The 57,575-nt window shown below is 53.4% G+C and overlaps 1 protein-coding gene across 1 annotated transcript; it reads right to left on the bottom strand.

Annotated features, from left to right (window-relative positions):
- Positions 1–3,661: 3,661 nt before the first annotated feature.
- Positions 3,662–26,149, bottom strand: Wnt4 (Wnt family member 4). The gene is made up of 5 exons (XM_006980848.4): positions 25,897–26,149; positions 13,626–13,861; positions 7,389–7,520; positions 7,160–7,302; positions 3,662–6,568 (listed from the first exon to the last, which is right to left on the bottom strand). The coding sequence occupies exons 1-5, from the start codon at positions 25,971–25,973 to the stop codon at positions 6,101–6,103; spliced, it is 1,056 nt and encodes a 351-aa protein (XP_006980910.1). The 5' UTR covers positions 25,974–26,149; the 3' UTR covers positions 3,662–6,100.
- Between the last annotated feature and the right edge of the window lie 31,426 nt (positions 26,150–57,575).

Raw genomic sequence — 57,575 nt, 5'->3', positions numbered from 1 at the left:
GGTTGAGAAGCACTGTTCTGGATCTAGGTATCATGTAGCTCAAAAAGGTTTGGATGGTAGGTTATCAGTCACTGTATATCATTCCAGCAAGAACCTGGGAGCTCATCTGGCAGGCATGGAGCAAGGCCTAGAGTCTGCCATACCATCTGGGCGGGGGCTGCCCCAGCTTCCTCACTCTGCCTTGAGGAGAAAGCTGTTGCAGGTTCCCTTGTGGAGACAGTTAAGTTCCACACAGCCATAGACATGCTGTGTTAAGGTGAGGGGTGGACTCAAGGCTCTGTGGCCCCCTGGCTAGGAAGCGAAAGAAGCAGTGTAGGGCACTGGCGGTTACTGGAGAGCCTGGGAGGACTGGGCAGGGCCTCTGCTGACACTGGCACCTGACCAGAAAGCCAAAGATCTGTCCTTAAGCAAGTGTCTTCCCTTCTGTGGGCCTCAGTCCTCAGCTTTAACATGCACATAAATGATACATGCCTCTGAGCTGGCTTGTCTGACAGGAAATCCTTATATGTTCAGCTGTTGCTTGTGTCTGTGACAGATGCAGGAAGGTGGTTTTCACGTGGACCTGATCCCCAGTGGATGAGGTGCCCTGAAGATGGCAGTGTTGAGCACTCAGTGACCCGAGGGGACCTGGCCCACTCAGAGGCATGGCTGTTACTTTCCCAGGTGGAAGCTCCAAGGAGGCTCTTGTCCTCCACAGTTCATGTGTAGCCTTTGTGTCTCGCAGGAGGCCTGTGAGGACTCAGTGGATGAGGAGGGGGGGTCTGGGTAGGTAAGGAACCAAACTGAAACTAGGGGGCGTGGCTCTGAAGAGATATCCCAGGCTTAAGTAGGACTGATGAAGGTGAAACCTGTATGGAATCAAGAAGTTAGGTCTAAGAGGGACCTTGTCTGTCCCATTGATTGCTGAGCTGTCTAAACTGACAAAATACCCCCCTAGCTTACCCCCACCTCTGATCTAAGCCAGCTTATGGCTGCCTTCCTTGGCCCCATCTCCTCCATTTGCCAATTTTTGGGTCTCCTCTTGTTTCTTCTCATGTACCAGCACTGCCCTCCCCTTTGTCTTGGGGATCCACCTGTAACCTCACCAGGTCATGAGGATGCTGATGGGGCTAGATTTTGGCTGTGCTTCAGGGTCCAGTCTGTTCTTTCACTAGACTGGTGACAACTTGATGAAGGTAAGGGCCTGGTCTGACCTGCCTTTTGGCTCCCATAGCCTTCATGGAGCCTGCATCCTTGGGCCAGACCAGAGTGTCCAGCTCTGTTGGCCTCAGTTGTTGAGTTGGCCAAGATGGCACAGGCCTTCTCCCTCACAGGTGGCATGGGTGGAGGAGTGTGCTGCATCAGAATGCATGGCTCCCTGTGTCCAGCTTCCTCTTTCCTGCTGGCCCAAAGCTTGGGAACAGTGGCTGTCTTTCTGGGGCAGCAGGGCATCTGGCCAGAGCATGCTCTGTTGGGCACTGTCAACTCTTCAGCAAGGCAGGGTCCTGCTTTTAACCTGGAGAAGGCCCTGGGTTACTGATGTTGTTCTTGGCGGACCACCGGGCCCCTCGGCAAACAGGGAGGCGAGTGTACACCCGGCCTGGGCCTGTTTGTGTTGGCCCTGCCAGGCGGGGGATTAGCTCAGCTGGGCTGCTAATTGCCTCCGAAGTGCCGGCCGGCCGGGATGCTGACAAGGGCCGGGCCTTCAGTTCCCTCCTCCCTAAGCAGGCACCATGCCAACCTTGGGGGCCGGGCCCAGAAGGGCCCCTTCTCTTCTCCCCTGTCAACGCCTGCTTGGCCTAGACCCTTGAGATAGGGGTAGGGGGTCATCAGTATTGACTCAAGAAGAAATGAGGGATGCCTATGAAATCATCGCCTGGACAAGGCCAGGCTACACTCCTCACCCTTCTCCTGCATTCTTAGACACCTCCACCCCACCCTGAATCAATGCTGAAGCTCAGGCTTTCTGCTCGAAACTAAGAAGCTGCTGGGCTCTTTAGCTCAGCCACCACCCATGGGCCTCAGTATCTCCTCACACCTTCCTTCTCCTGTGTGTTCTTCATCCCCTGCCTTTCCTAACTCAGCTTCCAGCCCAGCTCAGTACCTCACCCGTCCACTCCCTCTCTTCCCTCTTGCCTTCCTTCATAAGTCCCAAGTCCTCAGCCTTGTGTGGCAGAGCTGACCAGATCCGCCTCTGCTATCTCCGGACTTCCTGGGGAGGGCTCGTCCTCAAGGTGTTTTCATAGTGTCCCCAGAGACCGTTGAGCCTGAGTTCCCAGGACATCTACCCAGGATGTGACCCAGCCCAGGGCTGAGAGCTGTCCCACCGCATGCCCGCCCTGCAGCTCTGATGCTCACACTTGGCTTCTCACTCTTTTGTCCTAGTTCTTGACCACTGTGGAGTGGGGTGACTCAGAGCGGTCCCTAAGTTGCTCGCTGGTCCCAGGATTCCCTGCTCCCCGACTGTCTCAAGCCTGGAAGACTGGCATGTTTGTGACCTCTGGGATGAGGCCAGGAGTAGGGTGTTTGCCTCAGCCCCTTAACCTATTCCACACCTCTGCCTTTTCCATTTCCAGCCTCAGCCTCCTTCATCTGTCTCCCTGAACTGCCTATGTTCCTGAGAGATAGGTAATGGGCATACTCTTTCGGAGTTACCCTTCATTTACCTTTATATTCTGCTGTCTGTTAAATAGCCCTAAAGGAAGTGTGTATGGTGGGAAGCTCCATATTACAGATGAGGAAATGAACTTCAAAAGGACAGTGAATTGGCTAAGGGTCCACACAGTGAAAACCTGGCAGCATGGTGGTTCTGACAAGTTTGTGGCTGGGACCTCCTCACAGTTCTAAGAAATGGCTCCCCTCTGCTTCACCATCCTAGGTCCTCACATCTCCAGTCCTACTTCCTGTCTTCGATTCTGCTTTGTCTTTTTCTGTCTGTCCCTGCCCCGACCTCATCTTGTCTGTTGGTCACAAATGCACATTGCCCCTGCCACCCAGAAAACACATTCTTTCAGCCTCTACTGTCAGCAGGCATTTAGAAAGCCAGACACATAGCCCAACTGTCCCCAGGCTGCTGGGCATTTGTTTCATCGAAGTGAGTGGGGACAGGCTGGTGAAAGATGAGGAATTTACCAGCTAGAATGGGGGGATCCCCAGGGTGTCTACATTGCAAGGATCCTCAGTTGAGGATTTGTGTGTGTGTGTGTGTGTGTGTGTGTGATTGTCCTGTAACCCCCCCCCCCCCAATTATGACTGTTTCTTTCTTGAATTCTTCTCTAGCCACAGGTCTTAGGTGCCTTTGTCTCAGGATGGGAATGTGGTCTTTTCCATTGTCCCCTGTGTCCCGCATCAACACCTGCTTTGTCGGGTCCCTATCCCCACACAGACACTCGAAAGGGATGATAGGTTCAATCAGGGCAAAGTTCACATAGCTTGGTCATGGCTTAATGAAGTGTAGACCAAGAGCTGTTGATGGATGATTGCAGACAGCATATATAGATAGGTCCTGGTGGGTCTCAGACCAGTTCTTAAGAAGCAAAGAGGCAAGGATGAGATGTTCCCATACTTAGAATTCACTTTATAAATACTTACTTAGCAAATAGTACCTGCTTTGTCCATGTCTTTCTCGAAGTCTCTCTCTTCTCTCTATTCTATAAAAAAAGTCACAGCTACAATTGCCAGATAAAGAAATAACCATTTTATCGTGCATCTCAGACTATGCCATGGGGATGTCACAATGCCAAGGAGCCTCGTATAAAAATTGGAGGATGGGATGGGGCAGCAGAGTAGGGTAGCAGCATCCAGAGCTGGGGTTTATCCAGCCCTGGCCTTGGAGGAGTACCACTTTTGCCTCGTGACAGGAACAGTGGAGAGTGGTTCAGGTAGGATGCGGACCTTCTGTCCAGTTCCTGGGTCCTTTGTGACCCAGGTGTGATGAGCTCTGTCAGCCCTCTGCCAGCTCTTTGTAGTTGAGACAGTTTGGAGCTGGACAAGTCCAACGAAGCTCTTTTTCTGTGGCTCTGGATTCCTTTGTCCTTGGCAGTGGTTCGAGCCTGTGGTCTGATTCACCTAGTCACAGCCTGCAGAACCCCAGGAGGATCATCTTAGGGGCACTAGGTACCCTCCTTCTTGGAACAGTGTCCATCAAGCCAGTAAGCAGTCTGGACCCCAGTGCTCTTGGATGGGGTTCCTGGCTCAGCATTCTCTGAAGGGACAGCTCCCCTGCTTCATTTGACTGGGCCTGGCTCTGTGGAGGGGGCTGTATCTTCCTCGGTGCTGAACTAAGTCTACTAGAGGAGCAGTGGGCCCAGCTGGGCAGCTGTGGGGACCCTTGGCCAGCTCAGCTTTCATCCACATCAGAGACAGCCTGCCCAAGATTATCCCTGCATTTGAACGTGGTTCCAGCATCTCACTTGGTTTTGGCTGCCTCTTCAGATGGACAGTGAGCAGGGAGCTTGGATGGAGGCCAAGGGTGTTGACCCTCTCTTCGTGAGGGAGCCAATGCCAGGAGGCACAAACCACAGACTCAGAGGAGAGTTTGTGCAGGCCTGAGCCCATGTTCAGAATCTTGGATTTTGTGTTCACACCACCCAATAGCAAAGAGCTTGGGTTTCAGAGTTCCACAGGGAATCTCAGAGCTGAAGATATCAAACCTGGAGTCCTGCACATGGGAGCAACTTGGAGACCATGCTGGGAAGTTCCTCTGAGCATTGGTCACCCACCTGAGGAGCAGTTGGGTCTGTATGTGTCCTGTGCACAGAACCCTTGGTAGGTTCTTGACAGTTTGGCATTGGACCAGGCACCAGCTACTGATGCTGCCCCTTGGGGAATCTTTTGTCCTTACTGTACTGAAGGCCTTGGGGACCTGAGGTCCTGGGGAAGGCGGTGCCTTGGATTCTGAGACCTCACTAATCAACCTTCCAGCTGTTGCTCTTCTTGCCTCAGCCTCCTAACCCTGTGCAACCATGTGGGCTCCAGCCCAGCCTGTGGGCTCCAGCTCCTACTGCCTCCCTGTACCTTTTCTTCTATCCAGAGCCTCTGCCCCATTGTTCAGCCCCAAGGAGACCTGTTGTATTTCTGTCATTGGATACAGGGACTAAGGAGGAGCCTGGCTCTTCCTCTACCAAGGTCTTGTGGGGCTGACAGGCATGACTACCTGCTGTAAAGAGGGTGTGTGCTTCTATGTCTGTTCCCAGGACAGATGTGGTCACCAACGGAGATACCACAGGACAGGGCCTGAAAGTGTTTGCTCAATAAATTTTGTTATGTGAGTGAGATATCATAGGGTGGGATCTCTGCACAGCCCTTTCCTGTCTCTCTGTGTGACATTTCCATTCTCAGAGTCACAGAGGACAGCACTGTGAGGTGACTCACAGGGATATGACTTGCTAGGCCCAAGCTAGGATCTGATCCAGGATGACAGCCTGCCCCTGCCTGGGAGGGTCTAGGAGTAGGGGCAGTTTCCCTTTCCAAGGAGGAGACTGAGGCAGGCTGGCCTAGGGTGGGCATTCTCGCCCCTTCCTCACCTGTGTGCCTGCCTGGAATCTAGCTGCTCACGTGAGGGCTGAGAGGAGGAACCCTTAGCCTTTGACCTGGTACTTGTCCATTCCCTTTCTAGGGACTTTAAGAGTCAGGGTTCCCAGACTCAGATTTCCAGCGGTCCCTGGGTATGTGTGGTGTGCAGAGGTGCAAGCTCCTTTATTGCCGGTGATATAAATTCCACCAAGATGGAACCTGCTGTCCCTGCCATAGGGCCGGCCATCTGTTTCCCTGGATGGTGGGTACACAGTCACTCCTTGTTACCAACTTTTTAGTCTACATGTAGAAAAATAGACACCAACAGCAGCTGAGTAGTCAGCAGTGGTCAGTGTAGACAGCCAGAGGCATAAACAAAGTCCCTTTGGTCAGTGGCAGCCACACACAAAGGCTCAGGCTTGGGGAGGCCCTGGTTGGTGCCCTTGGGGTTGCCTGCCTGTTTTTGGCAATAAATAACTTGAGGACCCGAAAACCAAACCAAAACAAAAAATACAACCAGTATCTCTTGGGGTAGGTGGTGGGAGACTGTTTAAATTATTGGCCTTCCCTGGGCCATGCAGGTGGTACTGGGCACAGGTGAGAACAGTCACCGGCACGTGTGCATCTCCACCAGCCGCTGGCACTGACGGCACTTGACGAAGCAGCACCAGTGGAACCTGCAGCCGCATCGCTCGGCCAGCTCCACCTGTGCCGTGTGGAAGCCACGGCCGCAGCACAGCAGCTCGCAGCCATCAATGGCCTTAGATGTCTTGTTGCACGTGCGGCCCCGCGTGCCCAGCACACCACTGCGCATGTCCTGCTCACAGAAGTCTGGACTGGGCTCCAGGTACACCAGGTCCTCATCTGTATGTGGCTTGAACTGTGCATTTCGTGGCACCAGTGCCCGGGAGGAGCCCACTCGACGTGGCTCCACCTCTGTGGCACCATCAAACTTCTCCTTTAGGGCATGGCCCACCTGGCGGAAGGGCGGTACAGCTCGCCAGCACGTCTTTACCTCGCAGGAGCCCGACACTCCGTGGCACTTGCACTCCACCCGCATGTGCGTCAAGATGGCCTGTTGGGGAGGGGGCAAGAGGGGTGATCAGGGACAGTGGAGGTGGGAGAGGGACCCCTGGGGACCAACACACGGACCCCACAGCTGATGCAGACTCAAGGGGTTCACTGTTGTGCCTTCCAGTAGAAATACCTACTGGGTGCTATGCTGAGCTGGCAAGCAGTGTTGGGGACAGACTAATGAGGTGCTGTCCCTGTACTTGGGGGCACTTGGAGTTGCTGGGGGCCACAGTAAAGGGCAGTGTTCTAAGAAGCATTTGAGTGAGTGACAGGTGACCTGATGGGAGCTGTGCTAAATCTCCAGAGACCTTGGAAGATCAGGGAGTCGAATGGTGTCATGGGTGTGTGGGTGAACATGAGGGTCCAAATCCCAGATCTGCTTGTCCCAGAGCCTGAGACAGGACTGGATCCACACGGATATGTATGGACAAGGCCACTTACACTGCTGTATAACACCTGCTCCCCCCGCTACCAGCCCCTGACCTACAGAGGTGCCTGGTGACATGAGCCTATCCAGAGTAGCCATGGGCTGTTGTAGGGACTCTGCCCATGCAGTCCTACCCCGATGCCAATGGGATTGATGCCACTCTACCTTCCTGCCGGCCTCGTTGTTGTGCAGGTTCATGAGTGCCCTACTGGAGGAGGCCCCCTTGCTTCTCTCCCGTACGTCCACAAAGGACTGTGAGAAGGCTACGCCATAGGCGATGTTGTCCGAGCATCCTGACCACTGGAAGCCTGGGGTATGGAGGGCATAAAGAGTGCTGGGGTGAGTTTGGGCGGGGGGCTAGGCCCTGCCCTCCCCTCCAAACACCCGTGCTTACCCTGTGGGCTGACCCCGTGCACTGTCCGGTCACAGCCACACTTTTCCAGCTCTCCACTGCTGCACGCCCTTGTCACTGCAAAGGCCACACCTGCCGAAGAGATGGCATACACGAAGGCCGCCTCCCGGGTCCCTGTGCGAGGCAGAGGGAGAGAAGGGCTAGGTCCCAGGGCACCACATCTGTACTTTGTTTGCATAAAGGAAGAGGCATATGAAGGCTGCTGAATGCTGGACGCCAAGGAGGGTCAAGGCAGGTGGAAAGCCTGCATGCCAAGCACACAGTAGGTCCTTGTTCTGATCACACCAGTAGCTGAACCTCCTTCACACGTGAGGACCAGTGCAGCCCAGCAGCCCAGTGAGGCAAGAGCTGTGGTCATCCCCATTTTACAGAGGCTTGGCAGCTCGTCACACAGCACGTGGCTGGACCAGCAGACAGCCTGATCATTCAGCTGTTCTCAGCCTCCTCCAGATGGCAAGCGATAGTCGTATGATTTTGTGACGGTCTGGGGAAGTGAGATGGCTGTGGTGCCGTGAAGGGGCACAGCCACACTGCCACTCCAGCTCTACTCCTTTGTTGAACTGTTCACTGGGCTTTAAGTTCCCCCTTGTGACCCTCTGACTGAGCTCTTTCTCTGAGGCTAGGCCTGCAACTCACAATGTCTCCTGCTTCCTTGAGACCTGAAGAGCAAACTATAGTATTGGCAGCTCCTAACACTGAGCCTCTCCTGCTGACGGGGGGATGGGAGGGTATTGTACACAAGTCCTCTGCCCCTGCCAGTTTGATCTGTCCCCAATGTCCAGAGACTAGCCAGCAGGTTCCTGGAGGGGGAGAGTTTTTCGTCCCATACCCACAGCCAGGAGGTGATGGAAGCAGGAGTCGGTAGCACAGGTCTGCCCGCCTCTGCGGTGGTTGCATCTCCTGCCCATGGCTGCTCAGCAATTCTATTTTGGTGACAGCCCTCCTCCCCTGCCTGAATGGATGTTTTTATCCTCCTAGGAACTGTGCCTGGGGGTGTAGCTGTTGTGGAGTCTTTTTCTGGGGGTGAGCTGGGGCAGTGTGTGAGCAGAGTGTGCATGCTGGCTGGGTGTGTGACCAGACAGCGGGGCTTGCTCCTATCCGAGACCCTGTGAGGGCCTCTGTGTGCTGTGACTGTCCTTCTGTCTCTTTGATGCAGGGTCTGTGTCCACAAGAGGGTTGGGGGTAGGCTTTGGCCCCGTGGTTGGCAATTACCTCTGCGACACCCAGGCTTGTGCTCCCAGCTGCCCTGGGGAGCAGTCGCCATGGTCAGGTGAGAACAGTCACCTCCACTGTGCTCGTCTGTGGACAGAGGCAGCCCAGCCTGGGCTCTGGAGTAGGAGGCAGCTCAGCCCCCAACACTCAGGACACCCTGTTCTGGGGCAGTCCTTGAGCGGGGAGTGTACCACCCACCGTTCCTTTCCACCGCCCGCTCTCTGCTTGGCCATTCTGGGCCTGCATTGAGGGGCTTGGCTGGAGCAATGGAGCCTCGACAGTCTGGGATGGAATCTTCTCCAAGCTAATTGAGGTTAATAGCAGGCTCATGTTGGTTGGTTTTATGCTGTGGCCGCCCAAAGAGAGACAACTTCAGTTTCTGGTATTTCTGGTATTTCCAGGCCTGAACCAGCACAAATCTTTGCCCCAAAGACCAAGGGGGAAGGGAAGTCCCAGGAGGTAGGGCTGATGGGACTGGTGGGCGGCTTCAGCCCTTTGCCCTGGGAGGTCCCTTTGTTTCTTTAGCTACAAGGCAGTCCTTGCCCAATTCTGGCTCTCATTCACCTCTGCCCCCTAGTGCCAGTGTTCTTGGGGATACTAGTCTCCCCATGGGGTTGCTCAGGAGACCACTGCCTCATTCTCTAAACATCTGCTGCTTGGACTGAGGCCGCCATAATGTCTTCATTTTCTGAGTGACTGAAGGAAGAGGCTCTCCAAGGCCATATTAACCAGCTCAGCCAGCCTACTGTGTGCGGGCGTTGTCCAGCACTCAGTCCTTAGCTGAGGTGCTTTCCACAATGCGATAGGAATAGATGCTTGTCCTCACTTTACACAAGAAAGTGAGGCGCTGAACAGTAAGGCGAGAACTCGTCCAGTGTTACCCAGCCAGGGTGTGCAGTAGCCAGAACTCGAACTCATCCTTTTCTTACCGACCCTGGCTTCCAGCCATTTGGCTTCTGTAGTATGGACCCTATGGCTTCCCAGGTACCCAGGCTGGAGCCTTGGTTTCTAGATGAGGACATACCAGGGCCTAATTTCCTCTAAGTGCGTTGTGGTGGGTCTGGGAGTGCCGTGGTGGGGTGTCCTGGGGAGGCAGTAGATACTTCACCCTGATCATGCTGTAGTTGCAGGAGGGAGGCATCTTTGCCTGCTCCTGCCCCGGGCCAGGGGAAGGCATAACTCTCTAGCGACCACCCTGCTGCCTTCCCCCCCTTCCCCCCTACCCTCCACCCTCCTCACACCCACAACTCCATTCTGCTGTTTTTCTTCCCTGAGTACCCCAAGTCTCGGCCCCACGGGTCTGGCCTCAATGCTGCCTGGGGGCTGGGGGTTCAAAGTGATCATACAGGTCCAACAGCCGTTATTTCTGAGGACCACTGTGTAGGGGGGTCTTTCGTGTCTGACCAGGACTCCCAGCAATCTTAGATTGACCCCTTGAAAACATAGGCACGTCAGGGCTCTCCAGCAGCAAAGGGAAATGTGGGAACTGGAGGCTGTCTGCCCCAAGGCCTGGGAACACATCACAGTGACATCTCTCCAGACGGTGGGAGGGATGCCAGTCCAGCAGAAAGGAGCTGGAACCGGGCAAGAACTGGCTAGGGTGAGCTGGGTTGGCGAGGAGGCCCTGGGTGTGGTAACCTTTGGGCACGAGGTGGGTGTCCCGATGGAGGCCGGGGAACGGGCACAGCTTCATCCTGGCCCCATGTACTCTCCAGATATCTCAGCAGGTGGGCCCTGGGTTTGTCCCCACTTTCTAGGAAGGACACTGAGTTACAGAGAGGGCACGGACCTTGCCCAAGTTCTCATAGCTGGCAGGGCCAGGATCTGGGTCATCCCCACCCTTGGCTCCCTCAGACTTCTCAGCTGTGACTTGGGAATGACATAAACTCAGAGCTGTTGGGAGGATGATCTGGACTAGATAGCACAGGATAGGCCAACAAAAACACTCCTTTCTCCACTGACTACAGTCTGGACCCGAAAGGGGATCTTTTCTGTCCCCTTGTATTCCTGAGATCACTGCCCCAACCAGGTAACTCACGTATGCAGACACCTGCTCAGTTTCCCCCAACCCCCATAGCTGGGGCAAGAGGCCTTCCAGACTGGTAGTCACTGCTGAAGTGACCGTGAGGCCCCTGTGAAGCCCCTGTGAAGCCCCTGTGAAGCCCCTGTGAAGCTGGCTTGCTCTCAGGTCAGGGCCTATTTGAAGTAGTTACTGCAAATGAATGTCAGCAACAGCCCTGAGTTACACACAAGACAGGGAAGGACCCAGAGGAATGAAGTCACCTGCCCTGGGTTTGCCTGTCTCTGCTGTCCTTCAACTCGTGGGCCTCCAAGGCCAGTGCTGTGCTCCCGACAATGAGGCCCCTTCCGCCTGGCTCAGTGGAGACTGACCAGGTAAGTGTTCCAAGAGAAATTTTACTAGTGAAGAAAACCAGATACAAAATGGAGGAAGGTGGGCGTGTGCCATGAGCTCAGACTTATCCCCCAGACATGGCTAGTGTCTGCCGGTTGTGACTGGCCTGGTCTTAGGGTGCCTTGATTTAGCTCCAAGGGGACGGGATGCTTGTCCAGGCCACTCGGACTTTAGAACTCTCAAACAGTTTCCACGTGGCCTGACAGGGTTCTTGTGTCCCCTGTTCTTGCTGACAGGGCTAGTCCCTTCCTTGGTTCCTGCTCCCAGGTGAGAGACAGACTATTCCACAGGGTCCTGAGGTCCCTCCTAGCTTCAGGCTGGCACTCACCAATCATGCCTCCCTTTCCTTGTGCTTTCAAGTCCTTATCTTGACCTGCTGTCCATCACTAGCAGACACCTGCTGACTGTCCTCCATGCAAGGTTTGGAGGTATGCGGAGGTATGCTAGTGACAGGGACATGAGCCGTCACTGCTGCTTGGGGATGCCGTGATGGGGAAGGGAGCGTGGGCGGGAGTTGTTACACTTCAGTGTGAAGGTATAAAGAAGCAGTGTGAGCACACATGGTTTCCATAAAAAAGAAAAATGTGTATCTAGATACATAGTAGTGAATCAGCTAGATTAAAATGTCCAGTGATTCTAATAATGAATATCTAGGAAACACACCTTGCAGCTTGTTTTTTTTATATGTATAAACATGGAATTATATCAAAACAACAACAAAAAAACACAAAATATACCGCCCTTTAAAGAATATAGAGCCTGGTTTAGGCCTGTAAGTCACCCCAGCACTTGGGAGGCAGAGGCAGAAGGATTGCCAAGTTCAAGGCCAGCCTGTGCTACATAGCAAGTTCAAGGCTAGCTTGCCTGTGTTACATATATCTTCAAAGAAATGACACTACAGAGGCACAGATCCCAGAGAGAAGGGCTGGGGCAGAAGGAAGGAGGGGCTGGGTGGGGGCCCGCTTAGCTGGTGGAGAAATGGTTGGGCGTTTTGGGGAGGAGGACACAGCATGTGATAGCCTATCATAGAAGCCCTACTGATCTAGCTGTCAAGTCGGTCTAGAGCAGTGGTTCTCATCCTGTGGGTTGTGACCCCTTTGGGGTTGCTTATCAGATATTCTGCATATCAGATATTTACATTACGATTCATACAGTAGCAAAATTACAGCTATGAAGTAGCAACAAAATAATTTTATGATTGGGGGGTCACCACACACGAGGAACCATATTGAAGCATCTCGGCATTGGGAAGGTTGAGAACCACTGCTCTAGAGGACACACCCATTGTGTGAACCTCCCCAGTGCAGATCTGGGCCCTGGGCAGCAGCACCATCCCCACCGTGAGCCTTCACCACTGGACTGCTCATTGGGCATCTGTCTCTTTCTCAGAACAGCACAGTTCAGCAATGCCAAGTGTGCTCATGCCTGCTGGCCCCTGCCAGCTCCCAGGAGAATGGCTTCCAAATTTCAATCACAGTTGGTTTCCAAGAGCATCCGAATACTCTGCCACGAGCCCAGCAGCCGGGGCTGTCCAGGCCCACAGGTGCCAAGACAAAGGTTGGCCCAGGCAACCTCTTCCTGAAGCTTGAATGAGCCAAAGAGCCCGGTCGACTTGGTGGCTCAGATGTGTCAGCTTCGTGCTCAGAAGGTAGAAAGAAAGCTGGCTTTCAGCATCCCCGTTGAGGACAGGGGTCTGACCTCCGTGCAGCCAGAACCTCCCAGTTCCACAGAACCTCAGCTGGGCCCGGCCTCACCTGCATTTAGCTTAATGCTCTCTCCTGTTACCAGTCTTCAGCTGTGGCCTGATCTCCTTGGGAAAGCCTTTCTGAGCGCCCAGTATTGGCCAGAGGAGACCTCCATTTTCCTTTCCTGTTGCTCTTGCGTTTATTGGTAGTGACAGTGCAGACCCTGCCTGGACACGTGTTCAGATCCTTCCATCCTCTAGTTCTGTGACCCCAGGCACGTCATGTAACTGCTTTGTACCCCCAATTCTGTACTTGCTACATGGAAGCTGGACTCAGAGGGCAGATGAGTTAGGTGGAGTGATTCTCACGGTCCTTAAAACAGCGCCTGACCCATGGTTAGTGCTGCGGGTGTGTGAGCTGCCTCTGTTGGGCTGCCATGGACGGTCTGGTCCCTGATGGGCTGTGAGCCCTAGAGGACAGGAGCTGGCCACACTAGAGGTGTTCTAGAGACCTGCCACATACGGGTTCACAAACGGGTTCCGGGACCCAAGGCCAAGGGCAAAGGTCAGCAGAGTACCCCAGGTTGAAGCCCGACTCTGCTCCTAGTCTTTGAAGAGCTTGGAGCAGGCTAGTCCTGTCTCTTCTTTGAGCCTCAGTTTCCCTCTCTGGAAAACAAGGGCCACTCCAGCTTATCCTGGACCAACTGCACTTGAGAGTGCTTTGTGATCACGGACCGCTGTCTCACCTCCTCCCCGCTCCTCCCCTCCAGTCCCCTCCATTGCATTCTTTATCTGCTGCCCAGGCCCTGTGCTCCTCCTGACCCTGAACCCTCTTAGATGCGCCTGGCCCTAGAAGTACCATTCCCCAGACAGCCCCCCCCCCCCCCCGCCCCCAGAACCCCCTCCTCACCTTGTGTCACCACCTTCCCGAAGACGGGCAGGGAGTCCAGCGTGGAGCAGTTCCAGCGTCGATTCCGGAACTGATATTGGCACTCCTCAATGGCCAGCTGGGCGCCACGGCGCACTGAGTCCATCACCTCTAGGTTCCGCTTGCACATCTGCACCTGCCTCTGGATCAGGCCTTTGAGCTTCTCGCATGTCTCCTCTTCGGAGATGCTGCCCACCGACGACAGCTTGGCCAGGTACCTGGGGACAGGTTGGACGTGATGCACACAGCTGCCCTGATGCCGCTGTCCTCTTTCTGCACTCAGGGTTCTGGGGACTGCCTCATCTCCTGTTCTGGGGACAGCTCCCCCAGCTCGTGGATTAGGGGTCAGTGTGGAGCCTGACACGGGCTTGAAGCAAAAGGCGAGAACTTGTTCTGTTTACTGAATGAGGGAATGATCAAATTGGAAAGCACACAGAAAGTCTTATATGGGACGGTTTTACTATCATGATAAGAACTAAGTTTTATGGAACCTAGTTAGACGTGGGCAAAGCACTTTACATTATTTCATTTAATCCTCTCAGTGAGTCAATAAGCCTCCATTTTTTAAAAAACATTGGTGGATTGTGTGAGTGTGTGTGTGAGTGTATGTGTGTATATGTGTGTGTGTGTGTGTGTGTGTGTGTGTGTGTGTGTGTGTGTGTGTGCGCGTGCGCGTGCACGCGCACGCATACTTGTGTGCACATCCCTGTGAGGTTAGAGGTTGGCCTTGGGTGTCCCCAGCCACCCTTTCATTTTTTCCTACTTTTTTATGTAGCCAAGGATAGCCTTGAACATCTGACCCTCCCACCCCCACCCCTCCAGTTGCAGGCATGCAGCACCACACCTGGTTTCTATGGTGCTGGGGTCTTGTGTATACTAGGCAGATCCTTGACTAACTGAGTCACACCCCAGCCTGAGGCCCCATTTAAAAGTGGAGAAGACTGAGGCAAAGAGAAGTTGTTGCCTTGGGTCCAAGGTTCACAGCTGGTGGGAGGTAGAGCTTGCTTCTGTGCGACTTCACAGCCTTTGCTAGATTTTGTGTGACGTAGAGATTGACAGCCTGGGCAGCAGCTGCTGGGAACTGGGTTCACTCAAAGCATGCTGGGAGAGGTGTAGTCTGGGCCTCTCTGCCCCTGGAGATATGCAGGTAGCATCCAAATTTTGCTGGTCAGGCCAGTGGGTCAGATTAGGGTTAGTTCTTGAATCTGACTATGCTGGGAACATCTATGGGGTTATGGAAAGGACAGGCGCCTGGGCCCCCACCTCAGAATCTTAGTGTTAGTGTCCTCTCAGCTTTGGGCAGGTCTCAAGCAAGGTGCAGCTGGGAAGCTACTAGCCTAGAGAGTAGTCTTGAAAAACTATTGTGATGTTTTCTGCTGAGTCCCAGAAGGCTCAGCCTAGGACATCCTTGTCTACACTGTGGTCTTGGCTCACAGAGAAGCCCCCCCCCCCCCACGGCTGTAAGGTCGAGTCTAGCTTTCCTTATCCATACTGGAGTCAGTCATGGCTTCTATTCCAGAGGGCTAACGTGAGGGCTGAATGTGGCAAGGTGTGCTAACGCACCTAGCTTAGCTGGGTGCATCTTAGGATCTGTCTCCGGCAGCCCCCGTGGGCCAAAGGAGATGGGTAATCTCCAATCCAGATGGATCAACCTCCCTAGACATTCATTCTTGGTCTTCCAGGGCCCCTTTCAGCCCTCACAGCCTCACTAACAGGCCTGGCTTTTTATGTGGGTTCTGGGAATCAAACTCAGCTTCTCACACATGAATAGCAAGCTCTTTGTGCATACCCCAGGGCTGAGGGAGATGGCTTAATAATCAGCATGCCGACTAGCAGCACCCTGCCTAATCCATGGAGGAACTCGAGTCTCTTGGAATGGGAGAAAGGAAAGGAAAGGAGAAGGGACATCTGGAAGTGGGGAACCTGGCTCCAGCCCTGCCTGGCTGCATCTTGCTTCCTTTACCACATGAAGCTGGGGGTCTTCAACAGAACCACACCCACAAGTCACTCTTGGCCTGCAGGGGGCGCCAAGAGCTCAGCTACTGGCGGTGGGCCAGGACTCTATTCGGAGGCCACTGTGCCTTTCCTTGAAGAGTCAAGGAGTTGAACCTACCATTGGCTATTTTCCTGTCCCTGCTCAGGCTAGGACTCTCATAAAAGGGTGGAGACCCCATTCCCTCTGAGATTTGGGGGCACATATCTTGTCTAACCTTATCTAGACCTCTTTTTCCCCTCCCTGAAGCTAAGCAGGTCAGGTCTGGCTGGATTGGGCGCTGCCTCGTCTCTGGGGAAGGGGCACATTCCGTCTTTGGCCAGAAGGAACAGGCAGCGAGGTCTGGTTGAGCATCAGTCCATTGTGACTGGAGGCAAGTCCTCTTCCACATGGAGCTGGCTGTGGGCACAGTGAGCTAGCTGGTGAGTCTGTGTGGCCCTTCCCACTCTCCGAGTTTGAGTGTTCCTTCTCTTGGCAGAAGAGGGCCTGCTGGTCCCGTGCCACCCAACGGGAGTGATGGACTCGAGGAACTGAGCATTCCTCCCTCCCTCGGGCTCCGAATGTAATAGGGAGACAGGCCGAAATGACTGTGGTGGGGACACTGCCCGGCTGCCATTGCCGTGAGTCACTGGGAAGAGCTATCCCAGTCACATCCCAGGGAGATGACGAGAAACTGCCTCCAGCAGCACCATGCCCACCTACCAGTCCTGCCTTTACTTGACACGACAGCGGCCCCTCCCATGTATGGAAGGCCTTGCCATCTCCGAGCCTGCTTTCTGAGACCCTAGGGGTTTGTCTGGCGGGTGCCAGGGCTGGCATGGGCCAGAGAGAGTTGGCACCCTCGTCCTCAGTGGCCTCGGCTTGTTCTCCTTCCACGTGTTTGTCCTGGAACCTGGCTGGTACCTGACCTCACTTCACAGATGAACCAAGCAAACGGAGGCCCCCAGAGGTGAAGCAACGTGGTAGTCCCAGAGCTGTCTAGTGGCAAACAGCTCTGGGCTCTCAACTCTCCTCTATCTCTGGCTCTGGATTTGCCCCACTGGACAGCTGGGGAGCTGACTCCTCCGGCTGCATCTCTTTGGGCCTCTCCCAGGGCACGGCACACAGAAGGTATTCAGTAATGTTTGCAACTCGGTTAGGGGGCTTTGTCCTGATGCCTTCCCACCCCCATGGCAGAGTGTATAAGGGAAGGAAGAACAGGAGGGAGAGGAAGATGGGGGCGGCCCTGTGGTCCCTCCTAGTGCCCTATGGGATGGTTCAACCTTTCCCCCAGAGACACATGTGCCATTCACTGACCCGGGAGCTGGGTCAGGCTCAAATATCGACTGCACAGCCGTTTCTGGAAGAGGCAGAGCCAGGGCCTGACGGCTGTCTGGGGCTGATCATCCCTGCTTTTCCCGGCCTGTTATGCTGCTCCTGTTTAGGCTTCTTCCTGCTGTTGCTGAGCATGGGCTTAGCAATTTGCCACCTGCTGCCCCGGTCACCCAGGACTCCAGCCATGGCCGTGCCATCGATCAGGTTACCCACCAGCCCAGGGTGCCCCTGCTGCAGCCGCGGGCCAGCTCGTGCCCAGTTTCTCGAATGGGGCCTGTAGGTCCTGCAGGCTCCTCCCAGGAGGCCCTCCCCTTTCGTGCTTGCAGCCTACGAGGAGGCCTGAGGGCCCTGGCCCTGCCAGGGAGATCAGATCCTCTCAGCCACCTGCTGTTTTCATTAGAAACTAAAATTAGCTGGGCTTGTCCCAAGCTTTTCCAGGTTTGCTTGCTTTTTTAAACAAAATATACAAAATTGGAGAGTCTAATCCACACCTCTGCGGCTCTTCCCTGGCACGCCCTGGACTCTAGATGAGAGGGGGCCGGGAAGGCGTGGCCGTGGTGGGGAGCCAAGCAGGTCAGTGGCACTGGTCCTGGCCCTACAGTGTCCAGGTGGGGGCTGGGACACCAGCCCGGGCTTCTCTGCCCCCTCCCTTTGGCCTCCCTGCCTGCCCAGGCCACATTTAGAGCCTCCTCAGGAGTAGTTGTGCCCTCCATACCAGAGAGGAAGGAGGCCAAGTTGGCAGGAGGGGGTGCCCCGAGGGGACAGTGTAGAAGCAAGAGCGACTTTCAGCTTGTGGATGCGGCTAGGTGGAAGGAAGGGACCACAGACGCCATCTGGGGCAGTGCTTTCGGGGAGTGAGAGGGGCGTGCAGCTCCCCGGGAAGGACCCTCGCTACACAGCCGGCCGTTCAAGCCACCCACTGTTTCTTTAACCAGTTCGAGTGGCTGTGAGACTGACCTCCACTGTGATCCTGTTCTGAGACCTTTGTCTCAGAAACCTTCTGGGCAAACAGAGGGGTAAACAACCTGAGTCAGACTCCTATCTCCGTGTCACTCAAGCCAAATTAGTGAACATCTTGGAGCCTTGGCCTCAATGTGCTCCTCTGTAAAATGGGGAGATCAGTTGTTCTTACTGTAGGAGGTAGAGATGAACTAAACACATCCCAGGCCGAAGCACCGGGAAACTTCTAACCTCTGTGGCCCTTCCCACCTCTGTGCCCAGCTGGGCCTGTGGGAGTCTGAGCTGGTCTGTCTTAGTTCAGGCCTTCTCCACTCTCACAGAGCCAGGCCCTGGCCTTGTTTCAGCTATGTGCCCCACCAGGGGATGACGGATCCCTTTGGTACGATTTGAACTGTAGGTTTCGGAGAGAATCTTCAGGTGCATGTGCGGAGTTGGAGAACAGGTCCCCAGTTCATCTGTTCGACACTCCCAGGACCAGGGGTGAAGGGGGGTGTGGAGGAAATGTCTCCACAGGGAGATCCAGAGCTGGGGACTCATGTCCGGTGCAAGCTTAAGTGTGCTGAGGGGGCATGGGGACTGTCGGGGGAAGGTGACCCGGAGCATGGCCCCTACCACACCAGTCACACCTGTGTCACCGCTCAGTAGTCACATGCTTCCGCATGGCCATGTCACCGCAGAGCAGGGCATCTTACCCCTGCTCTCTAGAAGGCACCAAGGCTCCAAGGCTTGTTCTCAAGCTAGTCACGGTGGGGGTGGGGGGTGGGGGTGGGGTTGGGACTTGAGCCGGGGCATTCTGCCCCATCCCAGCCTGGGGCTGGCTGCTTAGGCACCAAAGATGGCCCGGGGCTCCGAGTGTGGGACCTGAGCAAGGTGGCCTGGTTCTTCCCTGGACGCATCCTTCCAGAGACTTGTGTCTGCAGCAGGGGTATTGGAGTATTGTTAGGAGTGAAGGATGCTGAGGTGATGAACATCCCCATAGTGATGCGGTGTTGTCTGTGGTCTCTGCAGCCACTGAAGTCATCAGAAGGAGGCACCACCACTGGCTGGAACCCTGAGGGCAGCCAGTAGGGAATGGCCAGCACCAGAGACACTCAGTGTTCTGTGGGGATAATGGGTGGCCTCTGTCCTGCCTCCGTCCTTCCTGACAGGACTCTGAATGCCAAGGCCAACTCTACTAGGCCCAATGGTTGTTTTCTAAGTTAGAAAGAAATGCTGACCTCCTCTGGAGCCCACGCTTCCTGGTTTCTAGGATTCCTAACTCCTCTTACCCGAGACCCTCAGGTGTACACCCTTCCTTCCTTTTTGATTTTATTTATTTATTTGTACAGTTCTAGGGAATTGAAGCTAAGGCCTCATGCATGCTGGGCAAGCATTCTACCACTATGCTATATCCTTTCCCCTTTAAAGACAGAGTCATGTAGCCCAGGCTAGCCTTGAACTCACTGTGTAGTTGAGGCTGGCCTTGAACTCCTGATTCTGCTGCTTCTAGCTCTTGAGTGAGCATTTTGCTCCTGAGGGGGCTCTAAGTCCCTCCTAATGGAGGGGCTTGGCTCCCTCTTTTAGTTTCCATACTCCGTCTTCCAGAGGAGGAAGTAGCTGACCTGGGGCCAACAGGGATCCGCTAAGATGGGAACAGGGATGACCCCACACTCTGCATGTACATTTTTTTCTTCTCTCCCTGAGTCAGGTGTCTTTCTGGAGTGAGCAGGTGTTAAGTTTAAAGTGCCCCATGACCCCACCCCCTCCCGGGTCTCCCTAAATCACTAGCGCTCTCCACGTGTTCCCTGGCCACTGACAACATTGAAACATCCTTCCCAGATGGCTGAGGGGACCTGGAGATGGGGAGTGAGGAGAGATGAGGAGATCCCCAAGGAGAATTTCAGCACAGACTGGCTGCAGCCAGGGACCTCCGTGGTCTAACCCAGTCTTGCAGGAGTGGAACTGTCGATGAACCTCGACTCCTACACAGCAGGCAGTTGGGCAAACCTGGGTTCCTCCCTTGCCCCGGCTCTTCATTGGCCACGGGGCAAGTCCAGCTTTACTGTGAGTATTCTGTAGGCTCTGAGTCTAACACAGACAGTGCCAATGCCAGCAGGTGCCTGGCATGTTTTTAAGGGGCGAGCCCACCGCTCCCTTTTATGGTAGCTCAGGGTCCCTGAGACCTTCCCCAACAGGGATGTCTATGATTCATCCTTAAAGCTGGGGGTGCCTGCAGGGGCAGTGCGGCACCCATGACTCAGGAGGGAGTGCTCTGCTATCTCCAGCTTTGGGAGAGAAACTCCTGGGATCTCATCCTGGGATTGTAGGGCTGCTGCTGGGAATAGCATCCCTGCAGGTCAGAGGCTCCTCTAGACATCAACAATCCCCTGTGGGGAGAGCAGCCCCCTCCAAGGTTGCCTGTGAGCTTTGGGGGGTGGGAGGAACCTCTCTAGGACAAGGGCAGGATGCGTCCTCCCTGCTTCCATCCCCTCTCTCCTACTCTCTGTGAAGACCGAGTCCCTTCCAGGAGCTGTAGGGGTTCTGACTTGGAGGGGAACCTCTAAAACATAGCTTGATGTCCAGTTTGCCAGAAAATGGGGGAGGCAGAGAGGGGCGACAGGAGAAGGGGGGCTGGCGGGGTCACAGCAGGGAGTGAGCTTCCCCTCAGGCTGGCTGAATCACCGCTGAAGATGCAGCTCGGGACTCAGAGATAAAACCTGGCAACTCTTGTGGAAATCTGGGAAGCAACTGTGGGTCCTGGCTCAGCTCCGCCTCCCAGCTGCTTGCAGAGCAAACCAGGAGCCCGTCTTGCAGGCTAGCTGGGAGCGGAGGGGTGACCGGCGGGGCCAAAGGCGGGTGCTGTCACCCTTGCCAGCAGCTCCCTGATCAATCTGTGCCTGGTTGGCTCAGCCTGAGCCCTCCCTCCCCCAGGAACGAAGGAGAGGCCGAGGCTTGGTGCAAAGGCTCAGCGAGCGAGCGAGCGCACCCACAGGGCCCTAGTTGGGCGAGTTTCAACAGGTTTGGGGAGCACTGTCTTGTCGGATGCTTGCTGAGTTGCTCAATGGCTAATCCAGGGTGGGGGGAAGAAAGTCAAACCATAGCAGACAGCTGGGTCCCGGCTGCCGCCCGCCCGGCGGAGCAAACCCCTCGGGCAGAGCCTGGTCCTGCCTCCCCCTGTGTGGAGGGGTGGGAAAGAATCAGGCTGGCTGGGAGGCTCTGCTCTAGCTGGTGAGGAAGGGCTCAGCCTGCAGATCTGTCCCGCTGCAGGACTTCCAGTATCACCTGAGCCCCAGGAAAGCGGAGACTGACCTTCCTACTTCCAGGCCTCCAGCCTTCGGTGACTGAGCCCCTCTTTCACTGACCCGTTGCTGACCGAGCACCCATAACCTGGCAGGTAAGTGCCAGGTACTAGAGGGACGCTGAGAGGTGTGTGTGCCATAGCCTTGACCTCCCAAGCATCAGAAGCCACATAACCCATGTCATATGTAGTAGAAGGTGATTACAGGTATATATATCAGAACTTGAGACTTGGACTTGGGTCAAGCCCTGCTTCCTCCGGACTTCTGAATGGGGCTGGAGCCCACCCACATACCCCTGCCCTTGGTGGTGGTGGTGGTGGGAGTTAGGATAGTATGTGCGAAGTGCCTGAAGCATCCGTTCACCAGGTGTGCCAGGGGAGCCTTGCTCTCTCGCCCCCCACACCCACCTCCCCTCCCGCCCCTGGGACACATTTGGGCTATCTGTAGATACTGGGTCATCAGCTGGCACTGAGTTAAGTGTGTGCTACTGGTTTCTAGGATAGAGGCTTCATATACTGCTAAATGCCCTAGGGTGTCAAGGACTGACCTAAAATAAAAATATCCACAATACCAAGGTGGGGAGGGGTCCCAGTGTAAACTGTAAAGTACTTCGTGTGTGTTAGTGACTGTGACTCACTACCCATGGGAGAGGCTCCAAGGACATGGGCTTTTGCTATTTAAAGGGGGGGGGAGGGAACCAATGAAACATTCCTGGGGGAGATGGGCCACTTCTTTACCTGTAGGTACCCATGCCTAGACTGGCGAGTCACACCATCTCTCTTCGCCTGTAGCCTGGGGAGTCATACATCCCTGCTGGGCAAACAGGCATGTGTGAGCTTGGCTCGGGGATGCGCACCTGTGGGGACTTGGAGCCAATAAGGTACTTGATGCCTCCCTTTATTCCCCCAGTGGCACTGAAGTGTGTTTCCGGTAACAACCTTCTGGCCAGCAGGATGCCCACAAGCCAGGCTGGGTCTCCTGGCTCTGGGAGGCTACTGGCAGGGGGCAGCCTGGGCTTCTATCTTTGAAAAACTGTAGGATCTGTCTGGACAGCACTGTTCGTGACAAATGGAGCTTGGGAGCACCTCAAGTACCTCTTCTTTTCATCATCCCCATAGACAAAGACCCAGTTCTGCAGCTCAGTGACAACAGTGCCCAGCCTCTAGCAGCTGCCAGGGCCCCCATCTCTATTAGCATGCCTGGCTTTGCACCTCGCATGTCGCATGCATGGGCTCACTCCTTCTGAACACCACTGTGAACCATCTGCACCCATGAGCACTACTTTACAGATGAGAGGCAAGGCATTCATCCAAGGTCCCTCAGTGGGGTAGTGGCAGAGCTGGGGTGGAAACCCTGGGCTGTCTGTCCCAGAGCCCCAGCTCTGAGCCACTCTGCGGACCCAAATTTGAGTACAGTAGAGGTTTCTTGTTTTACTCACTGGGGTTCTGCTAACATCCCTGCTCAGCGCACCCCTCTGCTCTCCCCCAGAAAACACACAATAGTAATACCTCAGTTTTTCTGCCATTAACTCTTCCTAGTTCTTCCATTTGGGGTTCAGAACAAGCCCAGAGGGAGGAAACAGCCCACTCAAGGCCATCCAGCATGTAGTATAGAATTGTGACCTGAGCCCAAGTGTCCCTGACCCCCTGGTGTCGCCTTGGTGCTAGGGCATGACTCAGACATAGCAGGGCAGTTCCTTGAGGGCCAAATACAAGCCTCCTACCATAAGCCATGTATCCCTCCCACTCCCCCTTCATTGCTCTAGATACCAGACTCCAGCCTATTCAACAGCGCCCGCTTCTCTGGGCTTGCCCAGCCTCAGGCTACAGAGCTCTCCCAGCTCCAGGCCTGCAGGCAGAGGGACACCTGACTTCTCCAGCACAGACTCTGCAATCAGCTATCAACCCACCGTGGATGGAAGCCTGCCTCTAGTACACCCAGGCCTTGTTCCCTCAGCACATGCTGCCTACTGTCCTTTTGGGGCCAGGCCTGCAGCTTGGCTCATCCCCTTTTTGTGTTTATTTGTGCATGTGTGCATGCGTGTGGAGGTCAGAGGACAACTTGCAGGAGTGGATTCTCTCCTACGTGTGGGTCCTAGGGATGGAACTCAGGTTGGCAGCCTTGGCAGCAAAGGCCTTTACCCACTGAGCCATCTCAATGGCTCTTGGCTCACCCTTGAAAAGACACAGTGCCACCACCATGCCTGAATGGACAGCTACCAACCCAAAGCTGTTGCTTCTGGAGGCTGACTTGGGTTGGATAGCTCTGCCGTTTACTAGCTAAGTAATTCTGGGTTAACCTCTGTGGCCCTCAATCTTCTCATCTGTAAAATGGGGTTCCCGTGGAGTGAGGGTTCAGACAGTGTAGTGGGTGATCAATGTCATTAAGCCATTATTCTCCAGTCTCCAAGCTGAGTTCCTGTGACAGCCACAGCTGCAGTTACACGATGCTCTGGAGCATGCACACTGTCCTGCCCATTCCAGCTGTGGCCTCTCCTGTGTTCTTTTATGAAGACCTAAGCTGCTGGGAGGCTAGACTGTGGCACCTGTTTCCCTAGGGGCTGGTCCAGTTTCTGGCTGAGGATGGAGGTGTTTATACACAAGGCGGTGATCCCAGTTTGGGGTGTGTGCCTGGGGCCTCTTACCCCTCAGAGCCTCTCTACTTTGGTAGGGTCCTGGGAAGCCCCTTCCTCCTCTCTGAGTTGTATAGAGAGACCCCCTGGCTTGAAGCCCTGGTGGAACAGGAATGAACTGAGTTGTCTCGAGCCAGGCTGCATGGCAACAGGAACCATCACAGTTGCAGAGAACAGGTTTGCCAACCTCTCCAACCCCAGGCCTCCCCTCCTCACCCACCCCCCACAGTGCAGGCAGGAGCAAGGCTCAAGAACAGAGCTCTGGAATTCCCCATGCTTTGCAAGACCTGAAGCTGAGGCTGCTTCCCTAGCTGGGACCAGGGTGTGGTGGACCCGGCTGGAGGCGGGTGGCAATTCTACCTAGGTGTACTGGGTCAACTTTGGGACAGCCTCGGGCAAGAAGTAAATTATCATTGTCTGGAAAGTAAAGCATCTGGGTTCGGTCTTCAGCTCTGAGTTTGGTATGTGGCTCCCTTCCCTGTGCCTCAGTCTCCTCATCTATAAAGGGAGCTAAAGAGCCTTTCTCTGGCAGCCTTCAGTGTTTGCTGCAGGCCTGGCTCACACACTTGAGTTCCCACTTGTTTCTTCAGCTTTTTTTTGGTAGTGCTTGGTGCTGGGCAGGTCAGACTCACTTCTAGTTCCCCCTGATGGGCATGCCTGTTTCACAGCAGCCCTCGAAGAAGCATCTTCAGAGACCCCCTACTCCTTCAAGTCCAAAGCAGTTCCCTTCCTGCAACCCGGGTCTGCAACCCGGGCCCCACAGGGGGCGGGGGCAGCCTGCAAGAAGTGGAGGGGGCGGTGGCAGAGCCCTGGTTTCTGTCCACTCTGCCACTACCCCTCAAGTGTTAATCAAATTAAGACTCCAAGAAAAACAAAGGCTCCGCAGCCACTTTGGGCCTCGGAGTCGCTAGCTCTCTGAACAGCTGGGAGAATTCCACATCACCTCAGTCTCCCAAGCTCTGGGTGGCTTTGACCCCGACGAACACACTCCTTTCCAGTCTACAGGGCCCTGGCTGGCCACAATGACCTCATAGCAACAGCCATTGGACACTCAGGGCAATTTCATGGGAGATATTTGTTCTTTGGTCTTGATGCAGAGAGAATTTTTCCTTTCCCACTGTCTCCATGGAAACCCCAGCTACACTGTTGGCTATCCCCCCCTTCCCACCTCATGCTTTTCAGATCAATACTGGAGCTTGGCTCCCCACTGGCTGCCCACAGTGGAAGGCGGCAGCGCTCTGGGCAGGAGAAGTTGGGGCCAGGGTTAAGCCAGGGCCATGGGGAAGTGTCACTGAGGAGGGATGAAGGAGCTAAGGTCTAGTTCCTTGTTCTCTTAGTCACTAGCTCATCTCTTTAGCTCTCCTCCTCCTTCCCAGGGATCCTCCCGAGCGCAGACCCAGTCAAGGAGAAACACTCAGGTCACCAGCGGTTGCCACCTCCTTCCTTCTTAGGCAAGACCCTTAGAGGTGGATGGGGGCGGTCGCCTTCGTTATTAAAGGTTGGGAGAAGTTTCTTCCTGTCTAAGGGAACAGCGAGGTCCTGCCAGAGCCAGCCTGCGGGCTCTCAGAGGCTCGGCGTCCGGGTCCTCACCTTCTTCGCCTGGCTCCCGCCCCCCAAGCAGAAACAGGTCCCTGCACGCCTCCAGCCCAGCCCGCAGCGCGGCGCGGCGCAGCGCGGGGAGCTCGCGCCCAGACTCCTCAGGATTAACCTGCTATTATGCCCGGGACTCCTTCCCTGCAGTGGGCTTCCTCGGCGACTTGTCAGCCTGCCGGATTGCGTCCCGCACCGCTCCGGGGACACCGCCCCGCGCTCGTACCCCCTCGCGCCCTCGAGCACTCAGGGCCGCCTCCGGGTGCAGACGCGCTGCCGGCCCTGCTGCCCCGGGCCAGGAAGCCTGACCCGGGGCAGCGGGGGTCCCGGGACCTTCAGAGGGAAGCCCGGACAGTGGTGGTGGCCGGCAGAACGAACGGGCGGGAGCGCGAGCCTTGGGTCCCGTGGCCGAGACACCTGCCGGGAGCCCCCTGTGCTCGCTGCCCCAGGGTCCGCCCCGCCCGCCCGGTCCCCGGCCGGACTTACAGCCAGTTGCTCGCGGCGGCCGAGAACACGGCGAAGACCAGGAGTCGCAGCGACCGCAGGCACGAGCGGGGGCTCATGGTGTCTCGGGCGCCCGGCCCCGGGCAGCGTCCGCGAGGCTCCCGTCGGGGCGGCAGGTGGGCGCCGCGCGGGACGGGCTGGGGCGCCGGGCCGGGGCGCGCGGCGGGGCTCAGCCTCCGAGCAGCCGGCCGCGCCGCCCGCTGCTGCGCCCGCTGCCCGGCGGACCCGACTGTCAGCGCCGCCCCAGAGCCGGGATGCGGCGGCAGCGGCGGAGGCGGGCGGGCGGCCGGCGGGGCGGGCCGGGGGCGGGCCGAGGATGGGGTTACCTGGGCGGGTCCAGCGGCGCGGGACACCCCCCCCTCCCCACGGGGGCGGGCCTGAGCCCGCGGGACTGGGCTTCTCCTGGGGGGCCTCCCCGGCCCGGCGCCCGGGCGCACTCGGAGCCCCAGCCCGCTGCAGGCACGCCTGGCCGCACGCCGCCCAGTTGGGCCGAGCTAGAGGCGCGGCGACCCAGCTGCTGGGTCCCCGCCCGGGGCCTTTGGGACGGGCGGGTACAGCTCCCCCAGCCCGCCGCTGCGGGCACTGCAGCGCCGCCCTGGCCGCGCCCCGCGGCCCCCCGCCGGCGCCTGGGAGCCGGGATCCCCGGTCGACCCCGGCCGGCCGGCGGAGCCACCCGAGCGCGGCTGCCACTCGCGCGCACACAGGCGCTAGCGCTCCGGGCGCACCAGGCTGCGGTGCCGCCCGACTGTCCCCGCCGGACCCCTCCAGGCCCTCAGGCCCCCGCGTTCTGCGGTCCGGCCCCTCCCTAGCGCTCACCTCCCTCCAGCCTTCCCGGAGCTGGACAGGGGCCTCCCTGCTTCGGGCAGCTTGGGACAGTGGCCTGAGACTCCGGGAATCTGAAACCTCGCTTCTGGATCGCCCTGGGTTCTGGCGCGCTCAAGGCAGCAAGGTCTTGAGTGAATCCCTCGCCTTTCTGAGTAGACCTAACACGTAGGGACTGAAAGGCTGCGGAGGTCTCCTTTAAGTACGGGAACCAATCCTAGCTGTGTGCTTGGGTTTCTGTGCGCTTCTTTTATTTCTTCTCCCACACCAGGCAGATTCAGCCCTTAGCTTGGTGTCTGGCACAGAGTGAGTGGGTGCCACGTTTGTGGGATGAATGGATCGAGTGAAGTTATTGCTTAAAAACCTATGCTTGGCTGAGTAGAGGGAGCTCAATTCCGTATTAATAGTTACCTGCCACGGCAGGGCCACACCCTCTCCAGGTCACTGATATAATCCAGGCTCCTCTGGCCCTGCCTGGGGCTACATCTCACGAGCTAGAGGAACCCCCTGTCTAAACAGGGAAGCAAAAGCCCAGAGACCCTGCTCCAACTCACTAAAAGCAAGGGGTAGAGAAAGGGACCCGGCCTCTGTCCTTGCAGAACCAGCTGGTTTCTCTGTGTGAGTTTGGCTGCCCACCCCCACCATGGCCACGTTTGACTCCAGGAGTTGTCTGGGTTAACACAGGAGGGGCTTGATAAGCTTTTGGCACGGAGACTGGGCAGAAGGTGGTAGGGATCCGTGGAGCCCGGCAAACGTGCAGATGCGAGCTCATGTACCACATGTCTAAATATTTGCAGGTTATAAATCAAGCTAACAAAATGAGGAATAAAATATGTTCTAGTCTGCTCTCACAAACACGCTTTCATAATAACACGCAAAGCTGCTCTGAGTGTAGGCTGCTCACACTGCACGGATCCTGCGTGGTGCAGCAGCGAGGTGCATTGGGGGGGGGGGCCTGGTGCCTGGCCCTGAGTCTCACCTCTTCCCACCTCTGCCTCTCTTGCCCTCCAGGGACTCTTGTGCACACATGCAAACATCTCAGCTTGCACAGACAAACTCTGTCTCCCTGCCCTCTCCACCCCAGCCCTCCACCCACCTGAAAGCTGACCCTTGGCCATCCCTCAGCCTTAGGGCTAGACACACTAGTGTGCAGCCTGTCCTCTGAGGTTAGATCTGCAAGAGAGACTCACCTCTCCTGGAAGTTGGCTCGAGTCACCTGTGCAAGGAAGCCTGGGGGCCTGGATACCCAGAGTGAGACCCAGGGAGGGACCCAGGCTCCAGGTGAGCACATCCCCTCGGCCCCATGATCGTCTGTCTCTCCCTGTGTTGAGTCAGTGAGCTAGTGAAGGGCCCGACTGTGGGATGTTCAGGGCAGGGCCACTCTTAGGCTTAAGGGTGGTGCAGAATTCCTAAGCTATTTTGAGGCAATCTGGAGACCCAGTATAGCGATGGAAAATAATAAGTAATGATTGAAATGCCAGCAGGCAATTAGTTTAGGGTACCTATTATAATTCCCTTCCAAATCGGAACATTTATGTTACAGGCTTTTCTGTTGTCATTCTACAAACTCATCTTTAAAAATATTTAAGTGTATTTATTGAAGTTCATATTAAAATTATGTACCTCTGTGTGGGTATGTACAAATAAGGTAGGTACCCGAAAGAGTCCAGAGGCATCCAATCTCCGTGGGACTGGGATTATAAGTGGTTGCAACCTGTCCACTATTGGTGCTGGAAACTGAGCCCAGGTCCTCTGCTAGAGCAGTGTACAATCTTAACTGCTGAGCCGTCTCTCCAGCCCATTATTTATTATCTGTATGTGTGTGTGTGTGTGTGTGCGTGCGCGCGCACGCACGTGCACCAGGGTGCACTCCTGTAGGTCAGAGGACAGCTTGTAACAGTCAGCTCCCTCCTTCCACCATTAGGTTCCGGGATCAAACTCAGGTCATCAGTCTTGGCAGCCGGTGCCTTTACCAATGAGCCATCTTGCCGAGTACAAATCATGACATTTAAAAATGGTGATAGGGGACCCTAGCCTGAAGGTTTGCTGGAAGATCAGGCAGAAACCAGGACCATGGCAGGCAGCCTTGGATGTATTGTTCTGAGATCGTGAGTCCTTGGTGCTGGGCACTGTTCTGGGGTCTCTGCCTATGTTTTCCACTGGAGCCTTGCAACACACAGATCCCGAAATGACTGTGGTTATTTCCTCCACTTTATAGAGGAGGAAGCAAGAGAAAGCGGTGGTCTTGGCAGGCAGGGAATTGGACTTGAGCCTACTGTGGACTTCCAGTGATATTCCGTGGCCCCTTCTTCCTCCTCTTTCTGGGTGTTGGGCTAGGCACCCCACCCGGAGCAGTGGGGTGAATGAGCCCTGTGAGCTGGAAAGAGCTACCCCAAGAGAGGAGGGTGCTGGGGCCAAGGCCAGGGAGGCTCGCCCTGATCTGTGATAAGCAAGGGAGGGCCTCCTCTGAGTCAGTGGAAAGCTTACTGGGAAAAATCTCTTTGAGGAAGTGTGCTCTCCTAACTTTCAAGGCCCGTTCAAGCGTGAAGATAGAAACACAAACTAGTTAAAAAGTTCAATTGCCAGTCGCCCTTCAGTATCAGTGGCAGCCATTGTCCTGAGGGATTTGCCTTCATGAACTTTTTGTTTATTTAGTGGTTGGTCCTGGGGATGGAGCCCAGGGCCTCACACATTCAGACAAGTGTTCTACAACAGAGCTATATAGCCCAGGGCCCCAGTAGTTCTTTGTGTATGTGTGTGTGTGTGTGCACATGTATGTGTGTGCATGTGGAGACCAGAGGACGACTTCAAATGTTCTTCCTCAGGAGTATCATCTTTATTTTTGAGACAGGGGATCTTATTGTCCTGAAGTTTGCCAGTTAGACTAGATTGCCAGGCTATGAGCCCGAGGCATCTGCCTGACTCTGCCTTCCCAGAGCTGGGATTTCAAGTGTGTGCCATTATGCTTGTTTTTTAAAACAGTGTTCTGAGGATGAACTCAGGACCCCATGCTTGCTTTGCTGACTTTACTGAGAACAGCCTCGCCCTCACAACAGGGCTTTACCGCCAGAGCCAGCCACTGTCAAGGGTTCAGTTCCTATTAATCTGTTCAGCAGAGCTGGTGGAGGTGGAACCCAGGGCCTTGCACACAACTGGAAAGGCTCCTACCACTGAGCTGCAGCCCCAGCCCTACTGACTTTCACTCTGGGCCCAGCCCTGGAAATAGACACTGTTAGTCCTGTGTACAGGGAATGAAGCCCCGTTCTAAAGCGCTTTAATATAGGCCAACAGCCCAGGGCCTATTCCTGCCGTTTCTGTTTGGATGTGAAGATCGGTGTGTCATTTCATGTGGCCAGAAGGGCCACAGACAGAGTTCAGAACAGCTTTGACATCCTGGTCCATATGTGAGGGTCAGTGTCGCAGTCTGGAAAGGGAGGGCGGTGTATGTGTGTGGGACGGTTGTAGGCTCCTTCTGGAAGTAACCACTAGTTCTCGCTCAAGGCTTAGATGTTGCTAGTCAACGTGGTAGGTCCTCTCTATGACCAGAGCTTTGAGTGCCCTACATATAACGGGACATGAGCATCCCCTTACTTTCCACATGGCCCATTTAAATGTACTTATTTACTTTTTTTTTTTGAGACAGGATTTCTTTGTGTAGCCCTGGCTGCCCTGGATCTCACTCTGTAGACCAGACTGGCCTTGAACTCACAGAGATCCTCCTGTGTCTGCTCCCAAATGCTGGGATTAAAGAGATGTAATCCACTACTTGTAGCACGAATCTTAAAAGGTCTTATTAATAAAAACAAACCCGGTGCCAGTTATTGGGATGAATGCTGGAAGATCAGAGAAGTAGAACAAGCCACAGCCACCTCACCGCGCCAATTCCTCAGCTGATTCTGTTTCCTCAGACTGGAAGCCTCTGAGTCCTCATCCAGAATGAATCTCAGCAGAACTGCTGCTCAAAAGCCTAAAAGCTTAACCAGGCCAAAAGCTTCTAGTTTCTGGTCTTCACGCCTTATATACCTTTCTGCTTCCTGCCATCACTTCCTGGGATTTAAAGGCTCTTGTTACCATGCCTAGCTGTTTCCAGTGTGGCTTTGAACTCACAGAGATCCAACGGATCTCTGCCTCTGGAATGCTAGGATTCAAGGCGTGTGTGCCACTATTTTCTGGCCTCTATATCTAGTGGCTGTTCTGTTCTCTGACCCCAGATAAGTTTATTAGGGTGCACAATATTTGGGGAGCACAATATCATCACAACCACTGCCTGGCATTATTTACTTATTTTTTAGTAAGACTGAACATAGAGCTTAGTGCATGCCAGGCAAGGGTTCTGTCTCAGAGTGACAACTTGGACCCCTTTGTATTTTTAAATTTTTATTTCACTTTTACTTGTGTGTGTGTGTGTGTGTGTGTGTGTGTGTGTGTGTGTGTGTGTGTGTGTGACATGAATGCTGGTGCCTGTGGAGGCCAGAAGCATCAGATTCTTTGGAGCTGGACTTACAAGCAGTTGTAAGCCATCTGATGTGGGTGTTGGGAACCGAACTTGGGTCCTCTGGAAGAGCAATACACTCCTAATCACTTTGCCTTCTCTCCAGTCTGCCCTTTTGTATTTAAATTTTGGAACAGGGTCTCATTAAGTTGCCCAGGTTGGCACTGAATTTGCCATCCTCTTACCTCATGAGATTACAGACCTGTGCACAAGACCAAGCTGAGTGGCCCATGTTTAGAGGGAATTCTTTTTACCCCATTAAATTTATTGAGGAAAAGAAGCCAGATTTTATTTTAATTTTAGTATTATTTTCTGTACTAGGGGTGGAATCAGGGTCTCCAAAACATGACACTAGTACTTTACTACTGAGGCTAGCCTTTGTGTGTGTGTGTGTGTGTGTGTGTGTGTGTGTGTGTGTGTGTGTGTGTATGCACACACATGAGTTCCTGTGCAGGTCAGAGGCCAGGCGTCTTCTTCAGTCACCCTCCACCATATGACAGAGTCTCTCATTGAGTTAGGAGCTCATAGATTTGGCTAGGTGGGCTGGCCAATGAACTTCACCTGTTTCTACCTCCCCAGTGCTCAGATGACAGTCTGGCTTTTATGTGGGCGCTGGGGGTGGGGTGGGAGGGTGGTCCTAACTCAAGCCCTCATGCTTTTGAGGCAGGCGCTTTGCCCACTGGTCAGTCAGTCAGCCAGGTTTTAGTCGGAAAGAATCATATGCCTGTGTGTGTGCATTCTCTCCAGCCCAGGGAAGGCTCCAAACCCTGTGGTTGGATCTGTCTTTAGCCCAGTCCTGGAGGCACCTGATAATGGAGCAAGTGTCTGTAGGGCTGGTACCTGGGGTTTTTAGCCTAATTTCAAGCATTTTTGAAGTGGAGAAAGTGAAGGCCTCAGCTGGGGGCAAGAACACGCTCATGTCTGTGCGTGCATTTCAAGGTGTTGGGAGGAGGGGAATTTTCCTGTTTCTGTGGCCTCACTGCCCAGGGTGGAGCTGTGTGGATCTGTACAACAGCACCATCCAAAGTTACCCAGCCTGGGTCCCCAACCAGGAAAGGAATGGGAGACCTGGCCAGTCCAGCTACTCATTCACATTGTCCAGCCCTGGGCAAGTCCCTGCTCCTCTCCTGCCTGGCATTTGCTCCCTAAGACCCTTGTGAGCCTTGAGTCACCACAGACCCGAGTGACGGGTTCTTGGGAAGACTGGCACGTGGTCTTGGCCTGGCCTTTTTGAGCTTCGGTTTCATCATCTGTCCTAAGCACTGTGGTGGGGCCCAATGAGGTGGTCTGGATGAAGTCACTGGGCTAGGCTGTGTGTGTGTGTGTGTGTGTGTGTGTGTGTGTGTGTGTGTGTGTGTGTTGGGGGGGTGAGTAAAAACCCCAGGGATGTCAGCTCTTTGTCCTGTTCCGAAGTGACACATAGGTCACTCACATATGCTCTGCAGAGGGGTTTGGTTCAACTTCCTCAGGACTTTTAAACACTCATTTAAGATAGATGGAGAGGTTTTTGCAAAGGGTGCTAGAACCTCGATTTCTCTTGAAAAAATGGGGACATTTGCCAATTTGGGACCCCCTGTTTTGGGAGAAGTGGAGTGTGCCTACCCAGGGCCCACTTTTTTCTTGAGTGCTGGGAGGTCAAACCCAGGGCCCCGCCCATGCTGGCTCTACAACAGAGCTCCGCCCCCAGGGCCCCGCCCATGCTGGCTCTACAACAGAGCTCCGCCCCCAGGGCCCCGCCCATGCTGGCTCTACAACAGAGCTCCAACCCCAGGGCCCCGCCCATGCAGGCTCTACAACAGAGCTCCGCCCCAGGGCCCCGCCCATGCGAGCTCCACCCCCAGGGCCCCGCCCATGCAGGCTCTACAACAGAGCTCCACCCCCAGGGCCCCGCCCATGCGGGCTCTACAACAGAGCTCCACCCCTGGTCCAAGAGCCCTGCTTTAGAGTGCTCACTGCCTTCCCTGCAGCCCTTGACAGGGCCCTAAGCATTATTATTCCCTTGTATGTCAGTGCCAGGGAAGAAGGTGGGCCACCTCTGCCTTCAATCTTCAGAAGAAACCGTCAATAACCTCCTGTCATTAACTAAGAAACCAGGGCTCAGAGTTGGGGAGAGTTGCCCAACAACACATTCTTGGCAGGTGGCACCCCAAGGATGTCCAGTCAGGCCCCAGGTGACATTTCTTTGGAGGCTATATTTCCATTCTCCATCTGGTACAGGGTCTTATAACCGGGATGAATCTTGGCTCATGACCCCCTGAGGACCGGAGGATGTAAATCCATCTTCCGACAGCGATTGCAGTCTCCATGATTCCCTTCCTTCCTTCTCAGACCATAGGGGCAAGTGAGGTTCCAAAGGGCTCGGGGACCAATGGGCACAGCTAGAATTCTTGGAACAAAAGTTTCCCTCTTAGGTATGTGTGTATGTGTGTGTGTGTGTGTGTGTGTGTGTGTGTATTGTGTATACACACACACATTAATATATATGTGTGTGTGTGTGTGTATGTGTGTGTGTATATATATTGTGTATACACACACACATTAATATATGTGTGTGTGTGACGGTCATGGATTTAAATTCTTACTATGAAAATATTTAAATATACACAATAGAGGACAGTGCTAGTAAATAAAGCCCCCACACACGTGAACCATCCAGATTCGATAGTGGTCAGTACTTTGTTTTGTCTGATTCCTCTTTTTTTTTTTTTTTTTTTTTTTTTTTTTGAGGCAGGGTTTCTCTGTGTAACTCTGGCTGGCCTAGAACTTACTCTGTTAACCAGGCTGGCCTCGAACTCAGAGATCCGCCTGCCTCTGCCTCCTGAGTGCTGGGACCACCACCACCACCTGGCCACTCCCTCTTTTTTTTTTTTTTTTTTTGTAACTTTTATTTTGAAACAAAGTCTGCCTATATAGCCTAGATTGTCCTAGAACTCAACATGTAGCCCAGGCTAGCCTCCAGCTCAGAGAGGTCCTTCTGCCTCAGTCTCTCAAGTGCTGGGATTATAGGTGTGTGCCACCACACCTGGCTGCCTCCTCGAGTTTGAACTTTTTTAAGATTTATTTTGTCTTAAATTCTCTCTCTCTCTCTCTCTCTCTCTCTCTCTCTCTCTCTCTCTCTCTCTCTCTCTCTCTCTGTGCGCGCGCAAACACGCTCGTGCAGGTGTCTGTGGAGGCCAGAAACCCTGGATCCTGCTGGAACTGGAGTTACGGATGGTTTGAGCTGCCCTGCACGAGCGGACTGAACCTGTGTTCTCCGGACAAGCAGCGCATCCTTGACGGCTGAGCCGCCTCCCCAGCCTCTCCTCTAGTCTTTAGAACCTTGGCTGGGACCCACATACACATCATTACAAACGTTAAAGGTAACCTTGGACGGGTTATTTCACAATACCTGCCAAACCTCCTGCTGTCTCGCTCGTCCATCTTCAGAACCAGAGCTGCCAGAACCAGCTAGCTCTGGCAGCTTAGACCTGACTGTGCCGGGATTCTCTCAGCTCCCAGTTCAGCGACATCATGGTGATGGTTTGGAATCGTGATGGGAATATTTATGCCATTGAAATGGGTAGATACCAACATTCCAGAAGCCTTGATGTGCCCATGGAAGCATAGGCTAATCAAATGCCCTAAATAATTAATTAGAAGCATAGCGTATTAATCAAACGTCCTAAATAGCTGTAAAGACACCTTTTAACAGGGGAGTGTCTTATCAGAACTCAGAAAAGATACACCAATGACATCGACATTTGCCTGGTATGTGCCTCACTCCCGGACATGCTCTCACTTCATAACCTAGCCTGGCTTTGAACTTGGTTCCTCCTGCACCCTGCCTGAACTTACTATAGGTCTTAGTTTTCCCTAATAAAGAGCAGGGTCCTTCTTTCCACCTGTCAAGGGCTGTTTTATGCCTTGATGGCTGCAGATTGCTAGTTGATCTGAGGGTCCCTATTCTAGACGCCCTTTGTGATGTTGGCTAGCATGTCCCTCTTCCCTGTGACTCCTGTGTGTGTCCTAAATTTTGTATGGTTTCAGACTCATCTTCTTCTTCAGATTTGTAGAGAGGGCAAGGTTTAACAACTGTTTAGAGACAGGATCTCATGTAGCCCAAGCTGAACTCTGTCTCTCTGTGTAGCCAAGGATAACCTTGAACTTCTGATCCTCCTGCCTTTACCTCTTGAGTCCTGGGATTACATGTGTGTGCCACCATCCCCACTTCATGTGGTACTGGCGACTGACCTAGGGTTTTGTGTATGCTAGGCAAGCACACTACCAGCTCGCTACCTCTCTCACTCGGATTTTCCAAATAGAAAACTCAGAACTCAGGAGAAAGTGTTCTGAGTTTCAAGCTTTCGTTCTATTATATAGTTCAAGTGCACGCACTATGAAATCTTTTGCTGTTTGGGAAGGGTGGTCACATTTCTCTGGACGTTTCTGCTTGGCTCTCACCAGCCAGGGCATTCCACATTTGCCTTCTGGAGTTCGTACCAGGATGCTGCCACTTGGATGGCCATGTATTCCTTTCCTGTGAGAAAAAAAATGAATCAACTAACTCCGGATCACAGGATTCCTAGTCCTGCAGGCTAAGTGACAGTCATGGTTACAAAGCTTATAGTCATAATAGAGTCTACAACAGAATCCCAGTAGCCATTCATTCATGCTTTTTAATAAGGAAAGAGGTTTTTTTTTTTTTTTTTTTTTTTGATACTTCTCCTGGCCACTTGTCTCCAGCTCCTGCAGAGGAGAAGCTGGGCACACCTCCCCTGGCCAAGGCCAGGGGCTTTCAGAGGTTAGGGCAGAGGGCGTTCACCTCAGCCCGTGGTCTCCCTGTGCACCTCAGTTGGCTCCTGTGGGGTCTTGTCCACTGACCCAGCCTCTGGTCATGCTTGTGAACTTCTGAGAGGGGTGTGGTGCCATCCTTTTTTGTCTGCCACACTGGACTGAATCCTGGTCCCAGTGGGCTCCATTCCCTTGCTGGAGCAGGGAGTCAATCTGAGTCTACTGCTGGGCAATGGCTCATTCTTGCCTTCTCGGCACCAGGCTGTGGGAAGCGGGTGCACCACCCTTGGGGCAGTCGAGGGGCATTGGGGGGCGCGGGGGAGCACAGACCCCCAGGTCTAACTGTGCTTAAGCTGCTGTTAGGACAGATGTGTTCAGTGGGACTCCACCTAGGAAGAAGTGATGCAGGGGGACCCAGTCACACTCACCCTTCCAAAACATGGCAGAAGACAATGAAAATGGTTCATCGCCTCCCTCTTTAGGGAAAGGAACCAGGGAACACCAGCTTGTAGTGACTACCAAGAGGGACACAGCCAGCCTTGGGAGCCTCTGCCCGGAGTCTCTGAGAAAAGTCTAATGTGTAGAGGAGCCGTTCTGCCAAGCTCACCTGGTGAGTGACAGGTAAGGACGGCCTTAGATGTGCCAGGGTGCGCTTAGCTGACTTTGTATTCCCTCTGCACTCCCTTATTTTGAGACAGGATCTCCCTGAACCTGGATGGAGGTCATTGATTCCACCAGGTTGGCCGGCCAATGAACTCTGGGCATCTGTCCGTCTCTGCCTCTCAATATTGAGGTTCCGGTGTGAGCTGCTTTTATGTGGGTGCTAGAGATGAAGCTATGGTCCTCAGGCTTGCGTGTAGTCACTTGAATGAATAAGTCCCAAGTTCTTTGACTTGTTTTTCTGACATTCTGAAAGAAAATGGGCTGCTAAGGCGTTTTGAGGAAGACTCAGTTTTCTCAGTCTTTCTCCCAAGTAGAATGTGCAGGGCTGTCCGTCACACTTAGGGCTGAAAGCTAACTTTCCAGACAAGGCAGTTGTAATGGAGGCCAGCTTTTGGTAGCACCCTCCTATTGTAGAAGCATGTACAAAGGGTCTGTGGTCAGCTGGGAGGATGGCTCTGGCCTGTTCCTCGAGGGCTGTCTGGCTGGCAGTTGTGGATCCTGTCTGTGGCCTCCCCTCCAGCCTTTGTACATGTTGTCTCCTGGGACAGATGCTTAACTTGCCCCTGATGGCTCGGTTTTCCTTTTTGACATGAGTGTGTAACATTCCTTCATCAGCTTCTCAATGACTGGGGCTAACATTTATTTATTTACTTATTTACTTACTTACTTATTTAGTGTGTGTACATGCACCATGATGCAAACGGAGAGGTCAGCAGACAACTTGCAAGGGTCAGTTCTCTCCTTGTACCATGTGGGTCGTCAAGGACCAAAGTCAGGTGAGCAGGTTTGGTGCCAAGTGCCTTTACCCACCGAACCATCTCGCCAGCCTAGGATCTTCCTTTCAAACAGGAATAGATACACGCCCGGGGAGCAATGGTTCCTCTTTCATCCTTGCCTTTTGAAAAGACCTCAGAAGAAATAAATGGTCTTTTGAATTGCTGGTCTGAGGATCTGACAGCTCACAAGATCAAACACGGAGCTGGAGTTTCAATTCTCGAATTAAATTCTTTAATTGATGAGTGAATGAAATGTCCTTAAGCCCTGCGTCAGGAGATGGACTAAACGGCCCTCTCTGGCCCTGGGCGAGGGAGCACTCCCTACTGGGGATGAGATGGCTGTTTGTCCTGTGTCTGTAGGACCCCAGGCAGGGCCGAGGGGCCTGTGGAATGATAGCTGTCCCATCCTGGTTGTGCCCTCTGATCATCCCTTGACTTTTGAGGTGGAAGGTGGATTGGCTTAGAGCACTTGCTTCCCTGTGCTGGTCAGGAGGGATTCCTGGAGGAGGTAACACTTGCATCTAGGACTGAGGTATTGGGAAGGTTAGCTTGGAGAATGTTGAGAGCACATTTCTAGACTGAGGGAACAGTGCTGTGCTGGCTGCTTGTGTGTGTCAACTTGACACAAGCTAGAGTCATCAGAGAGGAAGGAGCCTCAGTTGAGGAAATGCCTCCGTGAGATCCAGCTGTAAGGCATTTTCTCAATTAGTGATCAAATGGCGGGTGGTGCCATCCCTGGGCTGGTGGTCCTGGGTCCTAAAGAAATCAGCCTGAATAAGCCATGGGAGGCAAGCCAGTGAGCAACACTCTTCTATGGCCTCTGCATCAGCTCCTGCCTCCAGATTCCTGTCCTGTTTTGAGTTCCTGTTCTGACTTGCTTCAGTGATAAGCAATAATGTGGAAGCGTAAGCCTAATAAACCTTTTCCACACCAACTCACTTTTTGGTTATGGTGTTTTCGTTGCAGCAATAGAAACCCTAACTAAGACAAATCAGGAGTGGGGTATTACTGTGATGGACCTACCATATTTTTGGGAGGATTGTGGAAGGACTTTGGAACTTTGGGCTAGAAGAGCCATTGAGTATTAAGAGCTCTGGGCTGTTCTGTGGGAACCTGGAAGATAAGAACGTCGAGAGAAGTGCAAAAGATGGAGGCCTGGCTTGTGACGTCTCAGAGGGAAGTTTAAAGACTCCACCAGGGCCATTTGTTATTTTGAATTAAGATCCTGTGGTTCTGGTTGGCTGGGGCTGAAGAATCAGCTGTGATTAACAAGAACTACTAAAGTGAAACTTCGTTTTGCTGGGATACTTGATGCTGGTCGGCTGGAGTTAAGAAATTAGCGGTGATTAAGAAGAGACCAGCATCACTGAGGTAAAATAAATATTATGGGAAGTGTTTCCTGAGAGCACAGAGAAGCTATTTATGTTCCAGAGGTGGGCAAGGTTGTACCTCATGTCGGCAGCAGGACTTGGTAGTGTGTAAGAGTCACCCAGGTGGTACTGGTTTTGAAGGCATGAAGGGGTCATGGAGACCAGCAGAGGCTTGGCATTGTTAGAGGCCAGGAGAGGCCATTGGTGAAGGTGCAGCCTCGGTGGCAGTTGAAGGACCAGGACTGAAGGGGTCATGCAGAGAAGTTGAGGCTTGGCACCATGAGGAGAGCCTATGGGAGGCTATTGGTGAAAGTGCAGCCCAGCTGCAGCAAGGGACCCCAGCATTTTGGAGGTGCCTGTCCCATGGGATGACCACCAAGAACAGCAGCAGCAGTGGAGTCAGCCAGAGTCTAGAAGACAAGCTGTGTGTGTGCAGAGGGCGGAGCTGGGGAAGTGACTCAAGCCCTTGGGAGGAGTCCAGAAGATCATAAATGAATCTCAAATAATTGGGCATTGAGTTATTTGTACTGTTGGAATTTGGTTTTGCTTGGTTCAGATTGTGATGGTGCCCTGGTTCTTCTCTCTTGAAGAAGGTACTTAATTTGATTTTTAAAGGAGCCCACAGATGAAAGACTTGAACTTTTAAAAGAGATTTTGGATTTTTAGAGAGATTGGATTTTTTTAAAGAGACTGAAATTTTAATGTGTTTGAATTTGTAAAGACTGTGGGGCTTTTAAAATTATTTATGGTTTTAATGTGAGGTTTTGGGGATGAATATGAAAGGAAGGGTGGTTTATTAGCAATGCATTATGTGTTAAGTTGACAAGGGGTTAGTTGTGCTGGCTGGTTTTGTGTATCAACTTGACACAAACTAGAGTCATCAGAGAGAGAGGAAGGAGCCTCAGTTGAGGAAATGTCTCCATGAGATTCAGTTGTAAGGCATTTTCTCAATTAGTGATCAACTCGGGAGGACCCAGCCCATGGTGGGTGGTACCATCCCCTGAGCTGGTGGTCCTGGGTTCTATAAAAAAGCAGGCTGAGCAAGCCATGGGGAGCAAGCCAGTAAGCAGCAACCCCTCCATGGCTTCTGCACCAGCTCCTGCCTCCGGGTTCCTGCCCTGTTTGAGTTCCTATTCTGACTTCTCTCAGTGGTGGACTATGATGTGGAAGTGTAAGCCAAATAAACCCTTTCCTCCCCAACTTGCTTTTTGGTCGTGGTATTTCGTCATAGCAATGGAAACCCTGACTTAGACAAGTGCTCACCTACCTGGTCTGTTGATGAGGTAATGGGGTGGGTCTGGGTATAGAAGGGGCTGAGGGTGGTGGGGAGCAAATGAGGGGGATGGGGGGGTCACATGATGGAGCTGGAAAAGGGTATCAGGGGCCAGGATGGGAGCCAAGAGAAGAAGGCAGTCCCACATCACCAACACAAGGGAAACACGGGAGGAGGCCTGTATGCATTTGCCTGTGCATATGTATACGTATGTGCATTCATGTGTGAATGCATGCATGGTCAGATGGAGGTAGGGCCAGCATCCTCAGCCTCCAGCCAGGACCCATGTGCACAGATGCCCAGTCGGGCGTCCCCACAGACGTAGACACCCCGGCACTGGGGTGTCAGAATCCAGTCGGGGCAGGAGCAGCTGCTTCTAAATCAAGGCCAGAGGCAGCCGAGGGGCCAGGCTGGGTTTGGTGGCTCTGCCTGGGCCGAAGTGGGGGCAGGGGCTGAAGGGGGCTCTCACAGAGGGATCCCAGGACAGAAGGAGCTCCACTGGTTTGGGGGAAGTTTATTTTGGAAGCTAGGATGATGCAAATTAAGTGGGGAGGAAAAAATAGACGAGGCGGCTGCGAGGGTCTGTCTGTGGCTGGCTGGCCTGCGCCGGGGGGAACAGCCTGGTTGGGTAAATAGATGGGGGTGGGGGCAGGTTTTCTGCAGGGGCACAGCTCATTGCCCCTGATGGGCTTTCCTGGAACTACGGGCCTGGAGGCCAAGGTGCAAACACCAGGGACTTTTGAGGTGTGGAGGGTGGCCAGGCTGCCGCTGCCCCTTCCAGACCTTTGGATGGAGAGGGTGGGACAGCCTCGTGTGTTGCTGTGGGGGTGGTGGGTCTTAGACCAAGCCTGTTTTCCTCCACGAGCCTTAGTTCCCACTCCTGTGAGACGGGCCAGAAAAGTGTCACTTGGGCAGAGGGCTGGGTGCCCGTGGACGCTTAGGACATGCTTGCTGTCTTGAGCTCACATCTCTGAGGGTGCTGTATGACCTGGGGGTATTCTCTCATCTAAAATGTAGAGAGGCCGATTTGGAACTGGGGGCACAGCCAAAGTCTGCAAGATGAGTGTGATGTGGGGACACAGTAGGCCTCGCTGAGGCCCTCCCCCTCCAGTGGCCCACAGGTCCTATCACCGAGGCCGGCCTGTAAACAGGAGACTGAGCCTCACTCTGGAGACAGAGCCATGCCTTTCCTGAGAGGAACTTGCCAGCAGTGGCCCTGGGAAGTAAATTGCCCAGAAAGGCCACAAGTCCATTTTTCTGGGTACCCTCATCCTTAGCAGGCCTCAAGTGTTCATTTTTGGGTTGGGTTAACCTAGAGATGGGCCCCAGTACCGGGGAGCCAGCCACAGCACCCCTAGAGCTCAGAGTGGCTTTGGCACCGTGGAATCACCTGAGACTAAGACCGCAGTGGAGGAATTATCTAGATTGGCCTGTGAGCATGTATATAGGGGATTATCTTGATGGTCAGTTGAGGCGGGAAGACACTCTTTGAGTGTGGGCAGCACCATTGCATAGGTTGGACCTTTGGCTCTTTGAGAATGAAGAAAGAAAGCTGAGCATCCGGAGTTGCAGGCAGGCAGCGTGGCTGAATTTGTGTCTGTGCTCCTGACTGTGGTTTTGATACTTCAAGCCCCTGCCTCGACTTCTCTGCAATAATGGACTGTAAGCCAAATAAACCCTTTCCTCCTCTGTTGGCTTTTGGTCACAGCAACAGGGTGAAATTAGGACAGAGACCAAGAGCCTTCCTCAGATGAGGAGGCCGCATCTCTACCCTGTTCTCCTGGTGGTCCCTCAGGTATGGGGGCTCGTGGCAGAGGCAGGGCATGCTCCACACTAGCCTGGACTTGCTAGGATGGCCTCTGGAATGCTTGCCAGTGCCTTGTGCCAGGCTGGCTGCCCCAGACACTGGTAGTGTACCTTCCTGTTGTGGTTTGACCTTGCAGAAACGCTCTGGCCTTGAACCCAGCGCCCGCCGGCCGGCCCCGTGTGAAGCTCGAAGTTTGTTCAGCCATTTTGGGCTCCTGGTGGCTGGGAGCTCAGCTTTAAGCAAAGTTGCAGCTGACCGCAGGTTTCCAGAGCGACTCGGGTGGACAGGCCTGTTTACATGTGGCCGTCCCATTACCACTTCCTCCACGCTTTGCTGGTGAAGGGTTTTGTCTGATGGAGGAGGCTGGGACTCTCTGTCCTTGTCCCTACTCTCTGTCCTGGCCCCTCAGAGCCCGGCCCCTATGAGACAGAGGGAGGCAGTGCCACCAAATGGTTAGTTCTGCAACTGACTCCTTCAGCTCTCTGCCCAGACATTACCTCTCGAGATACCTTCCTTGATGACCATCTTGTCCCATTGTTTGTTTGTGAACTCTGTCACTGCCATGGTGGATGACCCTGCGGTCTGGTCAGGGGCTACATGTCCTCATACATATTCTCAGTGCCCGGAGCAGAGTAGGTACTCAATAAAAAGATATTGAATTAGGGCAGGAATCAATATGTCTCTCTTCACAGTTGTTTCCGAACTTCAAGGTGCCCTGGAATGCCTTGAGGAACTTGTTAAGGGTGCTTCTGGGTGCTTAGGCATCTCAGACTCTGACCTGCGGGTCTGGGGGTGGCCAGGGACCCACGGACAGAATGGAGCTGTCTTCTAGGAAGCAGGGCTGGCTATGGGGGTTCCAGCCTCACTAGGGTCCAAACCATTGCAGGACCAGGGAAGGGCTGTCAGTGTGACTTGGGGACCATCACTGGTGACAGGGTGAAGGGTCTGAGAAGCCTTCGCTTGGGGTATGAGAGGGTGGATCCTCTGTTCTCTTCCCAGCCAGGCAAAGCTGTCTCCCTTCCACTGGCATTTGGAACAGGGCGACACCCTCCAGCAATTCTCTGTTTAAGGCATGCTCTCTCTGCTTGTGGTCTGAGAGTGGGGATCAGCTGATTTGCTGCTGCCCTAGATCTGGGCAGGCCGGGCCTTCAGCTTGGGCCTGGATCCCCTCTGGGGATGTGCTCTCCAGTGCTTCTGGTGGACACCACTCAGTCCCAGCTAGCCTCATCCTGGACCTGTTCTCCCAGGTGGGCTGATTAGAAGTAGCCTTGGGACAGTGCCAGGGAAAGCCATGCAGGATGGGGGAGAGGCACACACTGAACCTTCCCTGAGTGGGGCAGGAGAGGACAGGCCATAACTGGGGCCTTCATGGCACTCTTGTCTTGACTCTGGAGGTCCTGCCTTGGCACTGCCTCTCCTTACTCTGCCCTGGGATTGCAGACAGCACCTTAGAAAGCAACAGGCCCAGGCTGGGAGAAGACAGGTGTGTTATTTCCTTGGTCCCTCGATGGCTCGGGCCATTTATGCCGCTATGATAAAAGTGCTGAGGCTGGGTTGTGTCTAAGGAACAGAAGTTCAGGGGCCTGGTGGTGGCCTGTGATGAAGCCCACATGTTGTATCTTTGCAAGGTGAAGGATTGTGGTACAAGGAGTTAGGCCTCATCCTCCTGTGGTAGACAGAGCAAGCCCACTCTTTGGGCCCTCGAATAACACCCCGGATCCATCTGTAAGTATAGGGCTGTCTGAGTAACCGCCCCCCCAAAGGCTCTATCTTCTTTATTTTATTTTATTTTTTATTTTTTGAGACAAGGTTTCTCTGTGTAGTCTTGGCTGTCCTGGAACTTGCTTTTGTAGATCAGGCTGGCCTCGAACTCACTCTGTCTTCTAACATGTGCCTGGGAGTGGAGTTTCCAGTGTGGGCCATCTTGGGGTGGGGGACCCTTTCACCAAAGCATCATGTAGGCTCATTTTCATGGAGGCCTGCTCCTGCAGCCAGGCCTTCCTCAGTTTCTACACTTGGTCCTCCCATGTCCAGGCTCAGGTCACGTTTTCCTATCCTAGGACTCTCAGTGTGGGGATGTGATGCACCTTCACCTTCGGCCACTGGACTCAATTCTCAGAAGACAGTAAGGTGCATGTGCAGCTGGAGGCCAGTTCCAGAGGGACAAATACAGTTAAGGGGGATGGAACTTGTCCCCAAGAGAGTGGGGATGGTCCTCACAGGAGGACTGTGGCCACCAGGACATCACCAGTATCAGGGGACTTAGAGTGTGTTAAGTCATAGCCACCATTGGGTGTCCCAGAGCCTCAGCACATAAACAGGAGGCATCCAGCAAAGGTCTGCTGGCTTCGCCAGTGTGGCCTCAGCATGAACCCTCTGCTCTTGTCCAAGCAGGTGGCTGTTCCCCAGAGAGGGGTGCAGTCCTGGGTGAAGCAAAATCTTCCAGCACAGTGGGGGATAGGATGTCAGGAAAGGGGTGAGGTGCTCAGGGTCCCCTCAGGACCAGTGAGTCCTCCGGTGAGCGAGGATGTAATCAGGCCTACGTGTGACATCACGTAGAGAAGGCACTTATCTTAAGGCTATCTACAGAACATTGAGGCTCAGAGAGGTGAAGCGACTTGCCTGAGGTCACACAGCTACCAGAGAAGGTAGGATTTGGTGGCACGTTTCTCTGAGCCCAGAGCCCAAGGCTTCGTCCTAGGCCTGGATGTCTGCTGGTGTCTTGGCCATTGTGTGTCTGAGCAGCTGGAGAAGGGAATTTTGACTGTGGCTGTGTGCTTGGCTCCCAGCCAAAGGTGAGAGAGTACAGCCATGGGGATCTGGGTAGACAGAAGGGGCTGGAAGGGTCGGAACCCCAGCCTGGCAGATGCCAACGCCTGCAGGAAGCACCTTTGCTTGTGTGGCTAGGCTGCGGGCAGAGGCGGCTGTGTGCAGTGGCTGTGCAACCGCCGGAGATGGTTTCTAAGGGCAGAGGGTAAACAGTCACCTTGGTGACTCGGGCGTGCCCCAGGGGTGATGGGTCTTTTCTGGAATATTCCAGGAAACAAGGAAGGAAACTGGAGGCCTCAGGTTCCAAGAGTGGGGAGAGCCAGGCGCTGCGGACTAGGGGGGGCCTGTTGTTCTAGAAGCTGCCCACCCTTGAGAGAGCTGGGATTGTCTCCTCCCAGGAAGACGGTCCAGGCAAAGGGATGTGGTGAAGGTTTGCCTAGCTCATGGCAAGAGAGAACCAAGCCGTGTGTGTGTGTGTGTGTGTGTGTGTGTGTGTGTGTGTGTGTGTGTGTGTGTAGGCCAGAGGACAACCTCTTATGTAATTCCTTAGGTGGCATTTACATTTATTTATTTGTTCATTTGTTTATTTACTTATTTATATGAAGTAGTCTCTCACTGGCCTGGAATTTGCTAGGCAGGCTGGTTAGTGAGCCCCAGGGACCTCCCTGTTCCATCTCTGATATTACAACCATGCATTACTACACCTGGCTTCTTCTTCTTCTTCTTCTTCTTCTTCTTCTTCTTCTTCTTCTTCTTCTTCTTATTATTATTATTATTATTATTATTATTATTATTATTATTTTGGACAGGGCTTTGGCCTCATGTAGCTTAGCCTGACCTTGAACTTTCCATGGCCAAGGATGACTTTGAATTCTTGATCCTCCTGCCTCTACCTCCTGAGTGCTGGGATTACAGGCTTGTGCCATGATTTATATGTTGTGGGGGAGTTGAGCCCAGGGATTTGTGTGTGCTAGGCAAGCACTCTACCAACCGAGTCCCCCCGCCCCCACCTCAATTCCACACCTGGGGATTGACCTCAAGTCCTCGTGCTTACAAAGCAAGCACTTTACCCCCCCAGGCCATCTCCCGATCCCTGGCACCCAGCTCCTTAGCAATTGTTGTTCTGGCCTGTGAACTTCCTGCCTTCCACTTCAGCTGTGCGTCCAGCCCTCGCCAAGCTGATCACTGCTGTTCTCCCAAGACCTCATGGCGCTCCAAGGAGTACTCTTAGCCGCTGCCATCACTGGCTTGGGTCCCCAGAGGGTTAGATGGGTCCCTTCTATGTTTTCTTTGAGCTCAGTCACAGTGAAATAAAACACAGGTCAAGGGCAGGCGTGAGTGGCAAAGGCCTTCAGGCATGGCTGGCTCCAGGTGAAAGACCGGCTGAGAGTTTCAGGCTTAGCTGTCCGCTGGCTCTTCTCTCTCTCACTCCATTCTCATCTTGGCATGCTCCATGTGGTGGAGACAAATGGCTTTCCGAGCCCATGTCCCGACAGCTATCACTGTCCTACTAACATGTGTATGTCCTGTCTTCATCTAGGCCCACCTCTAGGAACAAAGGGCTTATGGAAGGCTATCGCTCTCTTGGAGTAGAGCAAAAATGTTTTCCTGGGGCTGAAGAGATGGCTCAGTGGTTAGGAGCACTTGTTGCTTTTGTAGAGATCTGGCTTTGTTTCCCAGCACCCACATAGTGACTCACAACTGTAACTCCTGTTCTAGGGGATCCAACACCCTCTTCTGGCCTCTGTACATACTGCACCTACATGCTACCCAGATGTACATTCGGGCAAAATGCTCATATGCATAAAATAAAAATACATTTTTTTTTTTTTTAAAAAGAACATTTTCCTGACTGGGAAGACAGAGTGGGGTGAGATCAGCAACTGGGAAATCTGATTGGATGCTCGAGGTAAAGGGTTTATTTGGCTTCTGAGTAGAGACCAGGAGTCCAAACAGGAGACACTGGCTTAGGACAGGAGGAATGCCCCAAGCAGGGGCAGCAGACCTCACCAGGCTGGGCACCAGGGGCCAGGAGAGAGGACAAGAACTGAAGGGTCAGGTGGCTGACAGCTCAGCCATGTGGGCCTCTCTGTGGAGGCAAGAGTAGGGGGTTTTGTGTTTCCTGAACGGCATCAGGGAGCCCCCTGAGGACTTTGAACTGAGGAGTAGTGTCATCAAAAACACGCGCTATCCAGTTCTCTGGCTGAGCTCCACGGGATGGAGTGAGGGGCCAGGCAGGGACCAGGAGAGCAGGTTGTGGCCATGGCGGCAGCCAGGTAAAGCTTGAATGAGGGGAGACGGCTGAAGAAACAGAGAGAGGTGAGTGAATTTGAAGTGCACTTTGAGGATGAAGTGAATAGGACCTAGTGACCGGTAGGTTGTGGGGAGAAAGAATGTTTTAAGGGAAGCTTCTAGATTTCTGATTTGCAGGTGTTGAGTAGGGAGGATTGGCTTCTTTCTCACCCCCCCCCTTTTTTTGGGGCAGTATTCGTGTTGAACCTGCACACATGCATTGGGCAGGCACTCTCCTATTCAAGTCATTGCATTCTCAGTGGAAATCAGTCCTCAGAGCATGATTATAAAGTGTGGCCACAAATGCCATGGCAGAGGAAGGAGGAGCCAACCACTCGCTGTTGAGGCTTCCTAGAGGAGGGTGTTCTGTCTAAGCTGCTGCTAAAAGATGAGCAATTGGTGGGCAATGAAGGTGGCAGAGGACAGGATGTCCAAGGGGAACACAGAGCATGGAGAGGGACACATGTGTCTCAGAATGTCTTGTAGACTAGGTTCAAGAAAAAGTCAGATGGGGTGGCTGAAGAGGGCCAGGAGAGAGATCTCCTGATGGAAATGTCTGTGCCACATGAAAAGATTTCTTCCTAAGTAATGCGAGAGATGATTGGGCTATAGATTACCAAGAGCCATGACCATGTTTTATTCCTAGAATTAAGGAGAATGCCTGGCACACAGTAGGCACGTGAATATGTATTTTCAGTAAGTGACTGCATATGCATTTTTGAAAGGCCTTGAATCAAAATAACTATGATCATGAAGTGTTTTGTGGGTCTGGAAACAGTACTTGCTATTGGGCATGTAGATTCATCATGAAACTCTAGAGAGAGTTACGTAAGAAGTAAGCACATTCGTCGTTGTCGATGGGATATAGAGTTAAGTGGTAGGATGGGCAGTATGCGTGTGGCCTGAATCACCAGCGGCTCCTGGAACAAATCCCACCACAGAGGGACCTTAGTGCTGAGTTAGAAAAGTCTTGGCACTGTACAGCAAGTGGTAATGTGTGCAGAGAAACAGGACAGCATGTAAGCTAGAAACAGTGTGCCAAGTGATTTTCCTGGGCTCTTTTCTATGCAGCGGGAACAGGAGTGAAGCTACAGGGCTGCCTTGTACATGCCAAACAAGTATTATCCAGCTAGATTATATTTTATCTATCTATCTATCTATCTATCTATCTATCTATCTATCTATCTATCTATCTATCTATCTATCGTGTGTGTGTGTGTGTGTGTGTGTGTGTGTGTGTGAACTTGAGCCATGGTGCCCATGAGGAGGTTAGAGGACCACTTTTAGGAGTCAGTGGGTTCTGAGGATCAAACTCAAGCGCTCAGGCCTGGTGACCCACTCCCTTGCCCACTGAGCCGAATTCCTGGCCTCCTCTGCCAATTTTTCTTGAAAAGCATTTTTATGTGGATAGAAAGGGTCCACATTTCCCAGGCTGGCCTTGAACATCGGCTGTAGGTTTGTTCTCATTCAGCAATCCTGGATACAGGGGGCTGAGACACAGACGCTGTGCCTCGGCTCACACAGCACCTGAGTGTCTGGATTGTAGGTTCAACCTCCAGTCCACCTGTGTCTGAAACGTATGCTATTTGTTTCTGCAACTCTGTGTCTTTGTCTCCTTCACGAAGCCTCAGAGAAATGAGTGGCAGGTTTAGAGAAGCCAGGGGAGCCGGTTCTCTGTCCTTAGGCAACTGAGTTGTGAGAGTCCCTGAAGTCTACAGCCAGGGCCCAAGGTGAGAGAGAAGCTTTGGGGGAGGGGAAGGTGGCTGAGGAAGCCAGCAGGGTGAGCCACCCTGAGGGAAGAGTGTTCGGGATTGGGTGTATATATGCATGTGTGTGCACATGTGTGCAGTGTATGCATCTACATTGTGTATGTGTGTGCATGTGTATGCATCCAACATGCATGTGTACATGTGTGTGTACCTGTGTATATGTGTGCCCAGGGCCAGGAGCTGTGTGTCTCAGGACAAACCAGGACTCTGCAGTGAGGCCTGCGGCTTGGGTCCTGGCTCCCTGGCCTCTAGGTAGTGGTGCTTTCCTGGATACCTTGATTTGGGCACCTGCAGAGCCCATTGATAGGGTGACCATCAGGCTGAGCTGCCAACCTGGGGTTGGAGTGACTCCCAGAGAGTCACACAAGTTTCCCTGCTAGGGACTGTGGGTCAGGAATTCCTGGGTGTGGCAACCTCAGAGGTGAATCTCTGAGCACCCGTGGGAGGTGGTCGGCGTGTACTGCCCTGGGAAACTTGCATTCTGAGCCTGTGCGTCCCACATTCCATCTCTTCTCCAGCAGCCCCTCCCTGCTTGCTGTACCCCCACTGCTGGCCTCCCTCTTCTGGGCATGGAGTCCCAGCCCTCCTAGGCTGGGCATAGTGGCCTCCTTGGTAATCAAACCTTCCCAAATGCCTTGTTAGTCCCCAGGAGGCGAGGCTGGGTGGAGCTGCCCAACCTGCTGAGTTTCCTGGAGTTACTCAACCTTGCCATCACCTGGGGATCCCACAGAGATAAAAGATCTGGGCTCCATGTCCCTGGAGCTTGTCAGGACTCCGAAAGGCAGTGCACACAACACAGGGGACTTCCACCTGGTAAGGCTCCTAGACCCTAATCTAACAGAAGTTAGCATGATTCCTAATGACTCCTGGCTTCTTGGAGTGCAACACAATGCTCAGCCAGAGCTGTGGCCAATAAATAAATAAATAAATAAATAAATAAATAAATAAATAAATAAATAAATAAATAAATAAATAAATGATAAAAAATGTTCCTTCCCCAAATCCCTGTAGGGCCCTGCACTGGCTGCAGAGGCAGGCTGAGGGTGAGGTCAGAATAGCAAGGTGGGTTCACTTTATTTTTTTCAGAACTCATCATTGGTCAAGGTGGGTAAATATTGATTGGCAGTTTGACAGGAGCATCACCTAGAGACAAGTCTCTGGGCTTGTCTGGTAGGGAGTTTCTAGACTAGGGTAACAGAGGTGGGAGGAACCTCTGTTAATATTTGTGGCATGTTCCATGGACTAGGGTCTCAGATTGAATAAAAGGTAAGCTGAGCACCAGCATGCATCTCTCGCTGCTTCCTGACTGGATGCAATGTGACCAGCCGCCTTGCAATCCTGTTGCCATTATGAACTGTGTACTCTCAAACTGTGAGCCAAAATATCTTTTTTTTCTCCATTAAGTTGCTTTGTCAGGCAATTTGTTACAGCACTGAGAAAAGTAACTGATATATCTTGGTGATCACATAGGCCTGGCATTGGTCCTGCCTCTGCTTCACCTACTTCTGACGCTGCCAGCCAAGTCTCTTAATTTGAGCCCTTATCTACAAAATAGGATTAGCAGGCTACCTCTAAGAATCTGCAAGAATTCACAAAATTGTGCAACTCAGGCATTCACTGTCCCCAGGACAGAACTGTGATTCAGGACACAGAGGAGGCAGGAGCTCAATGACTCCAGCTCCTGGCTTTAGTGATTGGTTTAGATGGGGGCATGGGCTTCGCAGGATTGAACCTAGACCCTTGTACATGATAGAGGAATGCTCTGCTATTGGGTCACCCCCCAGCTGGAAGCCTGGGAATTCCAGGACAAAGATGTTCCTCTGAAGTTGCTAACTTCGTCTTGAGAGCTCCTGGCAGATGTCTTGGTAGGATAAGGACAGTCAGTCTTGAAAATGGCAATCCAAAGGAGAGAAAACAATTGCCCATCCCCCACACTGTTAAGCTAAACTGCTGGATCAAGCTTCTCCTGAAGGGCTTTTTAATCATGTAAGCCAGTAAATCATGCTTATTGTTTAAGGTGGTCTAAGTAGGCTTTCCTATTCCCTATACCCAAAGTCACTAGGTCGGGGATAGCCCATAGATTTCCCCACACTGGCTAGCTGTCACTTCCTTTCTGTGGGTGGGGTGACATCGGCTCAGGCCACATTTCCTCCATGAGCACATGGACTGTGAGAACCAGATGACGCTGCTGCCTGTCGGAAACCAGACCACCCAGAAGCCTCAAGATTATGGAAACATAAAGAAAACCAGAGCAGGGAAAATCCAAGTGAATGCTTCCAGAATAACCAAAAAAAGAAAGAAAAGGAAAAAAAAAAAAAAAGGCCAACACGGTGGCATTTCTCTTAATAAAATAACTAACTCAGAACTTACAGAGGGGGACTTTGGATGGTGTGGGGCATATCCCTATGGGAGCCACTGGCGGGTCCTTCAAGGACTGTATTGGCCTTGCCTCCCAACACCCACTCCAGCAGCCAGGCCTCTCATTTCCTGGAAATATCTCAGGGGTCTCTTTGCTCAAGGTGGGCTCAGGCGGGACCCACGCTTCCCTGTCCTGGTTGTGAGAAGGTTGTGCCTGCTGCTTCTCAAGTCACGTCTGTGGCTCTCGGCTCCGGCCGCTGCAGGTCCCAAGAGCTCCCGGCAGCCTCCCCAGGCAGCTGAACTTAGCCAACGCTGTTTCTGCTGCTTCCATGCTGAGTCCACAGTGAAACACCTGCTGGAGACGCTGGGACAGGGGACGGGCTGTCATTCAGGGGAGCCTTGTCAAGTGTAGATTAGCTATTTCCCCCGAGGCCCTGGCTATATGCCCAAAAAGTGAATTTGTGGGAAGGCCAACCAGAGGGGTGATGAGAGGCCTCACACTTCTCATGGTGCTTCAGGTTTTGTCTGCAGGCCACCCCCCCCAACACACACTCTAAAATGATGAATAAAACAATTTCAGAGTTAATATTAATATATATATATTATATATTCACATAATCAGGCAGTTTCTCATGCCACCTGTAGTGAACCAACTTTCTAGGCAAATGTCCACAGGGAAGTGGTGAGCTGGGGTGTGTCTTACAAGACCAGGTGGTCATCTGTCCTGAAAAGCAAGTTGGGGAGGAGAGGGTTTATTTGGCTTACACTTCCATACCGTAGTTCATCACGGAAGGAAGTCAGGACAGGAACTCAAGCAGGGCAGGAACCTGGAGGCAGGAGCTGATGCAGAGGCCATGGAGGGGTGCTGCTTACTGGCTTGATCCCATGGCTGCTCAGCCTGCTTTCTTATAGAACCCAGGACCACCAGGCCAGGGATGGCACCACCCACGATGGGCTAGGTCCTCCTACATCACTAATTAAGAAGATGCCCTACAGCTGAATCTTATGGAGGCATTTTTTCAATTGAGGGTCCCTCCTTTCAGATAACTCCAGCTTGTGTCAAGTTGACATAAAACTAGCCAGGACACTCTCCCTCTAGGACCTACCCTGATCACGTGCATGCATGTATTTGTGTGTGTGTGTGTGTGTGTGTGTGTGTGTGTGTGTGTGTGTGTGTGTGTGTGTGCGCGCGCGCGCGCGCGCACGCATCCCATCCACTGGAGACAGTGACTCCCATCTTCCAATCAGAGCATTGGATTTCTCTGGGCTGGGCTTAGGGCTGAAGAAATGGCCCATCGGAGCCAGCGAGAGACCAGAGAGTGCTGGCTGTCTCAGCCAGGCCTCACTTCACAGGTCTTGCAGGGAGCATCTTTGCATGGCATGGAGAGTGCCTCAAGGAAGCTTCTAATGTGGTTTCCTGACATGGTGGCCTTGGGCCCCATGGGAATCCAACCCACGCTCACAGAACTGCCCATGGTCAAGTCCCAAACTAGGTCTTGAGAGGACCCTAAGGTGACCCTTCTCTTGAGAGACTCTCAAGGTGGAGGGTAGAGCCTTTGAGAGCAGGAGCTGTGTCTTGGTGTGTAGGGAGGAAGGGGTGGGAAGAGGAGGGTTCTCCGGGGACAGGGAGGAAGACACTAGCTCTGTCTGGTGGATTGAGGAGGGCTTTCTGGAGGAGGTGACTCTGAGGAGGTCTTCCCAGAGGAAGGCAGTAGATGTGTCATATGAGGTGAGCGCAGCACCTCAGGAATGTGATGAGGCTGGGTGACGGGCTGGGGCTTGGGACTTGTCTGTTTGATAGGTAGATGAGGCTTGGCCAAGGAGGGAGACTAGCTCCTGTGGTCGGATGAAGGCAGAACCCCGGAGATCTTCTGGATCTGGCTTCTATTTTCCACTTCTTAGAAGGGCAAGCATCTACTCATGGCTCTCTACCTTTAAAAGGTCCAGCGACCTTTGTGCTCACACGGGTCAGAGGCAGAAGGATTTGGGGCAGTGCCCACGCCACACCCACCGCACCATACACTGATCTGTGGTTCCTAGGCAGGGAGCACTGTCACTGAGTTGGAAATTAGAAGAATCTAGGTGTTGTGCCGAAAGCTTACAAACCCCAGCATTCAAGGACCGGGGTACAAGGGTCTTGAGTTTGGGGCTAAGTCTGGGCTATATAGGGAGATCTTGTCTCAAAAAAAAAAATGAATAAAATAAAGAAAAAAAGAAAGAAACGCAGCAATGGCTAGAGATGTGTTAAGTGGCAGTGTTGTTACAAAGCTAGACGGAGCCCTGGGTTGGGTCCCAGCACTGACAAGAAAAACAACCACGTGTCATTTTCTCGAAAGTGTAGAATCATTATGCCCCTCACTACCGACGCAATAAAACGCCTCCAGTCAACACCCTTGTCCTTTTGTCTGCTCAGCACCCCTTCCTCCCATTGGCAGTTCGGCCAGGTGACGCCAGGGCCTGGGGCTCTTCTGGCCTGGTGCTGATGTGTCTGTCTGGCCTTCCAGGGATGGCCCGAGGCTGGGCCCAGAGGAAGGTCCTGTCAAAGGAGGCTCTGAACTCCAGTGCCAGGCAGTTAGTCGCAGAGCTGTGGGAGCCCAAGCACAGCCTTGCTGGGGAGGCCCCGGTTTGTGGGGTAGCCGGGGTGGAGCCAAGCAGCCGGGACACTTCAGTGCGCGCTCAGCCCTTGGTTTAGCTTTCCAGGCTGTCTTAGTTAGGGTTTCTACTGCTGTGAAGAGACACCATGGCCTCGACAATATTTCTTTCTACCTTCATTGACTCTTTGCAGATTTCACATCGTGCATCCTGATCCCATTCATCTCCCGGTCCCTCCGCATCCATCCTCCACTCTTGCAACTCCCTCCCAAAATTTAAAAGAAAACCCAAAAACCAAGCTAAACAAAAACAAACTAACAACAAACAAAGCACAAAACAAAGAGAAAGAAGACTCTCCTTGTGGAAGCGGTAGTGTGGACCGCTGAGTTCCGCCATTAACCTTTCGTTCTTTTGTCTTCTCTTGTAAGTGTTCACTGCCATGAGTCATGTCTGTTCAAGGTCTCTGGCATTGGCTCACTATCGACTAATGAGCTCTCACTGGGACTCCTCTCGGATATCCTGTTGTTGTCCTGTGTCGGGGGGATCCTGTAGTTTGGGATCTGTAGGTTCATCCCCTTCATATGCTCCAACAGTTCATAGATGAGGTGGATGTTGGCTTGGGCCAGCCCATAGCCCTGGTTCTGGGCCTGGGCGGTAGCTGGGCTGGTCAGTCTGCCAGCTTCCCCCCATTGTCACCACCCGGGTGAGCTCTCCAGCACTGCCTTGGCCAGCCCACCCCATGCAGCCTGCAACAAGGAGTGAGACCAGTTCTCTTGATCTCAGGCCCTTGGGTCCGGCTCACCCATGCTCACACTACCAGGGCCAGCTCCACTGTCTGGCCCAGGCAAAGTGCAGGGCTCTCTCTCTCTCTGCCTCCCTCCTCCTCTCTCTCTCTTTCTCAGTTGCTGTAGGGGGGCATAGGAGAGGGGGCTGGTCAGCTCTCCAGCTCTCATGCCCTCAAGGCTGGCTCACCTGTGTCCCTGACAACATGGTTAGCTGCAGTGTGCCCCAGCTGCCAAGGGGCAGGGCTACTTCTCCCACTCGTGACCCGGTGCCAGCTCTCTTGACTGCATAGCAACTCTTAGAAAGGAAAACATTTAGTTGGGAGCGGCTTAAGTTTCAGAGGTTTAGTCCATTATCATCATGGTGGGACCTGGCGTGCAGGCAGACGTGGTGCTGGAGAGGGGGCCGAGAGTCCTACATCTTGATCCGCAGGCAGCAGGAGAAACTGTGTACTGGGTGTAGCTTGAGCATCTATGAGACCTTAAAGCCCGCCCCCACAGTGACACACTTCCTCCAACAAGGCCATTGCTGCTCCGACAAGAACGCACCTCCTAATAGAGCCACTCCCTATGGGCCAAGCATTCAAACACATTCCAACCGCCACACAGGATTTTCCCAGTCAAGACCCAGTCTGTCCCCACTTCTTCCCTGGCCTGCTGCACCCCCGCCCCCATAGCCTCCAGCCACGAGCCACCCAGTAACTGTGTCACACCTTCAGTCCACCGCTGCCTGTAGGATAACCTTCCCTGAGTGACAGGCTAACCTGTGAGAGAGTGCCTAGTGCGGGACCAACCACAGCCCACTCTGAAGAGCTCCATGCCTACTGTCCTCCCCCCGAGAGAGTGCAGTTCCCTTACCAACCCTGAGGACTCTGAGAGAAGCCTCGGTTTAGATGGGTACCAGGGACGCCTAGAGTCCACAGCAGAGGCTGAGGGCTGGGCTTGGACTGTCCAGTGTCCCAGCCAATGGGCTGTGATAGCAGCTGAGAAGCAGGGAGAGTGTGGCTTCTCCTCCTTCTGCAGGCACACTGGCTCGACCCCCACCTGTCCGCTAAGCTGTGAATTCGGCAGCCTCCAGAAAACACCCCTTGGGCACAGAGGGCTCTGGGAGCACACACCTCCAGCCAGGTACTGGGCAGAATTACCAGCTGTCACTGAGAGTCAGACCTGATGGAGAGTGCAGGTGTGTGGCTAGGGGAGTGCAGAAGTAACCGTCTTATTCAGTAAGAAACACAGAGCCAGTGCAAAGATGAAAGCCCAAGCGGTCAGAGCTAAGAGCCTTACCCTTCACTCTGCAGCTATCCTCTTCAGCCAAGAGAGCTGCTTCCTGTGTGTTTGTCTTTATAAAGACTTTCTGTTCTGCCTTCTCATTGGTTGTAAACCCAACCACATGACCGCCTAGTCACTGCCTGTCTGTACAGACCTCCAGGTCCTCTATGGTTGGTATTGAGATTAAAGGCGTGTATCTCCATAATGTCCGTATCCTTGAACACACAGAGATCCACCAAGCTCTGCCTCCCAAGAGCTGGGATTAAAGGCGTGTACCACCACCGCCCAGCTTCTGTGATGGCTTGCTATTAGCTCTGACCCCCAGGCAACTTTATTAATTAACATACAAATAAAATCACATTTCAGTACAAATAAAATATCACCATAGGGGAGCCCTATCCTGGCCCCAGCAAACAACTGAGTCTGTCTAGGCATGCTGCCCAGAGAGGCTGCAGTCTTGAGAGGACAGACAGACTGTCCCCTGGGTGGACATCACAGGTAGACACGTCTCCACTAAATGGAGTCACACACGATGATGGGAGAGTCAGAGGGAGAGGCAGGCTGGTGCCACGTTTGTCTTTTCCACACACAAAGGAGGTCAAGATCCTGGGGGAGGAGACACAGATGAGCATTGGCTTTGACCTTGAGGCTCCACACTGGCCAGACAGGACCCTCTAGCTCCTCACTCTCCTGTCCTTGTGTGTGAATGGAAAGGATCCTCCTGTCTTCTGAGACTGTTGTTGAAGATTAAATAAAAAGCATGTCAAATATCAAAGCAGAGGGAACCCAAACGTCAGCTTTTATTGTCATGAAGAATAAGAGCCCTGCTACAGAGCCTGGCAGATCCATCCTTAGCCAGGTTCAGTGGTGGAAGTCTTCAGGCTACTCTGTGTCTGAGGCAGGAGGAGTCTTTGAGAACAAGAGTTCAAGGCTAGACAGATATATGGACAGATTCAAGGCCAGGCACTATGGTAACATATGGACAGCCCATCTCTAAAGAAAAAAATAAAAAAATAAAACAAGACATCTGGTCTTTGCTGTGGCTCTGAGCCTGGAGAGTCTGGGCATGAACTGGCTTCTCCTTGGGTGTCAGTTGCTCCTCTGAAAAAGAGACGGCAGAGGTATTGGCACGACAATCACCTATCTCAGTGCATCCAGCAGGCGCCTAATAAATTTCCTTCTCTTCACTGGCTCCAGAGCTGGGAATGAATAAGCAGGTCTTATAGCAGCTGAGAAGCCCAGGTCCCAGTCTGGGGGTCTGAGCTCTGCCCCCGGCATGCCCTGAATGGCTGGGCTGTCTTCAGTGAGATGCTGACCTCTGGGTTGACAGTGGCCTCCTATTTGTCGAGTGACTGATGGTCTCACCTTTAACTCTAAGGTCCCACACTTTGAAGGGAAAACCCCCGGAAAAGCCCCTGTGACAGCTGCTGTTCGTCTGCAGGAGGCTACGACAGGAGGAGACTGTGCCTGGCTTGGGGAAAACCCTCTGAAACACCTTTTGGCTATGGGAGGCCAGATGCTGCCCCAAACACAGGATGTGCAGAGGGAAAAGTCACAAAGTGAAGGTCAGGTTATGGCTTGGCAAGTGTGTGGTGGTGATGTCTGGCGACTGGGTAGGGAGGCTTGGGGACAGAACCCTGAAGATGAGCAGGGCCTCCTCACAAGGAGCTCAGGAATGGATATGGGAAGGGCCAGGAGCATCCCAGATGGTAAATGCCACACGGGGAAGGTACTGGAGTTCTAGGCAGAGATCAGCACAGGCATGCTCAGAGTCTCCGGGGCAGATGCCAGCTGCCTTTTTTTATAAAGGGAGCACCATAGTGTCCAGGGAGCACCATAGTGTTGGGTCCTGTGTCA

The sequence above is a fragment of the Peromyscus maniculatus genome, chromosome 2 (assembly GCF_049852395.1).
Source record: "Peromyscus maniculatus bairdii isolate BWxNUB_F1_BW_parent chromosome 2, HU_Pman_BW_mat_3.1, whole genome shotgun sequence".
Classification (NCBI taxonomy): Eukaryota; Metazoa; Chordata; class Mammalia; order Rodentia; family Cricetidae; genus Peromyscus; species Peromyscus maniculatus.
The sequence above is the reverse complement of the archived record's forward strand: the minus strand, read 5'-3'. Positions and strand labels throughout refer to the sequence as shown.

Bases quoted from the DNA above. Each gene is read 5' to 3' on its own strand.
- Wnt4 (XM_006980848.4), bottom strand. From the start codon at position 25,973: ATGAGCCCCCGCTCGTGCCTGCGGTCGCTGCGACTCCTGGTCTTCGCC. The intron at 7,303-7,388 runs GTAAGCACGGGT...TCCATACCCCAG, and splicing joins GCACGGGGTCAGCCCACAGG to GCTTCCAGTGGTCAGGATGC. The intron at 6,569-7,159 runs GTAGAGTGGCAT...CCTCCCCAACAG, and splicing joins ACAACGAGGCCGGCAGGAAG to GCCATCTTGACGCACATGCG.